The sequence below is a fragment of the Petromyzon marinus genome, chromosome 37 (genome assembly GCF_048934315.1).
Source record: "Petromyzon marinus isolate PM22_M1 ecotype Great Lakes invasive population chromosome 37, UKy_Petmar_22M1.pri1.0, whole genome shotgun sequence".
Classification (NCBI taxonomy): Eukaryota; Metazoa; Chordata; class Hyperoartia; order Petromyzontiformes; family Petromyzontidae; genus Petromyzon; species Petromyzon marinus.
This window is the reverse complement of record NC_133703.1, coordinates 1991004-2063092: the sequence shown is the minus strand read 5'-3', so window position 1 is coordinate 2063092 and position 72089 is coordinate 1991004. Positions and strand designations below refer to the sequence as shown.

The following is a 72089-nucleotide window of genomic DNA, read 5'->3' as shown; positions in this document are numbered from 1 at the left end:
AAAGTGTGGTAGTGACACTGATACCCTTCAAACGTTACATTTCGTCAATCATTTGGCCAGGATTTCAACTCTCAACCTCCCAGGTTTGAGGAGGGTAGTTGTCAAACAGTAACCAGTAAACCGCTAACAATTTTCATAATCGATTGCTGGTATTGAAAGTCTGGAGCCAGTAGACAATCCCATTGGAATTTTCGTCGCGGATGGCTGATTTACGTGTGATTTACATGTGATTTACGATTGCAAATGTACAGATCTCATGGCAGCCCTAGGTACCTTTGTCCTCATTCCTCACTTAACCTTTTCCCGTTCCGAGACGTCTGCACGTTACAGGGTGGTGGTAGGCGTCCCCGGTTCATCACTGAATCTTGAAACGCGCAAAGCGGCTCGGCGTTAATTTTATTCAGAGAGGCGTCGCAGCGCCGTTGCTTTTAAAGAAGTTGTTACTCACCGCAGAGAACTCTCGCGACACGACAGCTGCACTCTATGATAGCTGGCACCAGTGTAATGAAAATAATTTACATTTCTAAGTGCTACCCAGCTGATACACGCATTTACGTGGGCGATCTTTGTCATTGTGCGTATTTTGAGTGCCATACGTGACTGCGTGTGCATACCCTCATCTATTCTGCACTTCACAAGTACAGATGAATAATGTGCAAGTGCCACCTTGTTTGGTCACCTGTCTGTCCGTGTGCTGCTAGGAGCTTGGTGTCTTGGCTCGATATGATACATGGCCCCCGAAATGTACTTTGGGCTCCCGGTCACATGCAGCGCGGACATGTGGTCACTCGGATGTGTGGTGGCCGAGATGCTCCTCGGGAACCTGCTCTTCAAGACAAGCTCGGAAGACCACATCGGCTATCTCATCCAGGTATCTGACGCGTAGGAAAACACCATTGCATATATATCCAGTTGGTTATAAGGTCCTGCTGTTGAGCTACAAGGCTGTCAGTGGGTTAGCCCCACAATACTTACAGGAGCTGATCCACTCATGTACACCAATGAGGTCCTTGAGATCTTCTGATCTCCTACTCAGTTTTCTGAGGTCAAGTCTCAATTCCTGGGGGCGATCGGGCTTTTTGCCAGTGCAGCTCCAAGACTATGGAACGCGTTGGCCTCTGAAAACAAGACAGAATTTTTAAAGCTATTTAAATCTCGCCATGAAAACTCACCTCGGTAAAATGGCCTATTCCCCATAGTTTTGGTCGTCTCATTTCCTCGTTTTGGTCGTCTCACTTCCCTGCTTTCCATACACGGGGCGCATTGGGATCATCGGATTAAATGCGCCTTACAAATATTAATTATTATAATATATACATACTGATGAATTCTATAATTTTTATTGTAACAAACCTCGAGCCCGATACGGCACCACCAAACTGGGCGTCATATTTCCCATGGGACCGTTCCAACTGCGCCATATAAAGGAGGAGGGAGGGTTTAATTCGAATTTGAACCAACGATGGAGTCCACGATAAACAACAACAGCAGCAGCAGCAGCAGGGGGTTGGTTATGACTGATGGCGCACGACGATCCACCAGCGTACAGACCCGCTGTGCAATGGCTCATGCGACAAAGCTGGTTACGTGCAGGGCTGTCGTCATCCTCTGGGCCTTTCACTGGTCAAAAAATGTCGCTCAGCTGCTGGTACACGGGAGAGGAGTGGACGTGTTCACTGCGTGATCACGCACCATTTGCATGAGTAAAGAAGTAAAGAGAGATTTCGGGATCATCGGTAATACCAGATAATCAGAGCGTCAGGCTGATGTCCTTCGGAATGATTACTATTGTTATGATTATTGTGGTTTGTTGTTAATCCCCGAGGCTTTCAGAGCCTGTGTTGGAGAGCAACGAAGCCGCACGTAGTAACCACGTCATCAATTAAAGACCAAATATGTATGCTTCGCCTGATGATAGAGATAAATATCTGCAAACAGTATGTACAAGAGCAGGCAAAGTTCATTGTACATCGACGTTTCAATGAGACAAAGAGCAGCGTATGTACGCTCTGTTCACTCGAGCGACGGACCTCATCCAACTCATCCCTCTTGTGATCTTGGTTTCAGATGTTGGGGCTCCCACCCAAAGCCATGATTGACGCCTCGACCCACAACATTATCTCCTTTGGTGAGTGGACAGGGGGGGTGGTGAGGTGGTGGTGTTGGAGTTCGTAGCTGTTGCTGCTGCTGCTGTCACTGCCCGGAGAGTCGTGGCCGTGCAGCCACGTGTCTCGTGCTCTGTGCTTGAATAGAAAGGCATGGAAACTGCTTCGCATAATTTAAAAATGAACTGTGCTTTATTTGGGTTTAAAAGTCACAACGGTCTTGGCAACGTACTCGTCAGTACGTGTTGAATTAGTGTGACAGTAAGGAGTCTTATGAAAAAAATACTTTAAAAGGAACGGTTATGTTTAGGTAGCAGAGTATATTTGGAAAACCTTATAGGGATTTGCAATCCAACAGAGGACGTGTGTATTAATTACATGGAATTCTGGCCATCACATTTTTAATAAAGATGAGTGGCCGTTTTTTTTATTTCAGCATGACTTAGCACAATTTTTAAAAATTGTGTGGCAGATGCGACGGTATCCTAAATCAGCATAGAACAGTTCTACCATAGTACAAAACAACCACAGAGAACAACCCTCCACACAAACTGTGGGTCCTTGATTGAGAAATAGATTATGCTTAAAAGCACGCTTGTACAACAAATTACCATCCTCTCCAAGTGATGCAAATAATAATATAATACTAAAATAAACATCAAAGTGTCTCCTTGCTCAAACAAGTATCAGGAGGATCTCGTCTCCTCCGGTGGCCCAGAGTTGAGAGTGGGAATTTCACTTTCACACTTAGGAGCCATCCTTTCCACACGACTACTGCAAACGTCTCACAAACGGTTACAAATTTTATCGACCCTGGAGGGATGACAGGCTGTAGTCGACCGCCAACATGGAATCATATTTGCAAACATCGCAATTGGAGGGTTAAGGACCGCCCCCGCATTGTACTGATCGCCACAACTAATTCAGTGTTTCTCTCTTTTTCTCTCTCCAATAAACAGACAAAAAGAATCGCCCCGTCGTCAACGGGAAACGGATCGTCCCGTGCTCCGTGTCTTTGAAGGCGGTTCTGGGAACCCGCAATCAAAATTTCATCAATTTTCTCCGCGAGTGCCTTCAGTAAGAGACTTGTTACTATTGTCTACATTTCACCTCGTACAAATAATTCAATATAAATCACTTTGCGTCTACCATCAACATTACTGGAAACGATCTTAGACCTCACGTGTCGTTTGGGCTAGGACTGCAAAGTTTTGTGTCACACCGGGGCATCGTTTCTTCATCTCGTCGCTTTTTAAAATAAATATCGTTTCTGACAAAAGTGTTGAGGATAGAATTGCGCATTTCACCCCAGACCACGATTCAATTAAGCGATTTTAGAATGCAACAGGCACCTGACTCCCTCCGTTTGCCTCCTTGGCAGGTGGGATCCCCAACGTCGCCTCACACCCACGAAGGCCCTCAACCACCCATTATTGTGGGGCGGCAGGGCCGTGCCACCGCAAGCCAACTTCCCGCCTTGCCCAGCCATGGACACGGAGCCGGTGGCGGCTTGCAGCCTCTCGGCAGTCTCCCGTCTCAGCCAGGGAGATTGCCAAGTCCCTACTGCAAGGAGGCAGACTTCGGAGTCCACTTGGTCAAATCAGAATACTGCAGGCTCAGTTTCTGGGAGCGAGTGGGCTTCAAACTCGGATTTGGGAATGGAGTCGGAGTGGGGAGTGGAGTCGGCAGGTGACTGTGCGGTAACACGCCTGTCTGAAAAACTCTTCGATCAACGTGACAGCACCAATGACGTCATCGTTGAAGAGGAAATGGAGCCGATGGTGGCCTGCAGCCACTCGGCAATCCCCTGTCTCTGTGAGGGAGATTGCCAAGTCACTGCTGCAAGCGAGCAGACTCCGGAGTCCACTTAGTCAAATCAGAATACTGCAGGCTCAGTTTCTGTGAGCGAGTGGGCTTCAAACTCTGATTGGGGAATGGAGTCGGAGCGGAGAGTGGAGTCGGCAGGTGACTGTGTGGTAACACGCCTGTCTGAAAAATTCCCCAATCAAAGTGGTGGCACCAATGACGTCATCGCAGAGGAGGAGGAGATGGAGTCGGCCACGAGACAAGAGTGAGTTCCCACGCAGAAGTGCACCTTGAGAAAAATGTGTATTGGGGAGGTCATTCAGACAATGTGTCTCCTGATATAAATTAGCATATAGCAAACACCATCGATCATCATAAATTAGTTACTTTAGTAAATTACACATTCCTATAGCAAGGGCAAGTCTATTTATATTACAACCACTGTTGATTCCCACAATGTGGTATTCACGATTGAGAGGAAGTAAAAAATATTGAGGACACATGAGATTTGGGTTCTGTATCAGATGAGACAAGTTCTGTATTGTAAGAATGGGGAATCTGTTTCATGAGGAGTTGTGAAATGAGGATTCTGTAATGGCATTCACCTCTTTAGTTCATCTCACTTGAAGATGTAAATATCCCAGGGCTCCAAAGGATGTAATATCTTATCCCTAACCTCATCTCCACCAATCTGCAGCTAAATGCATTCCTAGTAAAAATATATATCTTAATTATAAATATATGAATTGCACTGCATCCCACTTGGAGGTGCTGCGGTTAGAGCACTCCATGATCACTGTACGCTTGTGAGTTCAAAATCCAGGTCAAGAAGGTTAACAGCTTATTTATCAACCTGAGCTATAGTCAAATAATGAATCCCATTTTGTGGGAAGTCAACAGCGGTGATCCTATTATACACCACCATTGGCTCCTGTTATAGGAATGTAGCATTCCGCTACTGGCCATAGTGAGAGATGTGTGGCATCCTCCTACCTCGCATTTGAGCGGCCGGACATATATGAGGTGCACTGCAGCAACCAGTGTAAGCACAGCCGAGAATGCACGATGGGGCAGACGGTGGCATAATGAATACGCGCATGTCTGTACGTTGAAATAATTTTGAACGCGTACGTAGCCGATCGTGCTAACCGTAGCCGACCGTGCTAACGATGGCGCGTGCGTCCATTTGCCAGGCGGGGCCCTGCTCTCCAACCAGGCAACAACAACAACGAGGAGGAGGATGATGATGCCGTCGACAAGATTGGGCCAAAGGCGTCACGCGGGCCTGGATGTGTACATATTTTTCAATGTTACTGTCGTTGCTATCTTACTTCTTTCTGGTCCAATGACTCCAAGACTCACGGTAACTGAAGATCCCAGTGGTCCTCAAAAATATTTACAGGGACTCCTTCGCTTACAAACATTCAAATTAGAAAGTCTCAGAGATACGAAGAAAACTGTCCATATGTCCAGTTGCCTGTTTGTACCGAGATTCATAAGTTCAACCGCCACGCAATAGATGGTGGTGGTGGCATCTACATCTACACAACGTGAAGAACCAGTGGCGTCTACGTCTACAGGAGATTATACAACTCTTAAAGCCATTCCCTGTGTTTAGTGTACACGCCGTACAACATGTTTGGAATCGACAGGAGTAAAGTTGAACCATGTGTATGGCATTACAAGGGGTGCTTGGTCGTGTGTGGATGCAGGTTGTTGGCAGTGCCACTGATTAATTAGAATCGTTTTTTTTTATCCTGGAGGAATCCAATGAGCTATGAAGCTCTTTTCACATATGTCCAGTAGAGGCGGGTCAGCGAGGTATGTTCAAAAACGATATGAGAGGCAAGATGGAGAAAATGTAAGCATGTTGCTAAAAATACAAAGTACATAGATTCCTGCCGATTTGTCAACAAATGCAAGTTTGGGCAATTCAGCAACACAACAACAGCACCAGACCACGACAAAACAACGCACAGTCCCTCAATTACATTGCAAATTAAAATCGAAGTTCAATGCGCGATATTTGAAACAAAGTTACGAAATGGCAATATTCCCCTCGAATACCGAATGAACGAGGCTAAGACGCTTGCAGTAATGTTCAAATATGCATCGCAAGCCATTCAGAAGTGGAAGGCCTCACGTGACCACAGGGCACCACGGTGGCTGGGAGATGTTAACTACCTCGCCTGGTACGCAGGAGGTCGTGGGTTCCATCCCAACCCTGACCCTGATTTGTCTGCTATAAATGTCCACGTGACGATAAGCCACTTCGTTGAGCTATCATTTGCGATGGCCAGGTCGCTTCTGAAAAACTGCTATATATGCTCAGTGGGCCTTACCTGGTAAAATATAAATAGTTTGTCAATTAGTAAATAAATGAAGTATATAAGTTCCAATTTAATTCATACATACATTTCCAAGCTTGAGAAAGGCAGTAAAACAATAGCAAAAACAGCCACAGTCCACACCAGGAAAACATACAGTGCCTCGGTAAAATTATACTTTAAAACTGAACTGTTGATACATTAAGAATACAAAAAATAGTTTAGTTAAAAATCATTTGGTTGATAAGGACCTGGGTAGTGATCTGCGATTATTGAGTGGGGGTTTGGGAGTCGCTGACTGGGAGGAGTGGGAACGGGTGAAGCCGGATCTGCCACGCGTTGCGCTCACCAACTCGAGCTTCGCCGGGACAGCAACAAACGAAGAGACGGAGAGAGGAGCTACCCCGGGTTTACATCGCCACGACTCACGACGCACACAACACACACGGCACATGCCCAGGGAGAGGAGGGCGATGACCACCCCACAGTGCGATAGCTACGACTCCCCTTTCAATTAGTGAGCCATCCTCACACAACCACTGCACGGAGTGTGCTGCGTTATCAATGAACACGGCACTACCACTGCACGGAGTGTGCAGTGTTATCAATGAACACGGCACTACCACTGCACGGAGTGTGCAGTGTTATCAATGAACACGGCACTACCACTGCATGGAGTGTGCAGCGTTATCAATGAACACGGCACTACCACTGCACGGAGTGTGCAGTGTTATCAATGAACACGGCACTACCACTGCACGGAGTGTGCAGTGTTATCAATGAACACGGCACTACCACTGCACGCGAGCAATCGGCTGCTTAGTGAGTTACACGGCACGGTACGGAGCTATTAACGCGACACGAACCACAGCGTGTTCCCGGGGTACTCAACTACCTTAGTTTCTCAACTACCGGGATTACTCAACTCAATATTTCAAGAGGCGCAATGCACTGTGGTGAATACGAGACAGTGGTCCTTCATAAACAACATCACCAAACAGTCTTTAAAGAGCAGCATGCGGCACCGGGAGACGCAGATTGCCAACCCTGAGCTAAGTTACATTACCAATGGCATATTGGTGTGGCTCACTGACCCTTTGATGTGAAAGATTAAAGAACCCCAAGTGTCTGTCGCCGACTCAACAATTTTGAGGAGCGACCCGTGGCGGTCAGGCAGATCACGAGGTGAGCAGAGGGGTGAGGAGGAGGGCACTTTGGAGGGGGCTGCCAAACCTCGAGTCGCGAGCACACAGCGCCGTCTCGTACAAGACGGCGCACCGATGGGCACCGCCGCTGCTGCCACCGGGCTTGGCCTTCTGCGCCAGTTTTACCAGGTTGGCCATGGGGCCGTGCCCAAGGTTGCGGCAGGAATGCACGCCGTAGTGCTGCCCCACAGCGCAGTCCACGGCCGGCAGCTGCAGAGCACACAGCCAACAACAGAGACCAAGAACCCTCTCTCTTTCGTTTGGAGGCGGCCGAGTTGCTAGCAGCCCTTTTCCACTGGCGCATCCGATCCGTGCCAGCGCGTAGCACCCCCACGGAACGGGTGGTTTTCCATTGGCTATTTGCTGTGCCGATATAAAATCAAACTGTAATACGCCGCCCTTACAAGACCTCTCAAGATGGATCAGGGGCCAAACAGGACCAGAGGTGGTGCTAATAATAAAGTGTCCATTGCGTACGACGTGAACAGCGTTAATGTGACTGCACAAATTTATGGAAACATGGTCGAGTGGTGGTTCTCGGTTCAAGCCCAGCATCCGCCCTGGTTAATGTTGGCAGTTTATTCACCACAAACAAAGAGATCTGTTTCACAATGTATGATAATAATCCTGTGACGCTGTATTAAAAAAATAGAATTGGCCACGTGTAACCGCATCATGTTCCAAATTTGCTAAATCAGATAAAATACTTGCAAATTACTTTATCGGTGAAAAACCACGTAGGAAAATCAAACATCGCTCCCGAATGGCAGACATGTCCATTCACAGGCCGGTAGTGCGTGCACCACGTGCCAAATAGGAACAGCTGCCAATGGGGGGGGGGGGTCCCCTCGGGTAGACTGCCGCAGAGCAATGGAATGGTTGAGATGAGACGCTGCTGTAAGGCGCTTTGAGTTAAAGAGTCTATTTCCACGAGCGCCCTAAATCTCCAAATCCTTATCCCCATCTCTGAGCCGCCCCTGTGGCCCCTACTGGGGCCCGTTTCTCACCGCTGCGGTGTCGAGGCTGCCGCACTGGTGGATGAACAGAAGCTTCCCGCTGTGGCTCCAGATCCACCCAGGGCAGAGATCACAACCCCAGTCTCCTCCAACAGCTACCACAGACACAACAAATCCGTCAACATCAGTTGGTTGACACCGAGGCGACCGCAAGGCAAACACCGGCTTAAAGCTAAACGATACGCATGGAGCTGCATCTCACAATGCAGTGCACGAAAACTGATCAAATATTACAGATTTAAGTTTGCAAATTAACACAAAATTTGTTCTCAATTTTAGTTTTCCAAATGCGCTATTGGCGTAATGTCAAGAGACAAATAAATCATCCATTCGTAAATCTCGCATAGCCGTGCAGGCCCTGTGTCATAAAATGCAGTGGGTGGCCTTTGATCTTGTACATAATAGGAGCCAATACTTTCACATGAGCTGTGTTATGAGATTGTGCGGCGCACGAGAGTCAAGCTGAAATTGTTATTCTCAGAGATGGAATTAGGAAAATGAAGTGCAAAACCCAAGTTTAATGAGACTGTAACTTTGTGCAGTCGCTGGTGACTGGGCTTGGATGATCGACTTCATAAGACTTGAGACCTCGGTTTCCATCCAAGCGGTCAAAATCCAGATTCAAGCCCAGCATCTCATTATTGCCAACGCACCGCTTTGATATCTGAGCCACCTGGCCGCTTTGCATATATAGTGTTATCATATATGTTATCTGAATGTCACCGCTGCACACTCAATTTTAACGGTGATTTTCAATATCTACCTTTGGGATTTTTATACCTATACCTTTGGGATGTTTGCCAAATTCACAGATATTTTTTAAGAGTGACAAGAGAAAACCCATGCATCTTACGTGACACTTTGTTGCGCTCTGCATTGGCAGTGATTACATGATGCTTAAACGTATTCGAGTTATCGATAAATTAGTTTTAAGTTCGTAATAATAAACTAATATTACCCCGCACAATTTTGGAAACAAACTTAACATTGAGCGCCACTCGGAGGCGATAAGTACACTCAAACTTTGCACGGGCAGTGTCGTACACCTACTTGCTGTACTGCCTCTTACCAGCTGGAGGCGGGTGGGCTCACGCACGCCACGTACGCACCTGGGCGTTGCGATGGAGGATGTCCAAGAAGGAGCCGAGGCCCAGGCTGGGGAGGTTGCGCGAGTCAAAGTGCTCGGCAAGCTGCTTCTCCACGCGTGACAGCGCGGGTAGGCCCAGGGGCTCTGCCATCTTACTTGCGTGGCTCAGCAGACGGACCAGATGCTCGGCTACCGCCTCTGCGAAGGAGAGAAGCAATGCCATTGTAGGAGAGGACAACGATGCTGTAACTCGCTCCAATAGGCTCAACAACTGCAACTCTCTCTCTCTGCCCCCCCACCCCCACGTCTCATCTACGGCCTCCCGATAAGTTTCATCATCACTCTCCAGATGACTCAAAAAACAAGTTTAACACGAAGGCCTTCGCGACCAATATTATCCATAATAGAGATTTTTGGGTTAGGTCACATAAAAAGCGCATATTAACGCGTATTATTATTGAGTGCATGTTTACATGATCTAACCCAAAAATTTAGATTATGGACTCAAAAAACCACTGGCAGACTTCTCACTCACACCCGTATGCAAGACAATATCGCCCCAATATTCGAATTGTTCAACTATCCCCCGAACCAGTCCAGGATTAATTTCAAGATCACACTCAGCATTCTGAAGGTCCTCCGTGGTCTGACCCCTTATGTACAATACAAGAAACTACATTTTATTCAGATTGTGCTTTCGATATCGTGTCATGAGACGGAGTATCCACTCGGATCTCTCACGGAGCAGTGGAACCCGTCCTATTGGAGAATGGCCCGCAGAAGAGAACATCACAAAGCTACCTCTAACATTGCTTCTAGTGACCTCTGGTCCACAGAGTAAAGGGAAGCACATTCCAACCCACTCTGAACGTGAGAGTAACGTCCGTCACATGAAAGTTGAGCCGATATTGGACTTGGTCAAATTAGCAGGAAAGTGTTATCACTGACCACGTGCATCGATCGGTTGATCGTTAGTTTGTGGCATAGAGAGCCGCAAAAAATAGATATCTTTGGATCATCCGTCATTTTAATTATCCGCAGCCATCCTCCACGTCATTAGCGCGGACAATCGAGAGTCTACTGTATATGCAAATTTGTCTCCTTACTCCCCGGAGGAGGCGGCGGTCTGGTATCGGGAGTGCTGATGTTGCCGAGAAACGCGGCCGGTTTCTCCTTGACCACGAGGTCGCGAGGAGTCTCGAGGGAGCCACAGCACAGGGCCATCTGAAACAGCTTCCGGGCCAGCGTGTCCCCTTTCACCTGCCCCAGGAAGTCCTGCACACACTGTTGGTGGAGACAACAAAGGACCCAAACCACGTGCAGCCATATCACTCTGTTGGGACAAATAGAGGGTGACACATGCATAGATGTCCTACCGATTTCAATGCCCCCCTTACTTTTGTCTCAATGTGTGACTGAATTTTGTGAAAGCGATGGCCCTAAATATTATAGAGGAGAGTTAATTCAGTGGTAGAGCAAGTCATTGATACTGGTGGAAGTATCGACAGACTTGAAACGTATGGCGATTATCACTCATTAAATAATTCCGAGAACAAATGTATTTTGGAAAATCTTTGACAAATCTAAGCAGATGCATGATTTTTCTCGCACGGTAATTTTGTTGCATTAAGTCCAGACGCCATGGCCCCACCTTCTTCAGCTTATTCACAAAGATGTCCTCGGCGTTCTGGAAGACCTGCAGCACCATCTCGGCCGCCGGCTGTGTCGTGAACTGTCGGCGAAGATCGGCGCTCGTCCCTGGCAAGGGGAACGACTCCAACAGGTATTTCCTGATCTTGTGTGGCCGGCCCTCCACCTCCTGCTTAATGTCACACTCGATGCGAGCCAGCCCACGGTCCATCGCCTCCCGCTCGCCTTTCCGGGCCTTGCCGATCACCTAAACAAACAACACAATGTTAGCAACCGTGGCGGCCACAGGTGCAGGGCAGTGCTGTAGTTGCGATGATGGAACACGTGATGGACGAGTGGTTCAACAGCGAATGCAAGGTGTGCTGCTAATGTACGATTGCAATCGAGAGATGGGATTGGTGGATCATCCTAGCAGCAGTGGCTTTTGGCAAGCCATCGAACAAAGACAGTCACCGCATCACTCGCTTTCAGATGGGCTTCTGCGGCCAACTGGAATGCTCTTCCTTCCGATATTAGGAAACCATTGGAGCTATGCACTGTTGTATCTAGGCCCCTTTTCCATCTTAATGTTAACAGGTAATTTTCCGATACATATAGATACATGTTTCTATTTTTTTTTTTTATAATAATGAATAAAAACACCAAACCAGGCCTCCGCATGGCATGTGGAGGTTATCTTTACCATGACCCACTAACACAATTTTGACATTAAGAGCCCTCCCAGGGTCAGCGGGAGCAGATAGAGAGCAGAGCACAGCGGATTGCCAGGGGCTGACGTAAACACACCAAGCCAGGGTCACTGGGAGTTTGCGTTAGCCTAGATATAGTTCAGTCAAAAAGCTGATTGGTTCTACATTACTATTAAAGTAACTTAAAATCGGAATTCAACGACAGGGTAGGCTAAAGTTATTGATCTTCACACCAACTTCAATTGAACCCTGCCAATAGCTACATCAATGTAACCATCAACCGTCTATTAATTTAATATGAAATGTATTTCCATATTTTAATAATTTCTATACGACTTGACCCGAAGCCTATAACAATCAGGTTTTCCTAAGTCAACATAAATGCTCTAGCCTCCACCCATACACAAATAATAAGCAGGGTTAAAGTAAGAGTAGAGAGGAAAAGGAATGCAAGCGCACAGCAAAACTGCAACGTAAGCAAAGGGCGATGTTAAACCCAGGGTCGGAGAGAAAGGGAAATCCCGGCCGTCTTTGTATCCCTGCAGCGCGGGGTAGGAGTGTGTATACGCTTGGGGAAACACGAGTCAAACACCACAACGAGAAGCTGACTCAGACCTTGGATTAATACAGAATCATAACTATTGAACTCTGATGAAATGAAATGTTAACTTAAAACTTTTTAACCATTTCTTTGTGCGTCGGTGAAAGTCGGAGGGAATATCGCCCCTCCCTCCAGGTTGTGCACCCAGACAGAGAGGCGCCTTCGAGACAATTTATAACATTTGATTGTTTTACTTGTGGGTTTTATGGTAGGAGTATGACAACGGAATATACCGTGGGTGATGCACAAGGACACACACTGACACACGTACGGACACACACGGACACAGATACATACGGACAAATCCTGACACAGCAAAAATCGAAAGAAACCCCGCCTTGTGGGCAGGATCCGAGTGAAGGGATTTTTGGGCATAAAAAGAGGATCCTGAGCATTGAAACATCAGTTCGACAGGAGTGGGTCGGCTCACCAGAGTTCGACCCGGGGGGGGTCGGCTCACCAGAGTTCGACCAGTGGGTCGACTCTCGGGAGACAGTTCGACTCGGAGGAGCAACTCGGAAGAGTTCGACCAGGGGGGTCGGAACTCGGGGAGTTCGACTCGGAGGAGGTCGGAACGCGGGGAGTTCGACCAGTGGGTCGGCTCAGGAGCCGTTCCAATCGGGAACGAGAGCAACAGGTCGCCAGCCAGCGAGCTGCAGAGCAGGGGGCGGCGAGCAGAAGCCAAAGTGGCCCCGTCGCTACCCACTGACGTTGGCAAGACTCGCAGGGTAGTGAGGCGTCACCTAGTGTGATTTCCAAGAGCTGAAAGACAGAGTATTGCTGAAAGATTATTCTACATTGAGTCCAGCTGCAGAGCGACCGACGCACCAAGCAAGAGCTTCTGCAAACCAGAGCAAGAGCACGTGCGACTTGAGTCATCCAGCAGTGGAGAAAAACCTGCTTTCAGCAAACCAGCAACGAGCACGTTCGAGTTCTCCACCCAGAGAGAGGGAGCGTGCCGATGCAGCTCATCCAACAGCGGAGAGAAACTGCTGTCAGCGAACCAGCACGAGCGTTATCGCGCAGCTCATCCAGCAGTGGAGAGAGGTGTCCACTGAGCAGAACTGAGAGCGATCAAGCAACTCTCCCCCGTGGACAGAGGCTGGCTGCTGTGTGGAGGAGGGAACGCCGATACGTATGATGCACAACTCTCACACACCTCACCGCTCTAAAGGGAGCGAGGCTACTTCTACAAGCGATGCCAACTTCAACGTATGGCAACGCAAAGAATTCCAAACACTGACTATTCAAAACAATTAATATCACTCAAACATACATGGGTCCTTAACCAGAGGCGAACACTCAAGTCCGTGAACCATCTGGCTGTGGAAGCATCGATCGTGTGATAACAGTCTGACATTTATAAGTATATTCATAATTTCCCTCTTTAATATTTTGTTTTGGACTGTACTTCTAATCGCATAAGTTACCAACCGATCCATCAATACGAATTAACCCTTGGAGCCTTCGCCACGGAGCTACGCTCCCGCGGAGGAATCGTGCTAAACCGATTTTCTGATCATACAATCTTATTCACGAATTAATTAATTAATATCCCGTGAGATAACACGTTCCACCGCATACCCTCACACTAAGCCATTTCGGTAATCTTATAGTCTGTCCGGTGGATCTGTTGTTACATTTATGCCTTTGGAAATAATAACTGTTTGATTGTCTTTTTATATGAATACCGTGGCATGTTAATCAATCGCCTGTGATAATGTGCTGACCATTTCAAGCATAATGATCGTTCATATTATAATGTATAAGCTTTTGTGTAGCATAGCATTTGCATGTCCTGACTCTCTCTCTCACTAACAGCAATCGCTTTATGCGGGGTCCATGTGTTATCAAAGTGAAATCGTACAGTCGTTGATGATACTGTCTTGATACCGTGTGGATACCGTGTTGAAGTTCCGAGATTGAGAGTTCACATACATATTATAGTTAAGGTTTAATTAGAAAATAAATTGATTAATACAGAAGTGGTCGTGTGATTCTTTCCTGAAATTTTTGCATAAGATCTGTATCCTGCGACGAGATATGAACTCGGGAACCTAAACTATAAACACACCAATCCACACTCATTAAACTTTAAAGCGAATGATATGAACTTGGGACCTAAAATATGAACACTCGGGGAGTGTTAAAGCGAGAATCATTGTATTATGCTGATCAATAATACGAAGTTAGACGAGGCCGAATTGACACTAGCGTAACTGCACACGATTGATTGCGTTATCCTGATTGATAACCCCACCTCGTCAACGAGGCGGGGCCTGATTATCATAAAGGCTATCATTAACACAACCACACCCACTCGTATAAATGAATACGATTACCTCTCTAATTAGCATAGTTACACGCATAATTACACGAATTAGCATAATTTCGGATTAATTATGCAAATTTCGAATTTCATTTAATTTTAATTATTTTTCATCAATTTTCATACACCCACATATACAACAGCACTTTTAAATCTAGATTGAAAACAATGTCTTTAGAACTGCTTTTTGTGTTCAGTTTGTTGTCCTCCACACCTCCGATTAGCACAGTTGGCTACGTACAGTGCGAAAGAAGTTCAACATATATACATGTGGTTTTACCCAATCCAGTCATTTCTGAGTACTTGTTTAGATTTGCAAATTTTGATTCTGACGCCGGCACACATGTCCTCCTCATTCATTGATAACAACACGGGATTTTTTTTTACATTATTTGTGAAGCATATAGAAATGCAGTTTTGGATAATACACCCGCAATATTAACTAGGGCGACTCCTGGGATCGAATCGCGAACCTCTGAAACAAGCGACAAATGCACAACCACTCGGGAAAGAAGATTTCTGTAAGGAGTGGTACAGTAAAATAGGCCTCAGCCTTCTATACGATATATATTAACATGATGTACTTACACGAGCAGTTACTTCAGTGCTCTTGTCACAGCACTGCACCCACAAAACTGAAGTCGTGTTGGAAGTCTGTCTCAGACTGCATGACAAAAGGATACACCACATTCACTTGACAGGGAGACAGGTGTGAAACTTGTGTGCCTGAGCAACTGAGGATAGCTCAGCATTGTGGCCGTGTAAGGCAAACGCAGGGGCGGGGGAATATTGGTAAAAGGCTGATGCAGTGTCACTCTCAGGTGTGAACACAGCGACACGTACGTTGTGGTTGTGTGTCAGCAATTCCAGAACGCATTTAATTCAGAAAGTAAACCCCCTCAAGGGCAACAACAATACATACTTGAGGCAATCTTGATTTGAAGCTTTTGCGACTGCAGGAATCCATACTCTTTGGTTCCTTCGGTAAAGTCACGTAAAATCGAGGAGGAGGCCGCTTTCCTACCTTACAGTTACACGCTAATTTCTCACGTTAACATCACTAGCCCTGGCCACTTCTTTATGACCCATGGGCTACACACATTTCAAACCATTTAAAACAGTCTGCCTCAGCAGCACACCAAGGCTTTCCCACCTGATGACGGACGCTTGTGTTGCGCCCGAAACGTCGTGATTTATTTTATTTTATACCTACGTGACTCTACCGAAAGAACCAAAGAGTCTACTTGAGGCATCCAATAATAATAATACAATTCGCAGTCAACAAGCGACGCAATGCATACACACGTACACACACACACGCTCATACACGCAGGCACGGCACGTACGGAAATGCCCAGAGGTATGCTGGTGATACGGATGCCCAGATCGTGAATATCCGGAGCCCCGTATCGTTCCATGAGATGCTTCAGCAAGTCCGGCACCTTGAAGCGTGCCATCACTCCTTTGCCTCGGGAGCTGCGGCTCTTGGCCACGAAGGTCCTAAACTCTGCCGCAAACAACAACACGAGCGGGTTACGCAGAGCGCATGCTAGGGGAGCAACGACGACGCATTGATTCGGACGTGATCATTCATCCTGAAGATCGCGATATGCACACCGGATCGCGTGCGTAAGAATTTATGTTTTAGATTTGTATACGTTGCGTGTCATTGTTTCACATTGTCCAACACGCACCCACTCCAGTCACTAGAGCCGGCTGTGTTCACGTTTTAAAACAAGGCGTTGAATCTAGAATTTATTCACGAGCCCTCAATCGCGATAATCGATTGATTCGCGACATGGGTGGCTGGGGTGGCGCGTATCGCTTCTGTTTATGTCTGCACGGAATCACTTGCTGAGCCTTCGTATCATTTCAAATACCAAACAAATTCATGCATCAGTAGCACTGGGGCCTTGAAAAAGGGAAAACATCTGATAAGCGACGTTTCGGGCAATGACCCTTCTTCATATTGCATAGAAAGGCCAGAGAGATTGAGTGAACAATAAGAATTGGAAACTGCACTTCACAGCGATTACCGTGTTTCAAAAGTTATTAGGTAACCATTCATATGAACCTTATGGTGGGACCCCGGGGTCCCATAAGTCCCCGGCTCTTGCATAAACATTATATTATATATAATGTAAACATTGTATTATAATGTAAACATTATATTATATATAAACATTATATTATATATAATGTAAACATTATATTATAATATAAACATTATATTATATATTATATATAATGTAAACATATTATAATGTAAACATAAACTGTGGTCTTTTTCACCAATGGGTTTGAAGGATGGTGGCAAGTGTTGTCTTGTTAAACTATGCCTTTAAAACTGAAAACTACTTACCTACAGTAGCTCTATTTAAATACACTATCGAAAACATAATCTACTCCCCTGTGTCAATCATCGTGTTTCACAGTGTGGATTTGTAAACACACTTGTTAAACAATACATAAAATAGTACGCGTTTTCAATGCGCTGTTCATATTGTAAAATGCGTTTATACCAATGTGACTCTACAGCAGTTGCAGAGCCGCACTTTTATATAATTCAGGTCAAAGCCAGATAAACAGTGGAGGATAAACATCCCATGAAGGCGGGGCAATTGTTGTGCAATCATTTCAGGTCAAATTTACAGGTGCGTTTAATTCATGCCACACAGGTTGAAAGTGAAACCTGGCCCACTGGCATCGTGAATCAGGGATCATGAGTCACCCGGATTTGTTGCGTTTGTTTATGGTTGCTATACAAGCCATCAAATCTACACCACGAAGAGAGTTGATGAACAAGTAGGAGAGTGTGTAACTGGATTACATTCATGTGCACAGGCGTTTCACATGTGAATATAAAATGAGGTCGACTCAAACGCCACTCTTTAGGATTTGGCACACTCAATAACATTTTAATTGATAAATAAAGACCAACAAACCATAATCAAATGGGTCATGCATCGATGTACCAATTGTGGTTACGGACTGCTTAAGAAGAAAATGATGAATGCAGATTCGAATCGAGTTTAAACATGAATCTACACCATTTGAATATATTTTAAACAACCCGTTGCAAACATGACAGTAATTTAAAATGTAGCACTGTACATCAGAACAATTTGAAAGACGTTAGAGATTTGAAACTGTCCAAAAAGAAAGGGGGAAAATAAATGTATTTTTACATAATACAGGTTTTTTGGGTAAGATCGCGTAAATATAAAAATATGTCGGTAAACCCACCACCACCCGACACAGCCAATTAGTAAGGTTTGTCACTTAAACAGAACATGCCAATTCGTTACTAGTACAGCACACCGGTTGTGTGTTAGAGAGCAAAGCCGCAACATTAACAATCTGAGTATGACGTTTCGCCAGTAATTACAACCAGCATCATCAGGAGGCAGCCAGATTTGTGGATTTTAAAATGTAGATTTATTTAAATCTAAATTTAAAAACATATAGAGAAACTGGAAGATTATTATTACAGAATTTGGTGGGACATATGTCGAAAAGAGACTGACTCCAGCTTAGCTTGCAAGAACTAAGAGACACTGTGTGGCCATGTGGCCTTAATGAGAGAGACTGACTCCAGCTTGGCTTGCAAGCACTAAGAGACACAGTGTGGCCATGTGGCCTTAATGAGACTCACTCCAGCTTAGCTTGCAAGAACTAAGAGACACAGTGTGGCCATGTGGCTTAATGAGAGAGACTGACTCCAGCTTAGCTTGTAAGAACTAAGAGACACTGTGGTCATGTGGCCTTAATGAGAGAGACTCACTCCAGCTTAGCTTGCAAGAACTAAGAGACACAGTGTGGTCATGTGGCCTTAATGAGAGAGACTGACTCCAGCTTAGCTTGCAAGAACTAAGAGACACACTGTGGCCATGTGGCCTTAATGAGAGAGACTCACTCCAGCTAGCTTGCAAGAACTAAGAGACACAGTGTAGCCATGTGGCCTTAATGAGAGAGACTGACTCCAGCTTAGCTTGCAAGAACTAAGAGACACTGTGTGGCAATGTGGCCTTAATGAGAGAGACTGACTCCAGCTTAGCTTGCAAGAACTAAGAGACAGTGTGGCCATGTGGCCTTAATGAGAGAGACTGACTCCAGCTTAGTTTGCAAGAACTAAGAGACAGTGTGGCCATGTGGCCTTAATGAGAGAGACCGGCAGAACAAAGTTGACGTTGGAATGAAGACAAATGGACTAGGAAGGACACGGACTGCGTTTCACGCATCGCCGAGTGCGTCTCGAAACCTTACCACGCCTACATATATTAACGGACATCGATTAAAGTGGTCCCATTAGATTTACAATTAGTCTGAATCTTTAGTACACATTTAATGCCTAGGAATATAAAACATGTTGTAAGAGAATACAGGTCGTTTAAACAAATTCAAATATTGCTTACTACAACCAAAGCTCTTTGAAGAGTCGTAATTTAAAATCAAATGGCAGAGCAAAAGATTTTAATTAATTTCACTGCTCAAGAAAGTAGTCCGCTCAGAAAGCGCGTTGTGACGGAGCGCGTTCCGCGTTGTGCGAGAAGCGTTCCCTAAAGTAAAGAAAACGCGTTGTAGTGAAAACGCGTTATCGTGTGAACACGCGGGACAGACCCAGGTGTTGTGGGTTAACTCCCCGAGATAAACTTTCTTCCAACTTTGTGTTTTATACGCGCGGTGCTCCGCCAATTGTTGTTGTGAGCGTCGCTCCTCTGCCCTCTGTTGTTCATGGAGGGAGACTGCACCCTAGTGCCCAGTATCATCCTCCGCGAGCCTCTTCAAAATACTGATCTTGACACCGCTGGAAGCAGTCATCGGCCTTGACCTCACCCCACAACAGTGCAATTTTAACAGCTCAACATCAAAACACAATGATGGGTCGCTTGCACCAATCGCACAACACCACAGCATTGACTCTCAGCTGTTAAATTTTGATTTAAAGCTTTAGTGACTGCAGAGATTCATATTCTTGGTTCTTTCAAATTTTCTTGTTGTGGTTTTCACACCTGATGATGATTGCTTGTGTTGCAGTCAAAAGGTCGCGAGAATTTAATTGTTTTATATTTGTATTATTTTATTGTTTCCCTTCGACGTGATTTTCCCGAAAGAACCAAGAATATGAATCTTAGCTGTTTCTTGTGTAGAGGGGGTCACGTGTGTCACCATAATTGCCCTAATCCTACAACTCGTGCTGCGTAATATTTTCCTTTCCATATTACCTGTGACACACATAATGAGGACAACCGGTAATCCAAATGAAACCAGAGGTGGGAAATCTGTTATTTATATTATTAATTTCAGGCAATGTGAACACAACTTTTAGAAACACCGATGCAGCTATACACGTGCCATATTGGCCAGAAATTCAGTTGATACTAATAGGGTTTATTTGCCAGTATTGTACATTATTTAAATTACTTTTGTTTGGGCGGCAGGGTGGTGCAGTGGTCACGCCCGTGCATGACATCTTCTGAAGGACTGCCTGGCTTTGCTTTCCTCATTCTGGTCCCTTTCTCTGCATGGGTTTACTCCCATAGCAAAACAACAACAACATACAATGTAACTGGTACTAGCCAAACATCCAAATTACTCCTGCGAAAAGTTGGCAGGCCCCTCCTGAAAAAGAGTCTTGAGACTCAGTGAGGCTTTCCCAGGGAAACAAGCCTACTAACAACATTGTTTCACTGCATGTGAAAAATAAAGATTTTCAGGATTAAATCTGTGGCTGTTTTCATTGAAACATCAAGTTACGTTCAAGTGATAATTGTAACTGGCACACAGAATTCCTTCACTTTGGCGCGAGGAACTACAGACGAGGGAAGGCGGCAGTCAAATGGTGAGCAGCTGGCAACATCCCCCCCCACCACTCCTGCCCATGCTCTGTTGTCCTCTTTATATAAAGATGTTATCGGCAAATTAATGAGAGTTTGTACTCTTTGGTTGTTTATGTAAAGTCGCGTAGGTAGAACAAATAATAATGGATCACGACGTTTCGATCGCCACACAAGCAATTGACGATTTTTTTTATTTGTTTTTTATACCTACGTGACTTTACCGAAAGAACCAAAGAGTATAGATTCCTGCAGTCACGACAGCTTCAAATCAAGATTAATGAGTGTTTACATGTGGGAGGAAATCGGAGCACCTGGAGAAATCCAAGCAAATGAGGGGCCAACGCTCTACCACAAATCTAAAGATGGAACAGGCGGAGTCCACATTATTCCACACCGCCTTCTCTACCTCCTTGACGACCAAGGGGTGGGAGTTGTCGCAACATTTTTGTGATCCACCAACCCTCACCTCCACGTAGTCGTTGATTACAGGCATACATAGCCACCACAACCATCCGGCTAAAGTAGCTGTAATGCACATCTAAAATTCTACAAAAGTTGATGGGGCAAAGGTCGTAGGTCAATTGGTTTGATTTAAACAATATTTTTAAAAATATTTTTAATTATTTTATTGTTTCCCTTCTACGTGACTTTACTGAAAGAACCAATAATATGAATCCCTGCAGTCACGAAAGCTTTAAATCAAAATTTAATAATAACAGTTCATGATTTTTCATTTAATTATTTTATTTTTATTTTCAAATCTACGTGACTTTACCGAAAGAACCAAGAATATGGCGTGTAGATTATGCCAATTTAAAAATTACAAATAAAAGTAATAAATTGAAAATAATAAAAGCTTTTATTATTTCGATTTATTTTGTTTTAAATTTATTTGATTATTTTTAAATCTACATGACTTTACCGAAAGAACCAAGAATATGAATCTGGATTTTTGCTTATTATTTTCAATTTATTATTTTCATTTTTCAATTGGCAGAATCTACACGCCACGTTGGTGGCCGGCAGATGGCAGCATCTACACGCCATAATCTTGGTTCTTTCGGTAAAGTCACGTAGAATGAGAATAAAATAATAAATTGATAAAATAAAATGACACAATAAAATTATCACGACGTTTCGGCCACAACACAAGCGGCCTTCATCAGGTGAAGGGACGAGACTGTCTGGAGGACAGCGCTGGAGCGAACAAAGCCAAGCTCAGATCGCGACCTTTAAACTGTGTGAGAAGAAACAGAGCACCTTGACAAAGGAATTATCATAGAATTTAGCATTGAAATAGCTGAGTGATTAGCTTGTGACTGGTCACAGAAATGGCTATGTTAAGGTCAAAGCCTACACATCTGAGCTATTCACAGTAACTGGGTATATACTACACTACATAATGAATACTACATAGTAAACCAATAAAAAACTAAAATATAAATTACCTCAATGTTATCAATAAACTATATATATTCTCCAATCAGCTAAGCTACCACACAATAAGTCGTTATATATCACAATGCTATATGGCGAAAAAATTGGTGGATTCTTACCCTTAACTTTAGCACCACGGACAGCTACGAGCCCCGTTCAGACGGACGAGTTCATCCATGGTCGGAACAGAGGAGGGGTAGAGAGACAGCTGCGAGGCGCTGTTATACTCCATGTTGTATATAGTATTCATTATTTAGTGTAGTGTATACCCAGTTACTGTTAATAGCTCAGATGTGTAGGCTTTGACTTTAACATAGCCATTTCTGTGACCAGTCACAAGCTAATCACTCAGCTATTTCAATGCTAAATTCTATGATAATTCCTTTGTCAAGGCGCTCTGTTTCTTCTCACACAGCTTAAAGGTCGCGATCTGAGCTTGGCTTTGTTCGCTCCAGCGCTGTTCTCTAGACAGTCTCGTCCCTTCACCTGATGAAGGCGCTTGTGTTGTGGCCGAAACGTCGTGAGAATTTTATTGTTATTTTATTTTATCAATTTATTATTTTATTCTCATTCTACGTGACTTTACCGAAAGAACCAAAGAAGATGAATCCTTGCAGTCACGAAAGCTTTAAATCGAAAAATATTCTCGGTTCTTTCGGTAAAGTCACGTAGATTTGAAAATAAAATAATCGAATTTAATAAAAAAATTTTTTTTATTATTTTACATTTAAAAATACAAATGATAAATTGAAAATAATAAAAGCTTTTATTATTTTGAAAATAATAATAAAAGCTTTTATTATTTTCAACTTTATTTAATTATTTGTATTTTCTATCGACGTGACATTACCGACATAACCAAGAATACGGCGTGTAGATGCTGCCATCTGCCGGCCACCAACGTGGCGTGAAGATGCTGCCAGGTGTGATTTGAAAGGTGATTGGGTTGGTGATGTTGGTGAGTTGCATAGTGAGTGTGTCGGTGAGCACCTGGAGGATTCGCCTCCACGGTCGCCTTTGTCTCCCCCAGTAGCGATGTTCACTCCACACCGCACCAGGAACTCATCTGAGGCTGAGTCGACCTCACACTCTCTCACTGTCTCACAACAACAACCGCCATTCGCCACTAAGTGTCGGTGACGTCACCACAACGCTTGTGCCAGGCTATGTGCACCTTGAGGCCACGTCAAGTGTCGAACGCCCGCTGGCATGAGGTCACGGGGCAGACCCAAGGGTGCCACTGGTCGACTGACTGAGATGACTGAGATGACTGGCTGATGCACCACCTGTGCCCCCTCCTCACACTCACGCATGCGGACTCACTCACAAGCGCGAGTTCGCGTTTTCAGGCGATATAAAATAATTTATATTTCATGCCAGTTGGTTCTGAAGTGCGGCTGTTTGTAATTTGGGCGTTCGTAAGTCGAGGACTGCCTGTAAATAAAGATTCCGATTGTGGATGTGGGGCTTTCACCGTGGGGTGAGCTTGGCCCGATCCGCGGGGGCGTGGCTTGCACGACAGTGGGCGGGGCACAGCCGCGACAGGCGTGGCTTATCCAGGAAGTGGGAGGAGGAGTCTCGAGCCTACGTGGGGGCGTGCAATAACAAAGGGGACGTGGAGTGTCACCCTGGGTGACGCCTGCGCTGACCAATCGCAAAGGAGACCGCGATCGCCGGACTGCAAGCCAGAGAGAAGCGCGCTCCTTTTAAAGTTAACAACAACATTGTTAAATGTAAGTAGTGCCTCTCTACTTTATTATTGTTTTATTTGTTTAATACATTACTTGTGGTGCCGTGAGTCGAGTGAAATGAGTCAATAACCTTGCTAGACATGGCTAAGCTTTTAATAAGGGGCACCGCGGTGTCGAGATGTTAACTACCTCGCCAGGCCTACAGCAGCGTGGAGGTTCCATCCAGACACTGACGCCTGCTCTGTATTTGTTTATTTTTTTCCCCTGTGGTCACGTAGATTCTTCTCCTGGTCCTTCGGTTTTCCCCTCCACATTTAGAAACGTGAGTTCAGAGTACTTGGCTGCTATAAATGTCCACATGATAAGCCACTTTTGTTGAGCTATCATTTGTGTCCAGGTCGCTTCTGATAAGAGTTATATAGCTCAGTGGGCCTTACCTGGTAAAATAGATATAGTTTATAGTTTAGTTTATAGTTCATAAGAACTCGTGACAAGGGTCAGTGTCTACTTCAAATATTGTTCAGGCTCTGGAGACCTCCAAAGTTATTCGTGATGTTATAAATTTGGTTCGTTTTGAGCATAATCGCGACCTTATATAATTATTACGTGATACACACGCTGAATATACGCACACAAACATCGTGTACACGTGTGTCGTGCCCTCTATTGTCCACATAGACGGCTTGTGCTGACGAGAGAACGATCTTAACGTACAATGTCGTGACATGTATCAGCCCTTTGTCGATCCAGCGTTTTGATAGAGGCCTCCCCCACACCATGTCGTTCGTGGGAGTTGTTTAACCATACTTCACCATGCCGGTCAATGCGGGTTTGGTGAAGTGAGGAGGCCCAGAAACTTGTATATGCAGATACGAGTTAGCCTGTGCTTGCATCTGCAGAATTACATTCTCACACATCTTCAAGTATAGTTTAATACTTATAAAAATGCATTCATTCTTGAGGATTCCATAAAGTACTGTGGTAAAAATAAAACAACTTGATTTGAATAAATTTCGATTTAAAGCTTTCGTGACTGCAGGGATTCATCTTCTTGGTTCTTTCGGTAAAGTCACGTAGAAGGGAAATAACAACATAATAAAATCAAAACATAACAAAATTCTCACGACGTTTTGGCCACAACACAAGTAGCCTTCCTCAGGTGAAGAAACAGAACTGTCGGAAAGACAGCGCTCCAATGAACACTGCTAAGCTTGGCAGCATATTTTAAGCTGGGTGGGAGGAGCAGAGCTCCTTGACAAAGGAGTTTACATATCAACAGAAGAATTTAGCATTGAAGTAGCTGTGTTAATGTGATAGATTAGCAGGATGTTAAAGTCAGAAATTAGCATGTAACTGTGAGATTAGCATGATGTTAATGTGAGGAATTAGCATGTAACTGGTGACAGAAGTAGCTATGTTAAAGTCAGAGTTTACATATCAACAGAGGCATTTAGTATATTGACGCTAAAGAACTGCAACTACCCAACTATCATACAATAAACCGATGTGAAAGAACTAAATATAAACTACATCAATATAATCAATGTACTCAATATATTCTCCACTAAGCTGAGCTACTAACAATAAGTTATTATACATTACACTTCTATGTCGCAAAAAATATTATGATATGCCTCCAAATAATATTTTTTATTATAAACTGCCATAGACAGACCCCAACATTGAATTATACACTGCGTTACTATACACTACCCTATACGTTAGATTATAATAATATTAGACTTGTAATATTACACTATGTATTATTTTACCAACCCTACTGTATACCTCACTGCTGTAGATTCACTATACAATTACGATACTGTATATTACCAAATAAATTATATTAAACATTACACTGAGTACTTTGTTGAACAGGGAATGCTTTGAGCTTGTGGGTTGAATCCATCTGTGTGGAGTTGTGTTATTTCCCAATATGCAAGGTGGGGTCTCTCTGGGTTCCACTCACGCAAACATCTCAATGCAATGGGACCTTTCTGAAAATGCAGTACTTAGACGCAATTAAGCTTTCCTGGGTAACTAGTTAACATTGTAATAATTAGCATGAGAGATAATGACGTTCCCTTATAAGTGCCATTAGTAGTACTATCCTGTACTTTTAATGAAGACTATTTTACGTAGTTGTTTGTAAAAAAAGTGTCCATTCCCAAAACTTCTTAACGGGCCCTCATACAGAAATGATATTACAATCTTACATGGAGATTGCGAGTCAGAGTGTTGTGAATAGCGGAGTGAACGTGTGGGGCAATCATTATATTGTTGGTGTGTATATACAGAAAGACCTATTTGGTGGGTAACATTAGAAAAATGGAGGTAGTTATTCATTGTTGTTTAGAAACAAAATATTACTTGGGTGGATAAGAGGGTAAAATCGTACATGATAGGAACTGCAATATTGTGGAGTTCTGGTATAATGAGTTGTAGTATATATGAATCTTATGTCACCTTAAGTATGCCTTTGTGAGTACACTCGTGACACGGGTGTCATGCGCGTGACCTTTGTCTTTTGTTTCAGATGTGCGAGAGCAACTCCGCTGCGAGTCATGGTGGTGCTGGGAGAATTGCCTTCACCATCGATGGCACTTCACCAGCACCCGTCTCAACCCCACCTCAATCCGGTAGAGTTACAAGAGCGAAAAAACTTTTCTCTTGTGACGTCTGTGGGAAAAAATTCCAACTGGCATGGTGCCTAGAAGCCCACGTAAGAACGCATAAGGAGACCCGTGAGCAATGGAGCGGCATATGTGGACAAAGGTTTGATCAGCCAGGAAAATTAAAAAGGCACATGAAGACCCATGAAAAGGATTATATGATAAAGGGTGCACCAGGTTTGGTAAATAACGGCAGTTTTGCCAATGCGGTGTTGAATCCACCATCGCCCTATGAGATGTGCTCAGTCTGCGGATTTTTAAGTCCTATTGAAATCCTGAAAACTCATGAAAGTCTTCACGCACAGTTTTTGTACAGACCGAAGCCTGAACATGATTACACTTCGACAAAAGATAGCGGCGTTAAGATAAATGACATGAAATCCAAATTTCTTGAATGCTTTGGCCTAGTTCCACGTCAACAAACTGCTTCACCAGTCAGTGAGAATAAACCATACGCTGCTCTCGATCCTATTACGAGCATGAAAGTGTTGATGACCTTGCAGCAGAAGAAGAAGGAAAAGCGAAGTAGACCTAAGTCCATTAAAAGAAAGAAGACCACCACCAGTGTCACCAATTGCAGCAGTAACAACAGCCAGAATTCGGACATCAAGAGGATGGACTGCACGGAAGCAGGAGGCTGCGTGGAGCAGAGCATCCCCAAGGTGGATGAACCCAACCTGGCACCTTTAGGTACGTCCTAGTAATGCACACACTACATCTAATTTGGATGTAATTCATAATTTCACAAATTAGTTAATGTACGCATATGTTGACCATATCTGTATGCCTGAGCTGAGGAGTCTAGAGATCTGATGTGGTGCTGCTCGGATGTTGGGTTAAACCGTGAAACTCTGGGTTTCAGTCACCGAGCCATGATTAAACTGGCTTCTCCTTGATGGTCTTATCCAGTTACCAAACACTTCTTCCAGCAAACACTTGGAACTACAGCCCCAGAGCCCACTTGGACTCTTTGATGAATACCTCGAGATGGGTACAATGAGCTCAGAGGATCACACTACGGAGTCAACGCGTTTTACTTTATTATAACAAAAAACACACAATTGGGTATCATTTGACTATATAGGCACGTGTGTACGGCCCCTGTGTATCTGTCGGACATTGTTGTGGGAGGGAAATTACCCACACTTCGGGTTGTTGAAGGCAGGGAGCACAGATGTAAGAGCTTAGATGTACAATACAACAATGTAATTTGCTGCACTGTCCTCTGCTGCTCACAACCCCACAATAACTATTGCATGGTCACCCATCCAACCAATTTTCAGGCTCAGCTCTCCTTAACTTCTGGGATCTGATTAAATCTGACGCATACTGGGTGATTTGGCCATAGGCACCAATCTATGGATATACTGTAACACAATTGTCTTTGAGCATGCGCGTATGTGCATATGTACGGAGTTAAGTTTTAGAAACAATAGGAGCACATATTTGCTCCTCTTGTCTGCTAACCAATGCAGCTACATTGGTCAGCTTGGATTGACGTTTTTCCCCCTTACTATTTATTTAAAACTCTTGTGCATCATGTCCACTGTGGTTAACTGCTGTGATTTGTTGGCATTTCAGCCACAGTGCATATGCCTAAAAATGTGTGGTACGGTTAATGGAGTCCTCAATACAGGATGTGATCTAGTTATTATAGCCACCTAGTGGTGGAAAATGGTGCAAAAGAAACCCAGGTGAACCAGAGCTTAGCATTAAAGATGGTAGTGGCTGGTCGCATCTCAGTGGCCAATGTAATGGACACGATAATTTTGTGAACAAATGACACGAAAATGTGACCATTTTTTGGGGTCTCCTTTGACTAAAACACATTCAATGCATTGAAAACATGTTTTGTTTGCTTAAAGTAATCACAACATAACAGCATTAAGAGTGTATGTCTATATCCTGTTTCACTCATTATCCTATCCTTGCCCCCCTACCCATTCTCAAAATATACCCCAGTTATCCAATTCGGGTTTGTCACTCTCTTCGTGGCATCATTTCCACTTGCGCCATTGCTCGCACTGCTGAACAACATCATCGAAGTGCGGGTCGACGCGTGGAAGCTCGTAACAAAGATGAGGAGGCCTGTGGTTTCACGAGCAAGAGGAATTGGAGCCTGGGCCGACATTCCGAGTATCGTTGCCACCCTCTCTGTAATCACCAATGTAAGTCGCCAGATTGTCCGCTCGCTTTCTCGCTCAATATCCCATCTTATGAGTGACATAACATGTCATGTTAGCCATGTGGGTTCTTTTTACCATACTTCACCATTCTGGTCCTGGCAGGTTTGAGAAGAGGTGTAGTGGGGGACCAGGAGCGGTTCGGGTATCACTCGTCACTGATGTTAGTCGTAGCTGGAAGTCAATTGCATGTGTGCTGAATTCAAAGTGCAGTGCACGAATCACTGCACCACCGCTCCTATCCACTCTCTCCCAAAATCGCAAAAGGTAAAGCCTTGCCATTGCTTGCTCATGTCACTGCTGGCAGAAGGGCCTCAACTAAAGGTAGCTCTAGAGAACCCCTCTACACGGTATTTGGCCTACTCTTCCATGATGACCAGACATGTTGTAAGATGTGGAATTACCTGCGCTAAAACAGTGATGAACCCATTTATATTGCTAATTGGACAGAGGTGGGGGAGATTTAAGAAAATGATCCATTGCTTCAACTGTTGTGTCAGGAGAATGAACTGACGACTGCCAGATTGCAAGTCCTTATATGGTAACCATTTCACTCTGGCAGCAACCCCCCAAATTGTATTTGTGAAAATTAATGTAATTGCCAAGGTAAGATGTTCAGAAGCCTTGGTCAAATCATTGCATGCTAAGTGACCGCTATCGCTGTGCCTCCGTATGCTAATTCCACAGTCATGCATCTTGACATTCACAACGGACATCATCCCACGCCTGGTGTATTATTATGGATACTCAGCAGAGTATGGCACAGGTTCGCCTACAATGCATGGGTACACGGAGGACAGCTTTTCAATTTTCAAGATCAGCAACTTCAAGGAGCAAAATTATCCCAACATCCTGCCAGCCTGGTTTGATCCGGCAATCCACACAACCTGCAGGTTTGTGCCATTCAGTGTCATGCCCAGCTATCGGGGGTGCCGTCCCTGCGAATGTGATGCACTGATCTCTGGGTGTGTTGTCCAGGTAGATGCGACATCCTTCTGGGTGTGGCGTCCTCCTGGCTCCGCCCCTTCCTGATTATGCTCGTTTTCTTCCTCTTTTCACTCCGTGACTTTCCTTTTAAGACCCACACTTCCCCTAGGCCCCACCTCTGTTTATGCCCTGCCCCTTACCGTGGACACAGGGTTTGGCTTAGTTGGGTAGTAAGGGGTTGTGGTAGAGTTGGGGGAAGAGTGTGCATGGTGAGTGGGGACAGTAAAGGGGGTGGGGGGGGAATTGGAGGGGGGGAGCAGTGGGTACGGGTGGGATGGCTTCACAACCAAAGTCCCACTTAGAGAAATATAATAATAGATTGATATAAATTACAGCTCATTGTTACCTTGCTAAAGAGTAATGTTATTTATTTATCTATCTATCGATCCACGACTGCTTAATTGAGTCTCAAGATCCCTTTTCAGGAAGACCGTGCATTGGGATTCCAGTTTAAGGTGGTCTTATGCATGTGGGATGCAATAAGAGGTCCTGGAGAACCCATGATAATGAAATGAAGCTTAAAGGTCCACACAGACATGAAACCACTTGCTCTACAGCCATCTTCTGGTCACCTCACAGCACAGTTAGTTAGGAAATTGATGCGATCTACCAACCCTTTTCTGTAACGTTTTTGAATTGCTGGCATACACAACTATAATCAATATAACCATATTGATCGATATTTAATATAACCTTACTTGACTATGACCAAATCACCACGAATACAGCTAATCTTAGATTCCGGAAGTCAAGCAGGCTTGAGCCTTGTTCGTGCTTAGATTGATGAACACCATGCACAATGCAGGTGCAGTAGGCGACTTTGGAGCTAGGTTGTCAGCAGTGGGTAGATCAGAAAAATTAATAGTTGTGCTATATTGTTCTCCCATTATCTGTACTCCCTACCTTCACCAACCTGGTACGGACCAGCGTGAACCATGGTCAATAGAGCCCCCACAAGCTGCACGTTGTGGGAAGGCCCTCTTTCAGAAGCGGATTTTTTTAAGGGCTGTGAACGCATATACCGTTTGTGCACAACCATACTTGTTCAATTTAGCGCCAACTCTACTTTCGAGGCACTTTGCTCAATATAGTCCATGCGTGCTTGTGGTTGTACGTGTGTAGGTATCCAGGTCATCGCTACCCGCCGGATCATCCCCAAGCCTACTCCGTCACCAAGCAGTACTGGAAAGTACTGACGGCAAAGCTGGCCTTCGTCATTGCCATGCAGGTACACATCAACATGCACACACACACACATTCATAAACCCATTGAAAGATAAAGGTACAGCCCTCCAATTACTTGCTCATGTCACTGATGGCAAAAGGGCTCCTGCTATAGGGAGCTCAAGAGAGACCCTTAAGATGTATTTGAACTGCTCTTCCACACTGGACAGACGTCTTGGGAAGAGCTGGGAGTTCCCGCACTGAACAGCACCAAACTCAGCCGACCAATTGACTGGATGTATTCCACTTACACTGCTTGGTGGATAGAGGCAGTGGAATGTAAAAAAAAACCTTTCACCGTTGTTTACACTCCCACGATCAAAGATCAATTCACACCCGTGACCTCTGGATTGCAAGTCTAGTGTGCAAAGCCTTACACTACTGCACCATCGTATAGACTCATCTGTGAGCAGTTGTTAAGGTCAGCAGAGCAAACCGTGATCATTGTCAATGGGTCATTACAGATAATGCCAGTAATGCTATTACACCTCACAATTGCACAGTATTTCTGAGATCACAAATAATAGTGGTAATACAATACTCACTTTCATCATGCAGCAGACGATTCATGTTGTTGATGCAATTTGTCACACGTAAGCATGTGTGCGTGTGGGAAGGGGAGCGGCTGCGTTGTTGTTTGTGAACTGCGCTACCAATCCTGTGTGACCGGAGTACTATTTCTGGCCACAGCCAACAACAGTGGAAAATATTAGAACCAGTGTTGAGCTTCCCTTAAGTTGATTCTGTCTTAAAATGAGTACTTGATGAAGTGTGTGAAAATCATCACTGGCGAGATAAAGGTGCACACCACCCCCACAGGCACTGTGCAAACCTTCATAGATGCACTTGTCTCAGTCTGTGAAAGGCTACACAGGGAATCTTTGTAGTGGTGACATGGCCGAGTGTAAGTGTTTGCTGATTGTTGCGGTAATTTGCGGCTGCCCAGGTGAATACTGTGGGTGCATTAACTGCACATCATAAATGTTGCCTGCTGCATAGTGAACGTAAAAAACCCATTAAGTAATTCAAAAAAAGTGTCTCGGTATAATTTGCCAAATGTTCAAAAATTACTCAAATGACTTAATTTAATTGAGAAAAACGACGTAACAATATAATATCCCTGGGCTTCAGGTCCCCGGAATAGTTGACCTGAGATGTAAAGCACTTTAAGATGCTGCCATATTATATTTAGTAAGCACCCTTTACATGCAAATCCTGAAACTGAAAATCCTTTACCTGTGTGTGGACGTGTGCAGCACGTGGTGTTACTCACGAAGGCCTGCATTGCATACATCATCCCGGACACGCCATCCCATGTGCGCGCCTGCAGGCGCCGCGAGCGCTTCGTCGTACAGACGATTCTGCAGCAGGCAGAGCTGGGCCGTCTCCGTAACACCCTCCTCACCGATGCCCCCAGCTCACCGCCATCTCCTCAATTCCACGTTGAGGATGAGCAGGCAGAGATGGGCCTGCTTCGCTGCTCGCTGCATAAGGAGTCTCCTGGCGTATTGCACCCACCCCAGCCGTGCCACATGGAGAATGAGCAGGCAGAGAAGACTGGTGACGACTCACTGCTGAAGGGATCCGAGGAGGAATCAAGCAACGAGGATTCGTCAACTGTCTTCTACAGCGTATAAATCTACTCTGGCTTTTAAAGGAGGCTGCTATCCTAACTCTGTTTGCACGTGGACAAGGACATTGCAGTCGAGGACTATCTGTATATATATTAATAAATACGTTTATGATTTAACATGTCTCAATCATCTCATGTCTGTTCATACGAATCACGATGTGAATGAGGGAAACTAGAAATTATTGTTATTTTGTATATATTTTAAATTTTGGTTTAACATGTAGGCTTTCGCGCCCAATATCATCCATAGAGGTGTTTTTTGGATTAGATCGCATACATATATAAACGTGTCGTTAAAACCCGCCACCACTCGACACAGCCAACTAGTAAGGGTTGTCACGGAAACAGAACAAGCCAATTCGTCACTGGTACTTTGGAGAGCCAAGCCACAACATTTACAATTGGAGTACGACGTTTTGCCAGTAATTACAACTAGCTTCATCAGGCGACAGCCAGATTTGTGGCACTCTCGCGCAAAGTGGGGGGGGGGGGAGATTACCGAGTCAACGTACATTCTGCATGTGCATTATGAGAGCCCTTTGATCTTGTCCTTCCTGTCTATTGTGTATTAAAATAGCCGTACCAATGGTAATCCCTATTGAAGTATGCTGCCCTTTATAGGCATGCATTTAAATAATGAATTATTTGTTGGCACCCGTGTTCAGCAGTAGCAGAACACACGTGCCAACAAGGACACTCAGTTGATTCTAATGTTGAAGTTCTGTGCAAAACTAGCTACTACTGCCTAAGAAAAATTCGAGAATCTATCGAAATTGGAAGAAAAATTTACAGTTCGGATAGCTACCGCCTTTGTGCTGTGTGGAAGCGACTCATCAAATAGTACATTAGATGAAACTCCGAGTACCCACTCAGGAGGTATAGTGGTAAAACAGTGGAGGAAAAAAAAGCATTTTTTTTTTATTTGCCCTTGTTGAATGATAGAGTCGATACACACAGCAAGCGAGATTAAGAAAGCGCATCGGAAGAAATACCGGAGGAGAGAGAGAAGACAATTGCTTGCTGCAGAAGGAAAGGCATTCCTACCGAGGGAGACAAGTTGACAAAGATTTTGATCATGGGAACCGGTGGCGTGGCTCGATCTTCCCTATATGCGCAACACGCTACCGAAGGAAAACAGAAAATCCTATTCAAAGGCTAAAATAAGCTCCATTTTTTGTATAAGAGCCCGATAAACAATAACCCCATCCATAGACTGAGGAAGAAAGGGAAGAGCCTGAACAAAGGGGAGGAGATTACGACGGAGATGGGTTGGAGGTGGAGAGAAGGGGAGAGGGAGGCCGTAAAGGCAGCTGCACATTCAAGGAAAGCGGTGTAGAAAGAGTTGAACGGGGACATGGAGACAGCAGAGACAAGGGTGGAGAAAGAGGAAGAGAGGATCTTTCAGTGCTCGCTACAGGAAACCCACAAAACTGAATTTCCTAAACTCGTGTCGCCTCCGTGACAGCAGCACCACGAACGCCACAGACTCACGCTCCCCAAATCGACAATACCATCTCCATTGCCGACCAGCCACGAGATGGTTGCTCTCAACACCTCGGTCGTGGTGTAAGCAGCAAAAGACTTCCGGCTGGTGAGCATCCGGCCATTACGAGGGTTGGAAAGAAACTGAAGCACGGGGCGACTCCCACAACCTTCGGGTATTTCCAAACTGGATGACGTCTTGGGATGAAGCTAGAAGTAAGCCAAATCTGCACTCAATAAATGGGACAAAGATTCCAGAGAAGCCTCCAGAAATGTCACAGGAGGCTCGGGTGTGAGAAACCAGACTCCATGTGGGGTCCTCCAGACCTTTGCCCTCCAGTTCATCAACATTTGTAAAAGCAGGACGTCTCAAAGGTACGTAGCATGGGTGAGGTACGAGGTTGAGAACCACGTTCCGAGATTAGGCGCTTTGACAGGTTGGGGTCCGAGTAAACTTTTAATGGAGCTCACCCTACGACATTACAGATAGAAGGATAGTGTGCCGGCACAATCCGGACACCCTGCTACACCGAAACAATCTGCTGCATCAAACTCCCTGGTACAGCTAAACACTGGCACGATTGCGCTCAAATACACACAAACTCTCGCTCGGCCAGTTGGTACACAGGTTGTCAGTTGTGGGGGATGCGGGCCCCCGGCTCCCCCCCTGGGGGAGGGCTGATCTCGAGAGGGCTGCGGGCTCCAGACTCCTCGCTCGAGTGAGAGCAGCCGCTACTCGACTCCTCGCTCGCGGGGAGAGGGCTGCCGCTCTCCGGCTACTCTCCTCACGGCGCAGCCCCTCGGGTCCGCGGGTCCTGTTTGTGGGGCATAGCTCGGGGCTGGCACGTGGCTGCCTGGAATCAATCCGTCGCTTCTCAGCCACTCAAACGCGACGTCTCCGCTCACACAACCCCGCGCACCACTCACACGAACTAAACGGGGGGTCAGGGGTCAGAGGGCAATGACGTCCTTCGCACACGCGTTGCCGCCGATGCCGGGCAATGGAGATTGTTTAAAGGGCTGCGGGGCGGGGATTTGGAGTCGGTTTTAGAGCGACACACCAATCGCACGCGCAGGACGGGGGGGTCGGGGGTCAGAGGGCAGGGACGTCACTCGTACACGCGTAGCCGATTGGGGGGCTGTATGGGAGGTTATTTAAAGGGCTGTGGGGGCGGATATTCGGGATTGGTGTTAGCCCGCAGTCACGAAAGCTTTAAATCGAAATTTATGTTAAGTGTAATGTGTTGGTGTTAATAAATAGTGTTGCCTCCCAAGAAGTTGTGTGCGCCTATCTCAGCCCATTACATATAAGTGTAGATGTGATTATGTAATTCTTGTGTTCATACAAGTGTAGTGACACAGCGCTGACTGCTGTCCAGCAGCGGCAACTGCAGTGGAAAGTTTGCGCACACGCCGTTGAGCATATATACGGGTGTGCCGGCCGGGCAGAGGAATTGGGGCAAGGGTCATGGAAGACCTCATAGGGAAGCCTCTGGAACCCTCTGGTCGGTTCGAGAAGGGAGGCGTGGATAGGGCAGAGCCAAGCCGCACCGAGTAGAATATAGAATATAATATAAGCAGCGGAGAGCGACAGCTCCGGGCTGCCGGTTCTGGGAGTGGACTCGTCTCGACGTCGCTGTCGTTGCCACCGCATTCGCCCAATCATTGCGTGGCCAGACAGTCGTTGGCCTTCTCGGTCGACGCCGTCGGTGCAACACGGACAGGGTCGTGTCTAGGCCGGGCTCTATGGCAACGTGGTCGAGAGAGTGAGGCCGGAGTTGGTGTGAACAAGATAATAAAGAGACGATGTCTCCTGCAACTACCTCGTCTCCGACAGTGTGTGCGACACACACCACACGTCGGAAGGAGAACACTTCACAAGTATAAATGCTGCCTGTGTCAGTCGAGTCACATTTGCTCTAATTTATTTTGATGGGTGACCTAAGACAGAAGCAAAATGCACTTCTTCAGGAAGTGATATTTTTTTCATAATGCAGAGGCTGTGCCTGATACACATCTTTCACGTGTTGTTTGGCAACCCTGGTGCCCAGTAAACGCCATATGGCCAGATCTTTGCATTTAATTCCAAGTATTAATTCCTCCATACTTGTGCACAGTTGAGTTTTTATTCCATTCCCTTCATGAACCATGTTTTTGAACTTTACATCATAGTAAGATAGTACATGCCGATGAATAATTAATAGATGCTTGAAAACATCTATCCCCCACCATCTGCCTGTGTTTGGCCTAAAACCCAATCACCCAGAATGCCCAAATTCACCTTACATACTCTAGGAATGTAAGCAGGTTAATGCCTGTATATCCATCACAATCATCACTCCCAAATGTGAAGACATGTCACGAGACTCGCTGACTTTTCTTAAAATACTTGAGAAATACAAATCATAGCTGAATATTTTCAATTCCATGTGTATAAGCCTTTGTCTCAGATTTATTGTAAAATAAATATACATGTACAATATAAACATTCAAATATCAGAAAATATTTAATGTATGTTGAATTTCTTTCACACTGTACATAACCAACCATGCTAAACAAGACATGATAAAAACAATCCAAGTCATGGGTTGCATACAATATGCAACTTTGGTTTATTGATTACAAATTACATAAAAGTTTCTGAAATTTTACAATACAGGTATAGTGCAATCTAAATAAGCAAATGTACTTTTACAGTGATTTCCCAAATGTTTATAACTACACAAATACTAGCATGTATGTTCCCAATAAAGTAGTCTCCTTCCAAAATGGCTAAAACCAAAATTAGTTTAGTTGTGCTCACAATATTGTTCACATATCCGTTCTATTTCAAGTGACATTTGAGTCTGTATGGATTTGCTGTGCAAAATACTGCTGCAACCATTCAATAACTCCAACCCTGAACGAACTTTATCACATTTTTCCAATACTTTGTTGTGGCACTTCCATTAACAGGGCAATTACTGTGCCCCATGGGCCCCACAAGTTCACAAGTAATTGCGATTCACACCACAGCACCTGAAGTACCATTGATGTTTAACAACCATGAATTAGCAGGACCAAGCGAACGTATCCTTCTGAGTAGAAACCTCGACCACCGCCATAAAATGCTTTCGGGCTTTCTACATCACGGGTAGTCAGCCATCCTTGTTCTCCTTGATGGTGTCAACCAGCTCTTTCAGACGCGACAGGTGGTACACGGCCCTGAGAAGAGACACGATTGAGAGAAAATTACTTGGTTGACTTATTATCAAGGTGGAAGCCAGAAAAATCTCACCAAGTCTCAGGAGGGTTTGGCAGTGATATTTTGCAAATTTCATCAGCGAGTGGTATGTGAGAGGAAAACGGAGAACCCGGTGAAAACAGAGGGAGTAAAATGCAAAACTCCGGATATAGATTCAAGATTCCATTGCCGTATTACTAACTCCTGGTTACCTAGCAGCCAAAATCTATAATATATGCTATTTCAAAACAGTCTCCCATCCAAGTAATAACCAGGCTTACCTGCTTAGCTTATAACATTCAAAATCTGACATCATACTTAGAGGCGGTGCAGCCTCTATGCTGTGCGTGAGTGTGGATATAAAGATACATTCACAATGGCGTGGAGGGGTTTTCCCAGGGACGATCAGCCCCTAGAAAGACGTCCGTGTTGAAGCTGCCCGGGGAGGGGGCCTCCAAGCCGGGGGAGTCCAACTCCATGTGCGCCCTGCTCAGCAGCTCCTCCAATGAGGCTGTGCATCAAGAATCACGCATCGCACGTCACAACCACATGGGTGGCCGCTCAGCCGTCTCTGTGAGAAAAGACTGAATATGTACCTGAAAACATATGAAATGTCATCTGCTATATAGAGACTATATATATATACACACACCTAGGGATCTATTGTCCTCTGACACGGGCTCCTCGTTGGCTACATTCGTAAGGCCGGAGATATCCAAAACTTTGAGCCACTCTGGGTACTTTGGTCTGCTTTGCGGGCTCTGAGCGGCACCTGCTCTCTTTGTGCTGGTATCCGTCTCGTGGCTGCTGGTCTGGGAGTCCACATCGCAGTCACGCAGCCAGGCCGGGTACCTGAGCTCAGGAATGCTCGTGATCCCCAACACATCCAGCTTATCCTTTTGGCTTGTCAACCACCTGAGATAGGTACTTGTCGCACAGCCGCCGTTCGGCAAGTGCTCACGCCTAGTTGCTTCACTGCTCCGTAAGTACAACAAAACATTCGTCTGGTTAGAAAAGAAATAATTTTCGGGCTTTGCCGACAAATTTAATGGCATCACGGCCTTGTTGCTTCTCGCTGTTGAGCTCAACCGTTTAGTTGGCTTATTGCCCCTCGCCAATGATGCGCCGAGGCTGTGCGCGGTGACCCCGAGAGATGACCGCTTGCCTCTGTGCGACACTGCGAGGTCTCGGTGGGCGCCAGGCGAGCGGAGCAAGGACTTGGAGGAACCGTCAACTGGCGCCGCTAGGAGCTGGTCCGTGGTTAGACTGACCGTCGGGCTATGAGCCACGACCGCTGCAGCGCAGCAGTGAGGCTGCACGTGCCCGAGATGAGGTCCTCCACAAGCAGCATGCCACCTGCAATGTAAGACCCACAGACATTTTACTGGTACACAATGAATTTGCTCTCCCCTAGATTCCTTGACCCCTGAACGGCAATCCTGCAATGTTGCCTTACTTTGCACCATCAGTAACTAATGATGTTATCCGTTTGTGGAGTTTGTGAGAATATGGGATAAATCAGTGCATGAGCTGTTATTGTTTAAACTTCAGATGTGTCCAGTATAGGATCTGCAAATTTTGACACAAAGGTTGGAGGATCACTTAGATTTCACAAACTTTACAAACTCGATAATCAGTGAAGTTGCTGGAAGATGACAGGAGAAAGAAATGCATGCACCGACCTATCTGTTCAGACCTATGCTATCCTCTCATATGCGTGTGCTTACTGTGGATAGTTTTCTCTGACATAAAATGAACTCATTAATGGAATTTGCCAAGCATCCCAGTGTGGGACTCTCACGAAAATGTATCTTTAGACCTTATTAAGGGTTTTTTTTCTAGGGGAATTACATTACATTCATGATAGCATAGCATAATTGACAAGCACCCAGTACAAGCAAAAAAAATGGGGTTCTCCTCTCCAATTATCCCCCATCCAGTCAACTAGCTTCGATACCTTATGAGACCTCCTTTGCCAGTAACAAGATATAGTAATAGGTTTTTACCCTTTTATCTGGCACAAAAACTGACACTTTTATACAAGGGATCATGTTTGCGATAACCACAACGCAAGTAGTCAAAATGCAAACAAGAAGACGCTAAGAATAAGAAGACGCCTTTTGGCGTCTTCTGGTCCAACACCAGTGGAGACTGGGATCTCAGAAAAGCCGTCTCGGGTGTGGACCAATCAAATTCAAGGACAGTGCATATTATCAGTTGTCTTTTTTGTTTGCATTTTGACTACTTGTGTTGTGGTTATTGCAAACATGATCCCTTGTATAAAGGTGTCAGTTTTTGTGCCAGATAAAAGGGTAAAAACCTATTACTATAGCTTCAATACCATTGCACCGCCTGCACACTCGATAGCCACTCGAGCGCAAGCACCACGGAGCGATTCCTCGCGTGGCGAGAGGCGCAACCCACCTTCATCCACACTGCGCATCCTCCTCTCCTCCACGCGTCTCCGCTCCGCTATGCTGCGCGGCGCTGTGCTCTGCACGTATCCTGGGTGGCGGTGACGCACAGATTCCGCTCTGCTCAAAGTCCTCGATGTAGGCGTCCAGCGCACCGCTCGCCTACGAGCAGCACTGCTCTCCGCACACCACAGGGCTGTGCTAGCCCCCGCTTCCGGTCCGGAGCAGCGAGCTGCCCTGGCTGCCGCGAGGGCTTGTGTCCGTCACCGTGCTGTCGCCCGAAGGGCTGTTTGTCTCACCACCGTTGCAGTTCATTTTGTACGATTTGGGATGCCCGAACCGGATGGGGCCAGGGAGAGGAATCGCTGTGGCTACCAGGTCACCACTGGTCCTGGTATGGGGGGCACCATGAGGAGCTGCTGTGTGCGGAAAGTGGGTCCGACGTCACAACGCATGGGCCAGTGTCGACCACTTCGCGTTAGCAGCTTCAGCGTTAGGTCTCTTAAGCTACTGTGGCTGTTGTCCTTTTTTCAACAAAAATTCCAGCCTTTCCCATGCTTTCCTTCATCACACCTGCAAGCTCTATGTACAATTGAAGTGTCATAAATGCTCTACCTGCCTACTACTACATTATGAATGATATACATTTAAGAATTAGCTGGAGACAACTCCATGTTTAAAACACACTGTATTCAAAATTGAAGGCTTAACATTTAACATTGGTTAACGTTTGGCATGTACACCTGCATATCAACAAATTACAGTACTACTAATAAAATGAATGCTACATATTAATAGTGGTATTACAGTAGTATGACTACTTATATTTATATATTATCGCACCTCCGAAGAGCACGGTGGGCTTGGTACGGTGCGAAAGAGATTCAACACACATACAGAATACAATACTTTCCGAGCACATTATGCATACCGAACCTCCAAGTTCCTTACCCTACCCTGAATAACAACGTGTGCAGAGTACAGCTCCTTTTTCAATCCATTGCTGGCTGACAGCTGTCCCATGCTATGCAGCTCCCAGGGGGAGGGGTTATTTACCGTACTTCACCACGCTGGTCAGTGTGAATTTGGTGATGGCAGGGGGCTATAGAAGTGCATTACAACAATGTACTGAACATTGCTGCACAATGTCAGGGGGCTATAGAAGTGCATTACAACCACGTACTGAATACTGCTGAACTGGTGGCAGGGGGCTATAGAAGTGCATTACAACCACGTACTGAATATTGCTGCACTGGTGGCAGGGGGCTATAGAAGTACATTACAACCACGTACTGAATATTGCTGAACTGGTGGCAGGGAGCTATAAAAGTGCATTACAACCACGTACTGAATATTGCTGCACTGGTGGCAGGGGGCTATAGAAGTACATTACAACCATGTACTGAATGTTGCTGCACTGATGGCAGGGGGCTATAGAAGTGCATTACAACCACGTATTGAATATTGCTGCACTGGTGGCAGGGGGCTATAGAAGTACATTACAACCATGTACTGAATATTGCTGTACTGATGGCAGGGGGCTATAGAAGTGCATTACAACCATGCACTGAATATTGCTGCACTGATGGCAGGGGGCTATAGAAGTGCATTACAACCACATACTGAATATTGCTGCACTGGTGGCAGGGGGCTATAGAAGTACATTACAACCATGTACTGAATATTGCTGCACTGGTGGCAGGGGGCTATAGAAGTACATTACAACCACGTACTGAATATGGCTGCACTGGTGGCAGGGGGCTATAGAAGTGCATTACAACCACATACTGAATATTTCTGCACTGATGGCAGGGGGCTATAGAAGTACATTACAACCACGTACTGAATATTGCTGCACTGGTGGCAGGGGGCTATAGAAGTACATTACAACCACGTACTGAATATTGCTGCACTTCTGGCAGGGGGCTATAGAAGTGCATTACAACCATGTACTGAATATTGTTGCACTGGTGGCAGGGGGCTATAGAAGTACATTACAACCATGTACTGAATATTGCTGCACCGGTGGCAGGGGGCTATAGAAGTGCATTACAACCATGTACTGAATATTGCTGCACTTGTGGCAGGGGGCTATAGAAGTACATTACAACCACGTACTGAATATTGCTGCACTGATGGCAGGGGGCTATAGAAGTGCATTACAACCACGTACTGAATATTGCTGCACCGGTGGCAGGGGGCTATAGAAGTGCATTACAAACATGTACTGAATATTGCTGCACTTGTGGCAGGGGGCTATAGAAGTACATTACAACCACGTAATGAATATTGCTGCACTGATGGCAGGGGGCTATAGAAGTGCATTACAACCACGTACTGAATACTGCTGCACTGGTGGCAGGGGGCTATAGAAGTACATTACAACCACGTACTGAATATTGCTGCACTGGTGGCAGGGGGCTATAGAAGTACATTACAACCACGTGCTGAATATTGCTGTACTGATGGCAGGGGGCTATAGAAGTACATTACAACCACGTACTGAATATTGCTGCACTGGTGGCAGGGGGCTATAGAAGTGCATTACAACCACGTACTGGATATTGCTGCACTGATGCCCGCCACGTGAGAGCCACACAGCAGGACAATGCTATACTGTACAATATTGAAATGATTCACCTACAAATACTAAACATTATTGTCTTAACAATCAATACTACTTTTAACATAAACAATAACTAATAAATGCACACGTAGTAATCGCCGTGCTAACCCTTAGCGTGCAATGTGAGCAGAACTTGTGTTGTAAGTCGTACCCAGTCCATTACCGTGCCACACACTCCCATTAACAAACCAACGACATTTACTGAATGTCCTCCTCCTTTACACGGCACAACCAGACAACACTTTGCACACCGAAGTGTCCAAGTCGCGTGCTGAGTGAAGCAAACCCCATTCAATTCTAGATTTAAAGCTTTCGTGGCTGCTAGGATCCATACTCTTTGGTTCTATTGGGTAAAGTCACGTAGGTGAAAATTGTTATTTTATTTTCACCTACGTGACTTTACCCAATAGAACCAAAGAGTATAAACCCCATTCACTCTGCGCTCAGCGTTCAACAAAGTTGAACCTGGCTCGCCCTCACGCCTGCCCATCTCTCTCCGTCTCTCACCGGAGATTATTCCATTGATCGTCTTCGCCTTGCCGTCCAGAGATCCGTGTGGATTATCCGTGAGGGTAGTTAAAGGTCGCGGTTATTCGGAGAAGTTTTTTTAAATTAATTTTCCCGCCACAACCACCGCGTCGCCAACGGCCGCTGAAGGCGATGTCCGAGACATGCCGCCCGCGCATGCGCACTGAGGGTTGAGAGAAACCTGCGGGGAGGGGCAGCGGGGGGCGGGGAAGCCGCCGCTGTTGGCCACACCCACATTCAGGCCACGCCCATATTTAACTGACGTCACGGTGACATCATTCTGGGTCGGACTTTATCGTGGGCTGCCTGTGCACGCGAGGAGCTCCTGACTTCTGACTCTGAATTCGAAAAAAATCAAAGATTCACGATGTCTACCTTCGTCGAGATAGGTAAAGTTTAACGTTAGTGTTAGGGAGGTGTGTTTGTGTTATATGTTGAGCCTGTAGACAAAACTGCTGGGGATGTGCCAGATGTCTCCATCTAACGTTAAGGAGGTTGGAGTCTGGATAGCGCATACCAGGTGTTACATGCTACATGATGGGAAGCAGAAGGCATTCTAGTAAAATAGGTTTTTGTTTGTACGTTAATGCTCCTCCTTTTCCTTTACCAACCCATACTCACCGGCATGGTGAAGTATGTGCAAATAACCAACACGATTCGTGCAATCGTCAAGAGGCTCTCCAGCAGGGGATTGGCAAAAGGTCGTACAGGAGCAGTTTTGTGAAAAATAATTGATTCTTTCATAATGTACATCTATGATTTATTATTATTGTTCATGTGGGTAACCTCGGCAAGGGGGGAAGCAAGGTCGGGAAGAGCGGGGGATGGGGCCGCTTTTGACCACGCCCATATTTAGGTGACGTCACGTCCTTTTCCTGTGACGTCACTATAGCGGGGAGTTATCCTTGGCTGGCTGTGCATGAGGAGCCCCCGAGTTCTAACTCACAAGATCTGAGATTAGACCAAAGATTCATGATGTCCACATTTGTTGAGATAGGTAAAGTGTAATGTTCGTGCTATGACGGGGCTTTGGGCCACTTTTAAATATTGAGATCTCGTCAGTGTTTTAATCGGACGCTCAGCAGGGTTTGAGCCAGGATAGTGCATAACAGGTCTAAAAGTGTAGTGTCGGGCTACATGGTGGGCAGCAAAGGGCAGTCCATCAAAATTGGTTGTACTATACATACTATACGTCTTCACCAACCCACATTAACCAGAGTGGTGAAATATGGATTTGAAGCTTTCGTGACTGCAAGGATCCATACTCTTTGGTTCTATTGGGTAAAGTCACGTAGGTAAAAAATAAAACAACAAAAATCACGACGTTTTGGCCACAACACAAGTGGCCTTCTTCAGATGAAGGAACAGAACTGTCGGGACGACAGCACTTCAATTGAAATGTGGTCAAGTAACCACCATGATCTGTGTGGTCACGGGGAAGCTCTCGCAGAAGATGACAAGCTTCCATCTTGGCAGTAATTATGTTGCCTCTTTTTTTACTCTCAGCGTCTCTGCAGCGCTTGCAGCGCTCGCACTCCTCGCCCCATTCACCCCCCACTCTCCCCCTCTCTGACTTATTTAACTGCCCTAACCCTGGTTTCTCTCCCACTTCAGTAAAACAGTTTCCTTGCTGTGGTTGTCACACCTGATGATGAGTGCTTATGTTGCATTCGAAACGTCGTGATTTATTTCTATTTCTATTTTTTTTTCCACCTACGTGACTTTACCGAAAGAACCAAAGAGTATAGCTGACAAGCTGTCAGGGCAAAAATGACTTTGCATATTCCAACTAATATTTTTTGCCCTGGTTTGTGTCTGACCATGCTGGGCACGGCTTTGTTAAAGTGTACGATATTCAATGGGGTAAAAGTCCCCTAATGGTAATACAACTTTATACCACAGGTGTACTCACACTGGAGCAGCGTCGACATTTATGAGAAAGCTTTACACATGAGTACCATGTGCGGTTCTTTACCGACATTCCCATCCCTGCACCTGCCTCCCCTGTCCCTAATGCAATGAACCCTCTACCCCCACATTACCTATGCAGAGCTCGTGGAGAGAATGAATGAGGAGGAGGGAGCGGAGGGGCATGAGGCTCAGCCTTCAACGGTGCCACAAGACTTTTCGACGTCATCATTTCAATCTACCCTGGCCCAGGTACGATGCGGCACAACGTGGATTTGCACAGCCTATAAATTAACTTGGCTAATGTCAAAGATGGGAGATTCCTGGTATTTACAGATTTAGTTGTTTGCATTCGCCAACTAATGGGCCCCAAAGTGTAGACATGGCTGCTCCTCATTTATAGATTTGCAGCCTTTGCAGCAGTGCATTTTGGTGACTATACTGTGCTGATGAATCCGAATGAGGATTACACCGGTCCACAGTTGCATATCACTGCATAACTGCTGCTGTTAGTCTGTCACATTTGCTCACCTTTATTTTGATGGTGGTTTAAGATACCATTACCACAATGCACTTTAGAAAATACTGATGTTTTTTGTATAATGCACAGGGGCTAGATGCTTTGTGTACATATTTCTCCAGGTCTCTGGTTTCCTCCCATAGCTAAATGACACAGTGTAACTGGTATTGGCCAAACGTACCAATGCTGAAAAAATACATGCAAATTATTCAATTGGAATTAAACTAAGCAACTTCGTTCTCGACTGCAAAAAAACAGAACTTGGTAGGACCCTCCTTGAAAATAAAAATGTAAACTCATTGAGGTTTTCCTGGGTAAACTAGTACATCATCATAGCAATAAACAACTTGCATACAAATAGCAGATTAACTTATGTCCTGATACATGTATCATGAGCTTATGAATAAATATACATTTCATGCATAAGCTATTACATCTCTCATATTCGTGTGTGTGCTTGCCTTTGCGTGTAGGACACTGTCTACTTTTGCGATGGAGTCCGTCGGATCGATTTCATCCTCGCGTTCGATGATGAGGTCCATTCTCAGGACGCCATCAACAATCAGGTGAGAACGAGGAACCTACAAATAATGCTGCACCTTCCTGCACCCAGCATTATCACCCCTCCCCACGTGCAACACCACACGCCTCTAAACCTAGGTTTGACGCAGTGGTGCCAGCTCAGCTCTCTGACTGCTGAGTCACCCTGCCACCTCCATACGAGTCTTTAAATCCACAGTATACATCCTTTATCAAACTGTATCGTCAACTGCAGACCACGCTAGTCAATGAACGCTAGACTCCCATCACTCAACTCGCACATCCATACCCTGAACCATACGCCTCACTGCTTTGGCGAACAACAATCAATTATCGTTACGTATCACACTCCATCCACAACTCCTAAATAAATACACCACTTTCATATTGCAAACACCGACACCCAGACATAACTTACAGGATACATGTAATATCCACATTCTAACTGCCAAATGGAAAACTATTACAACAGTGCTGAAGTACCCAGTATGCATTCTCTGCAATATTGATGTTTTTGTTTATTTTGTTGCTATTGTACCCACGCACAATGGATCTATCTCCCTTGTAAAATAGCAAAGCAACTAGCTAAGTGAGACCATCCCTGTAACAAATAAGGTGAACTCAAACAGTTGATTGACAAAGAGCTGTGCAAATTTTTATTTTATTAAGGTCTGCTGAAGTGACACCGACTGAAGCAGTTCAGTGATGCTACTTTGCAGAGCCGTTCTCTGATTGATTCCCATGTGAGGCTCTACTCACTGTAAGAGTTCAAGAAGTTTCCTCACCTCTTGACTTGACTCCCACAGTGACACAACTGAGAACAATGTATAACACAGATGGTCAATTTTGTTTGACAGAAGAAGAGGACCGAATATCAGGCAAGCCTGATGAAGATGGGGCTAGATCTCGAGATTGAACCCAAGGAGGTAAGTTTCCTGCGTGTCTCTCTGCTATAGATGACAGACACTGTATACAAATAAAAAGGTGTTAGACTGTGATTGCTTCATAATATCACTGCTGGCATACATTCCTTGAGTAGGAGCGATAAAGATCCCCGCTGGAGGGTATATGGCCTACTCTTCTATGCTTGCCAGACGTCTTGAAAGAGATAGCGAATACCCATACTTTACCCCACCATGCACAATCTTAAGATGGATTAATTGTGGCTTACCCATTTATACTGGAGGGTATAACAGTCTCCACCTTAATGTGGCATGCCAGCTATTTATACTGTAGTAATAAGTGTTCGATAACTGCACGTACATTATGCAATTTGCTTTTGGGTTGTGCCACACGTTGATCGGCACGAGGTGCTAACAACACGTGACACAAGCACGAAAATCCACGCGGCCGTGGACACTCTTCCAAATGAGACCATCCGGTTCCCTTGAACTCTCACCTGGTCAAACAAAGTCTAATAAATACAACTAAATGCACTCATCTAGAGTCTGACGATGAACTTCGTGCCATCCACTAGGAGTCGGTGAGCGGACGCACCACCTTTGTGAAAGTACACGCGCCATGGAACCCACTCACCACCTATGCCGAGATTCTACACATCCAGGCAAGATTCTGATGGTCATTGTAATGATGATCATGATGATGCCGATGATTGTGATGATGATTGTGGTGATGATTGTGATTATGATGGTGATAATGAATGTGATGACAATAATGTTTGTGAAGATTCGTCATGGTTGTGATGATAATTGCGATGATCATGCATGTGATACAGAGTATGATGGTGAGGGTGATGATTGTGATGATTATAATTTATGACGTTCAACGATAATAATCGTAGCACTGACATTACGAGATATCGAGAGACGTAAATATACAAACGGATTAGAAAAACGTACATTTGGAAAAATATGCATATTAGCAACATATTGACTCTTTTTAGAAAAGTGAATGGGCTCGGGAAGGGCACGTTGCTTGAAGGGATGATGTCTGCTGGCCGAAAATGACATTGGAGTGGCAGCAGAAGGAGAGAACGTGCCCAAGATGATGTATATCATAGAGATGGCGAGATAAGATTGGCTCATGTGCGTGTGCTCATGACTGGGGATATTGGTGGGACAACTTGAAGAGTGGGTGGGATATGCAGTGGAGGCTTTTGGCATATTAATTGTTGCATTATAGGACTTGTTGTATTATAGGACTTGTTGTATTATAGGACTTGTATTATAGGACTTGTATAGAATGTTGTATTATAGGACTTGTTGTATTATAGGACTTGTTGTATTATAGGACTTGTTGTATTATAGGACTTGTTGTATTATAGGACTTGTTGTATTATAGGACTTGTATTATTATAGGACTTGTTGTATTATAGGACTTGTTGTATTATAGGACTTGTTGTATTATAGGACTTGTATTATTATAGGACTTGTTGTATTATTGGACTTGTATAGAATGTTGTATTATAGGACTTGTTGTATTATAGGACTTGTTGTATTATAGGACTTGTTGTATTATAGGACTTGTATTATAGGACTTGTTGTATTATAGGACTTGTTGTATTATTGGACTTGTATTATAGGACTTGTTGTATTATAGGACTTGTTGTATTATAGGAATTGTTGTATTATAGGACTTGTATTAAAGGACTTGTTGTATTATAGGACTTGTTGTATTATAGGACTTGTATAGAACGTTGTATTATAGGACTTGTTGTATTATAGGATTTGTTGTATTATAGGACTTGTTGTATTAAAGGACTTGTTGTATTATAGGACTTGTATAGATTGCAACAACTTGGGAAGACCTTCATCCATTCGTGGACTGATTTTGGCTGATGATGATTCCATGTGCTCGAGGCAAAGGGTTTAATACATTTAAAATCAAACAGGTGCCACTCAAGGAGAGCGACCTCCCCCAGGTGTCAGGCTCAGACAGTGGGCCTCTTCACTACCTGGGAAATATTCACCACCTGAAGCCGGGAGCCGTGCCCAAACAACCGGACTATTTCACGGCACCCTACCGGCGTTCGCAGCAGGACATCTATCCTATAAAGGATCATGACGTCCTCATCCCACCGGCCGTACGCAGCCAAATCGTACGTTTGTATCAATAATGCTGTATAAATAATGCCAGAATGAGGTGGTTTTTTTGCAAAAACAAGTTAATTTAATAGGGTTTTGTCGTGTTTTTATCATTTTAATTAAAGTTTTCAGCTCTGTATCGCAACTTGCGATCTCTGAGTGACATGTGGTTAGAAGTGTAAATCATTATGGTTTATTAAGAATGCCTGGATTTATGATTTAGGGGTTGTGGTAATATGTGTCCCTGTAGAGAAAGCTACCAAATTTTTGGGATGCTTAACCAGGAGACATGGTGAGCTAGCAGCCCCACCCTTTGTAAGTCCTGCCCACATTATATAACCACGTCCCCTCAATCACTCTCCCCTGCACAACAAAAGAATGAAAGACTACTGTTGATATGGTTCTTGGTGAGCAGGTATCCTGTCGAGCCAATATTATGGGCATTTGGGGTTTTGATAGTATTGTATTCTGAATAAATTGCCTTTGTGCATGGGAAGCATGCATAAAATGTCTCCTTGAAATCTGGATATTGTACTTGCTGAAATCGGTACATATCTGCTTCAGTTTTTGGAGTGTTCTATGGACCTTTCCGAGTCGGGACTCAATAAGAGTTGTGGGCCCATTATAACTGTGTAGGCTGGTGGTGGTTGGAGAGGGGGAAACATTTCAGAGTGGAGTGAGTCAATAATAGCTTACCCACCCAGCCCTATGTTTCATGCATGTAATGTTTGTCATGTGTGTCATGTGTGCTCACACAGGTCCACTACATGCTGCAAAACCCCATGCCACAAGACAGCACGAACATATTAAATATCAACCAAATGATTGAAAATGGCTGCTATACTGCAGCCTATCCACTGCATGACGTAAGTTGTTGGGGGGGTAGGGGGTGGAGGGCACACTGACACCTTACGGGAGGCCTATGTACAACACCTGAATTGCACACCTGTTTAGGACGCTATTGCATAGTCTAAAGCTTACCACATACTTAACATTAGTGTCCCACAGAGATGCGCCGCATAGGTGTCCAGGTTCCCCAGCTCACTAAACACACCTCTGATTTGCATGGTTGGCTACATACGGTGCAAAAGAAGTTCAATATCCATGCATTGGAAAGGACTCCACGAGCACTCTAGAGAGCCATTCTCAAGGGTATTTGGCCGACTATTTCACGTGGGACTGAAGTCTTTGGAAGAATTAGAAGTACCCACACTTCATCCCACAACACGTGAACAACCAATAGATTAACTGTGGGTGCACCCATTTACACTGCTTGCTGGGAAGAAGCAGCGTGATTAAGAAACGTGGTCATTGTTTTAACTGTCGTTCCCATGTCCAGTGCAGTGTGCAAGTGTGCAACACCATTACACCACAGCAGCGCCACGGCAGAGTTTTGGGGGGGTGGAGCTGGTAATTTGTGAATGTCCATGCAGTGTTTGTGACTAACAATTGCTTTCCCCATGTCAGAGTGAGTCTGTTCATCCCACCAAAAACCCGAACACGCTGGGCGACCGCAACACGCTGCGACGGGAGTGGGCGAGAGCCGGGCGCTCTTTCAAGGAGCAGCCTCTTGACCTTGTGCGGTAAGTTCATGCCCTATCCACTGCTGGATGAAGACTTCCCCAAGCCTTCGCCATCTCTCCCAGTCTCCTGATGCAACGATCCATGTGGCTCCTGCACACATGCTGATTTCATTACTTAAATCTCTGTGGTGCACATCCTCTCAGACGCATTCCTTCTCTTGACTGCCACATCATTCTTAGTCTCGACCACATGCCATCGTACCTCTTAGGGACATGCTCTGTCCAGAAAGGTCCTAAGGCTGGACTTGAATGCTAGCTGGGAGTTGATAGCACAGATGTCTGGGGAAATGGAGTTCCAGAATAGCATTTGCCCATGCCTTCCCTGCTCTTCACATTTCCCTCCAGCCCATGGTCCTTGCTTACATATTCGATAGCTACACCACTGGTGCCATGTGCGGTTGGTGATGTTTGCGCTGTGTGTGCGAGTGATGTTGTCGGCACAGGTCATACTTCGGGGAGCAAGTGGGGCTCTATTTTTCATGGCTCGGCTTCTACACAAAGATGCTGATCTTCGCTGCAATCGTCGGCCTGATCTCCTTTTTCTTTGGAGTATTCAGCAAGGACCGTGACATCACTAGGTACTGGCCCGACACATGCATACAGACAAATGCATACAAACACACACACACATACACTCATGTGTCAGATGTAGAACTCACACAGATCTCCTGTATAGCAATACAGACTGAACAATGAGTATCAGCAAGCACCTACTAAGGCTATACACAAGTACATATACACGTAAAGTACATATAGACATACATATACACTTATATACAATCCCATGGGATGCTGCCATGGTGTAATAGTTACATTTCTAGAATTGCAGTTTATAGATTTCCAGTGCGATCGCCTGGCATGGCAGCTGAAATAATGGCTAGGTTTCTTCAATTATCCCACATATGCTCAGCAGTATAAACGGAGACACCGCAGTTAGATGATTGGCAGTTCAGATGTGATGGGGTAAAATGTGGGTACTCCCACCGTGTCCAAGACGTCTGGCCATCATGGACGAGTAGGCCAAATATCATCTCGATGGGCAATCTAGAGCATTCTTTAGTGGAGGACCTTCCACCAGCAGTGGCATGAGCAAGCAATTTCAGGGCCACATCTTTAACATTTCACTATTAAAGTACATATGCACATATATACAATCTCATACAGTTTATATACATATACAGTACAAATATAGTACATTCAATATATTGTATATGTATATATGTTCCAAATGTCTCTGTTTCTAAAAGTAAATCCAAAAAATCAAGCCTAGCTACAATATTTCGGACAATCCAGGGAAAATTAAACATTGTTTTGGATTGCTCAGAAAACATGACATCGCCCATTGTGACGTCACTCACGACGACACGTATCACGTGGCATCGGGTTTCGTCACTCTTGTTCACATGAATATATTGTACATTCTTACGAATTGTAAATAATCCGAAAATCAAAAGCAAAACATATTCAAATCCAAAATGTTTAAATGTGAAACGTATCCTTATAATACGACTTACACACATAGACTCTGTGGAGCTGCATGACGGACAGCGGGGAGCAAGTGCAGGAAATACATTGCTGTACTCTGTGTCTGGAGTCTTCGCTTCCCATATTCAACCCGTACTGACCAGTGTGGGATGACTAGAATTAAATAGCCCTCATGACCCACGAGGTGTGGGGAGGCCCTCAGCCAGAAGTGGATTGATAAAAGGGCTGTAAACACCCCTGGAAATCAATACATAGAGATGTTACACCACTGATATCAACGAAAATTATAATTAAACATCAGGAAATACATATTCTTAGTTTTTTCGGTAAAGTCACGTTGAAGAGAAACAACAAATTAACAAAATATATATAAAACAATAAAAAATTCTCACGACGTTTCGACCATAACTCAAACGGTCATCATCTGATCATCTGATGATGACCGTTTGAGTTATGGTCGAAACGTCGTGAGAATTTTTTATTGTTTTATATATATTTTGTTAATTTGTTGTTTCTCTTCAACGTGACTTTACCAAAAAAACTAAGAATATGAATTACTGCAGTCACGAAAGCTTTAAATCAAAATAAAATCAGGAAATACATTTTACTTTGGAAAATGCTCGACGTTGGAACCCATAATTTAGTCTGACTTTGTTTAAAGGGAGGGTATGACACATTCAAAGGTGGCATGACCTTTAGGCAAATTCTATTTCTCATCCAAGTGTATTATGCCCATTAGTGTGTTTATGTTCGTGCGTGTCTATGTGTGCAGTGGAGAAATATGCAACAACACCATCGGAGGATCCTTGGTCATGTGTCCCCAGTGTGACCAAAAATGCACCTTTTGGAGGCTAAATGATACCTGCGAGACTGCGAAGGTATCACACAAATACACCATCGATGTTCCCTCTAAATAAGGATACTTATTGGTTATTGGTGATGTGCATCATTATCACAAAGCCAACTCACGTTGCTGAGATTGTATCATTAACATTAACCATGATCACTAGATTGCAGCACATCATGCTAAACACTATGCTGCCATTCGTGTGGGTGTTAAAAAAATATTATACTAATAATACACGTGTGATCATTTTGAAGGTAGTTAGTTATAGTTTTAGCAAATAGGGTATTTTAATGGACTAAGTCGATGGTTAGACAAATACATGAAAATGAATGCATCGTCACATCCCAGCGGGAGTGCAAAAGTTACTTTGAGTAAATCCGACACGATGTATTTCATGAGTATTTCTCCACGATCAATACAAGTGGACAAAGTATTTTGAAATCTGAATTTCAGTGCTAATTAGTTGACATGTCATGCCGAAATAATGATTATTCACTTTAAAGTGTCTGAAATGTATGTCCACAATCATGGAACTGCCCATTGCTTATTTTGCTCTTTCTGTCACATTTATACAGATTTGTTTGATACATGAATAGCACTATAATATCAGACATTGTAGAGCATTGTCATCTCCACAATTTAATGGATGTTTCATGAGTGATTAATCTATTTTAACTTAAAAATCAATCGATGCATCGTTACTTTCCTGCTGTTGATATTGAAAAGACGTGGATGCTAAGATTTAAGGTTTAATTGTGACTAACACCTCTGATTGTGCCGTTGCAGACTTCACACATGTATGAAAATCCGGTCACCATATTCTTCGCAGTTTTCATGGGACTTTGGGGTAAGTGATTCTAAGCATTGGCACACATTGTCCAGACACAGTGACAAGTATCAACATGTTTGCAATGATGATGAGCACATTTGGCCACGTACAGTGTTAAAGAAGTTCAACATACATACGTACAACCATATACAGTACCATCATGTCTTGCAATGTTCGTATGCAGTGATCCTGACAGTCCTATTATGAACCCACTGCTCAATGAGGGCACATTTGGACCATGACTTGTACACATTGTCCTACTCTTACGAATGATAACCGATAATCTTTAATGTCCACTGTGAAGCAGATGGTGTGTATTTTTGTGTAATTAATACACCGGCAATATTAATCAGGGCAGCCACATAATTTGAACCACGAACCTCTGCAACAAGCAACGAATGCGCTACCCCAAGGCGATTCCATGAAAAATACAAAGTGGCCAGGTGGCTCAGAGTTCAGAGTGCTGCGTTGCCGCCGCTGAGATTCTGTGTTGAAATGAAAGTGGCCACCTGCGATTAAACAAGTTTTTCAATTATAGCGAGATGATGGTCTCAACTCAATCACCGATATCTGCACAACAAATAGAAAAAATCCATAATGTTGAAGTTGCTTCTGTACTTAATTTGGCTACATTCCAGCTCTGAGAATAAAAATGTTAGCTTGACTATCACGTAACAAACGCTCCTCTCCGTGGCAAAGCAGTTGGGAAAGAGCTACCCCTACTATGTGGATCAGAGATCACAGAGGTAGCTCTGTGACATTCGCTTTTGTGTAACGTTTTGTAACACGAAGAGCAGCACTGCTCTGTTATAGATCCAAAAGAAATCTCAATCTCATGCCATGCCACTCATGGTGCAAGTGGGATAAAATTGTGGCAATGTACCAAAAAAAGCCAATAAAGGTATTTATGAAAGACAAAAAAAATACTAATGAAGTTACTTTGAACATTACTTTTAACAGACTACATTAGGTAACTTTTGAACCCTTGAGTAATCGATAGTGAAATTACTTTTCAAAGTAAATCCTCCCCGTGTGGTGTGTCGCAACAGCCACGGTGTTCCTGGAATTTTGGAAGCGTCGCCAGGCATCGCTCGCATACCGCTGGGACCTGACGGCAGCGGCGGAGGAAGGAGACCCCATCCGGCCCGAGTACCTGGCTCGCTGCACGACCACGAAATGTAACATCATCACCATGGTAATGCTTTTTGCTGTCACCACGGCGACTACCTCATGGCACACACACACCTCTGTTTTGTAATGTTGCATGTGTAACTGTTCACTGTTTTCCTAGTTTTTCTTCTAACATATTTGTTGGCCTTTGGTCAATTGTGTTTTCCTCCCAATATTATCCCGATTGTCCTATCGGCATCGTTATGAAACAATGTCCATTTGGAACTCTATGTTATGGAAAGGTTTGCTGAAGCAGATGTTACATAATTACTTATAAGATCCCTTCAAGTGAACACACACTAGAGGGTGGCCCTTTCGCATCAGCCCTGCTACAAAGAAATGTTCATGATGGTCAAACTCATCTTTTTTAATTCTGAAAGGTGAAATTTGTCCAAATTAAGAAAAGAAACAAATGTAATATTGGTGACCAGGCTGATCGGCTTACTACTTGGTTTTATTGGAGGCAGCTGCCTGGATTAAAACCAAGAAATCTCAGCGCTGCCAGCTCAACTCTCAGACATCAGGACCATCAAATCCATTCCTTTATATCATCGCATGCTTAACTAGTAGTGGGGAAAACAAATAATAGTTAATCAGTCAACCTTAACGGCTCACACTAACATTGGTCACTCCGACAGACTAATCTATATACAAATGCTTTTCCGTCTGTGTCCGTGCATTGTGAGTGCAGAAGGAGGAGCCTCATATGCCTAAGAGGATACTGAGGTTCCGATACTGCCTCTCCGGGATCATGGTGTTGTTCTGGGTGAGTCCGCCAACTCAACAGCAACATTGAACCCCTTCTCCTGATCCAGTGAGCTATGGCCAAGTCACCTGCTATGTGCCTCATCTTGGAGGCGAAGCAGGTTTTGAGCCTGGATACTGCACGAATGGGTAACCATCATGCACAAAATGGACTGTAGGCTGCTGCAGAGCTACCTTGTGGCCAACAGAGAACTGCATTCTCATGCTTCCATCCTTTACCAACCTGTACTGGTGTGCATGGTGAAGTATGGGAAAATAACCCTGACAATCTGCGCAGGGTTGGGAAGGCCATCATCCAGCAGTGGATTCATATACGGGTTATACACATATATATATTTTACTTGACCCAATCCTAACCTCCACACTCTGCTCCACCACTCAGAATCGCTCTCAAACTATGTTGTTCCTCCTGTGTGATCCATTGAGTGATTACAAGTGGGGGTATAGATACATGCATAATTATATAACTTACAGCCCTTTGTCAATCCAATCACCTGAAATATCTACAGGTGGCCCAAGGCAATGAATACATCATGAGCCGTATCATGTTATCCACCTGCTCCTGTCAACCTCGATTTGGGTTTCTCGAGACTAGTCCTCGGCCTTAAGGCCAGATGGAAAAGATTTCCTCAGCTCCTTGGCCTTGAGTGTGTGGCCTCAGTCCGAGGAGTTTTACTAGAGGTACCGACCTTGACACTGGCCTCATACTAGCGCACCCAACCTTGAGTGACCTTGACACTGATTGTGGCCTAAAAAGCTGCCGCCTTGGCCTCACCTTGGCCCTGTTGCTTTTGGTCTCAACTTCACATCTGAACGTGGCTCGAGGTCAAGCAGGGCCAGGGATAGTAATTCCTTTCATAACCTTGCATCATTTTCTACAATTGACCAAGTGACGTTACCATTACACGTTCATTGTGTGTGATGTTAGCGAAACAGCTCAGGTTTTGTTTAACATGTAGGCTTTTCGCGACCAATATCATCCATAATATTTTTTTTGGATTAGATCACGTAAATATGTGTCATTAAACCCACCACCACCCGACAAAGCCAATTAGTAAAGTTGTTCACGTAAACAGAACATGCCAATTCGTTACTAGTATAGCAAATTCACAATATCTACAATCTGAGTACGACGTTTTGCCAGTCATTTGGTTCTGCTGTAGACAAACGAACTGGCACCTCCTGAGCCACACCAGGCTAGCTCGGCACAGCTAACTCACGGCTTGGTTATATAGTGGAAAAGAGCTACAAGACTGTAAATCTCACCCACCTCTGTGTTTCTTGTGTTACTGGCAGATCCTCCTGATTCTTGCTGCAATTTTGGGTGTGGTTGTTTACCGCCTGTCCATCTTTGGCATACTCTCCTCGAGTATCCCCAATCATGTGACCAAGATCAAGGTGATCGGTGCCCTACTCACACCTGATATGGTTACCACCATCACGGCCTCCATCCTCAACATCGTAATCATATTACTACTCAACAAAGGTTACGACAAGCTGGCCCTCGTCCTCACTGATCTAGGTAGGTGTCATCACCATCACGGTTTGCATATGTTTATTTTATTATACGCCACAAGAGAACACATGTAAATTTGAAGCTTGGATAAATGTTGTGCATGGTAAATAATGTCGCTGTAAAAATGTCATCATGATTTTAACCTTGCACCATGGGGCCATGAATAGCAGCATCAGTGCATCATCCAGTCACTTGTTCAACTACTGCCTGTTTTTGTCAGAACTCTCTTAAATTTTTCCTCCAGTTTCATTCCGATTGGGCTATCAGAATCGTGTCTTGAGATGAAGTATCCAATGGGATCTCTTGTAGACCAGTGCAACCCTTAATGTCATGAAATGGCCCTAGAAGTGAGCTACCTCTGAGACCCTTCATTCAAGTGAACTCTGGTTCACACATTAGGGGGAAGCACTTTTCAATCCACACTACTACGGAATATAATGTTAATCTCGTAACAGTCAAATTGCTCATTCTCACAACTAGAATTTCACCAAATTAAGTGATGAACCAAATGGTGTATGTTACAAATGTATATGCCATCATTAGTAACCGTCCTGAAGCCATCAATTCACTGCACTTGAGAACACATGTTACCAGAGGCCGCTGCCTGGATTTAAACCCAGGATCTCAATGGTGCCAACTTAGCACTCTGATTTCACCTCTCGATCCATTGAATCACTGAATGTAATTGTGGGCTGACCCTCACTGCTGCATTGCTACCTTCTAGTCAGCTGTCAGCTATCTGCTTGTGTTGCTCATGTTGCCAGCTACTGAGCCCTTTATTAGTAATTTATCTTGCTGAAGCCTGCACCCCCTCTGAAAGGTGACCCATGATAATTACTAAGATACACCTTATAGATATTTGAGAATCAAGTGCACTGGCTTTCAGACATCATACGGACAGTGTAAATGGCTTAATTGCAAATGGAGACTGAAGGACACTCCACAGGGCGAATGTGGTGAACAACACCTGGTAAACAACTTGTGCACTGTCACTCATTCCCCAGCAACATCTTTGAAATTAACTTTTGATCTTCAAATTCATTTTAATGGATATCAAAGCACGTTACATTGTGAAATGTTGCTATTCCTCAATGCGGCATCATTATCAGTGGCTTCTCATAGCCTGTGTGCCAGAAACTATGAACGTAACATCAAAACTGATTGCCCTGTTTGATGTTTGTGTCCATGTGTGCCTTTGTATCACACCCACAGAGATGCCCAAGACGCAAGGAGAATATGAGTATCGGCTGACGTTCAAGAAATTCTTATTTCAGTTCGTCAACTTCTACTCGGCGTCTTTCTACATTGCATTTTTCAAGGGGAAATTCATCGGCTTCCCCGGAAGCTACACTTACTTTGGAAAATGGAGAATCGAGGAGGTGTGTAGATCTGAGGGGTTGGCCCTGTGTTTTCTATGCTGTTTGTACAACATTTTTATGTTTTACTTTTGTAGTTGATATTTTTCCCAACAATTGTCTTCACACCGTGCTGTTGGTGAAATGTCGAAATAAGGACTCTTTCTTTTGGAACTCTAAAAGGCCTCATTGTCTTCACACCTGGTCACCAGCTCTAGCATTAACACAGTCTCCGGAGTAAAACAGTTTTCGAAACCAGACTTGAGAGAGCACGAGGTCACCACGAGCAGAACACGTGTTAGACTGATGCAATTGGTAACCCAGTTACCTTGAGGGTCTTAGTTTATCACATACTTTGCAAGTAGTACTCTTGTGGTCTCTCATTGGACATTTTCAATCATATACCGTATTTATCAAACGCCATTTATTTAAAATTATATATTTGATCATCCTTAAAAATGTACAGTATTTCAGCCCCCCTCAAGGATATGTTTAGCCACTACCTATGACTCACTGTGGCGCAGTGGAGCACGTTGTGTTAGAGAACGGCCCCGTAATATGATATCAAGAACGAATTCTGGAGTAAGGAATTAAGCAGCATTGCGTTGTGCACACGTTAAATCAATGTCATTAAGACAGTGTTAATGACACGTAGTTTAACATTTACATAATTGCCATTCAGAGTCACCCTGAGTATTTGCAGTCACTCTATGCTCGGAAGAAAGTCCATTGCCCAAAATGTGCACCTGTTGCTCATGTTTCTGTTTGAAGGCAGACTTGTTGACACATGAGATGATTATAATGAGTACATTTGGTGTTATATTAAGGTGCTTACTTCTCCTGCTGCAGATTTGTAGGAAATCGTCACGAGGGTGATTCATTGATTGATATCCTCTCAAAAACAATACACATAAAGGATAAAGAATACAGCTTATTATTTAAGTGCCTTTGTGTTTTCTACCAACTTAATTTCATGTTTTACGATTATTATATTTACTAGACGATACTCTGCAATTAAACTCACCTGATACTAAACACCAACTGCAGTATGCATGTTGTGTGTTGAACTTATTTTGCACCGTACACAGCCTGCATCGGATGTGTGGGGGAAGGACAACAAACAAAACATTATCAGATGCGCCACCATTTTCTTTATTTAAAATACATGAGGGGGAGGGGGAAAGTGTTTCTTATAATCTGGAGAATATTGATATTCTTAATCACTGTCCCCTCTAACATATGGAGCCGTCAGTTTTGCAGTGTGCAATTGACTGAAGAGAAGAATGTGAGAGGATCATTAGAAATGATGTGTGGTATCCATATATGTATTACCCAATATTTCATATCTTCAGTGTTTAACCTGAATCTATTCTCCACCTCATCCCCCCTCCAGTGTCCCCCAAACGGCTGTCTCTTTGAACTGACTTCTCAACTCACTGTCATCATGGTAGTGAAGCAGATGGTTGGCAATTTTCAGGAGGTCATCATCCCGTAAGTATCGCATGAACACATGATAGCTGTGAAGTCTGATTACGGCGTTTCCTCGTGTAACGCGGTAGATGCGTTCCTGAAAATTTCCGCGTGAAGTAAAAACGCGCAAAGGAATTACTAAGTTAATCACATTTGCACAGTAAAATCAACCTGCAGTCATCCCATGGTGGGATAAATAACTCAGGCTAGGCTGCCGTGTTACTGTATCATTCGGCATGCTTTATCAAACTGCTCAGCCGCGCAACTCAAGACAGTCGTTCATCGTCGACTGCTCAGGAAAGCATTATAATGGCCGCGTTCGGCGTTTTAACAGTGTGCATTCCACATTATAATGGACACGTTCCACGTTGTGTGAAAAGTTTTCCCAAATATAGGAACCATGTTACAATGAAAATGTGTTGTGTGAAAACGCATTCAGCGAAAACTCGGGTCGACAGCTTGTTAGCAGTGTGCACTGGTTAAGCAGTGAACACCAGTCAAGTGGACAAAGTTCACCTCGTTAGTATCATGCGATATTCCGATCAGACGCTTCGTACATAGTTTCATAATATTAGACAAGCAACTCCCATGACTGAAAGAGTGTAGTGGATTGACAACGGGCTAAATGAAAAACAGCTACTACTTAGGTTTTAGCAGTTGTTTTGTACAGCTCTCTGACATGTTTTGTGTCATACCGCATATTGTTTGGCATGTCTTGACGTTTCGCTCCACGTGCTTGGGATATTCAAATGATACAACCTGAAAACGCAGTGGAAAGCTATGAAATAGCAAACCTAGTGTTGATGAACAAATGGATATGCACGTGTGTAAGGGTGTCTCTGTGTCTGCACATGCGTACCTCCCTCCACAATTCCCCAGATGGTTCAGCAATTGGTGGGCCCAGCGTCGGGCCAAGCTAAGGCCTGAGGCTGTCTACACGCGCTGGGAGCAAGACATGGACCTACAGCCCCAGAGCCCACTTGGACTCTTTGATGAATACCTCGAGATGGGTACAATGAGCTCAGAGGATCACACTACGGAGTCAACGCGTTTTACTTTATTATAAAAAAACACGCACAATTGGGTATCATTTGACTATATAGGCACGTGTGTACGGCCCCTGTGTATCTGTCGGACATTGTTGTGGGAGGGAAATTACCCACACTTCGGGTTGTTGAAGGCAGGGAGCACAGATGTAAGAGCTTAGATGTACAATACAACAATGTAATTTGCTGCACTGTCCTCTGCTGCTCACAACCCCACAACAACTGTTGCATGGTCACCCATCCAACCAATTTCCAGGCTCAGCTCTCCTTAACTTCTGGGATCTGATTAAATCTGACGCATACTGGGTGATTTGGCCATAGGCACCAATCTATGGATATACTGTAACACAATTGTCTTTGAGCATGCGCGTATGTGCATATGTACGGAGTTAAGTTTTAGAAACAATAGGAGCACATATTTACTCCTCTTGTCTGCTAACCAATGCAGCTACATTGGTCAGCTTGGGTTGACGTTTCTCCCCATAATATATATTTAAAACTCTGGTGCATCATGTCCACTGTGGTTAACTGCTGTGATTTGTTGGCATTTCAATCACAGTGCATATGCCTAAAAATGTGTGGTACAGTTAATGGAGTCCTCAATACAGGGTGTGATCTTGTCATTATAGCCACCTAGTGGTGGAAAATGCTGCTAAAGAAACCCAGGTGAACCAGAGCTGAGCATTAAAGATGGTAGTGGCTGGTCGCATCTCAGTGGCCAATGTAATGGACACGATAATTTTGTGAACAAATTATACGAAAATGTGATCATATTTTGGGGTCTCCTTTGACTAAAACACATTCAATGCATTGAAAACATGTTTGATTTGCTTAAAGTAATCACAGCATAACAGCATTAAGAGTCTATGTCTATATCCTGTTTCACTCATTATTCTATCCTTGCCCCCCTACCCATTCTCAAAATATACCCCAGTTATCCAATTCGGGTTTGTCACTCTCTTTGTGGCATCATTCCCACTTGCGCCATTGCTCGCACTGCTCAACAACATCATTGAAGTGCGGGTCGACGCGTGGAAGCTCGTAACAAAGATGAGGAGGCCTGTGGTTTCGCGAGCAAGAGGAATTGGAGCCTGGGCCGACATTCTGAGTATCGTTGCCACCCTCTCCGTAATCACCAATGTAAGTCGCCAGATTGTCTGCTCGCTTTCTCGCTCAATATCCCATCTTATTAGTGACATAACATGTCATGTTAGCCGTGTGGGTTCTTTTTACCATACTTCACCATTCTGGTCATGGCAGGTTTGAGAAGAGGTGTAGTGGGGGACTAGGAGCGGTTCGGGTATCACTCGTCACTGATGTTAGTCGTAGCTGGAAGTCAATTGCATGTGTGCTGAATTCAAAGTGCAGTGCACGAATCACTGCACCACCGCTCCTATCCACTCTCTCCCAAAATCGCAAAAGGTAAAGCCTTGCAATTGCTTGCTCATGTCACTGCTGGCAGAAGGGCCTCAACTAAAGGTAGCTCTCGAGAACCCCTCTACACGGTATTTGGCCTACTCTTCCATGATGACCAGACATGTTGTAAGATGTGGAATTACCTGTGCTAAAACAGTGATGAACCCATTTATATTGCTAATTAGACAGAGGTGGGGGAGATTTAAGAAAATGATCCATTGCTTCAACTGTTGTGTCAGGAGACTGAACTGACGACTGCCAGATTGCAAGTCCTTATATGCTAACCATTACACTCTGGCAGCAACCCCCCAAATTGTATTTGTGAAAATGAATGTAATTGTCAAGGTGAGATGTTCAGAAGCCTTGGTAAAATCATTGCATGCTAAGTGACTGCTATCGCTGTGCCTCCGTATGCTTATTCCACAGTCATGCATCTTGGCGTTCACAACGGACATCATCCCACGCCTGGTGTATTATTATGGATACTCAGCAGAGTATGGAACAGGTTCGCCTACAATGCATGGGTACACGGAGGACAGCCTTTCAATTTTCAAGATCAGCGACTTCAAGGAGCAAAATCATCCCAACATCCTGCCAGCCTGGTTTGATCCGGCAATCCACACAACCTGCAGGTTTGTGCTATTCAGTGTCATGCCCAGCTATCGGGGGTGCCGTCCCTGCGAATGTGATGCACTGATCTCTGGGTGTGTTGTCCAGGTAGATGCGACATCCTTCTGGGTGTGGCATCCTCCTGGCTCTGCCCCTTCCTGATTAGGCTCGTTCTCTTCCTCTTTTCACTCTGTGACTTTCCTTTTAAGACCCACACTTCCCCTAGGCCCCACCTCTGTTTAGGCCCTGCCCCTTACCCTGGACACAGGGTTTGGCTTAGTTGGGTAGTAAGGGGTTGTGGTAGGGTTGGGGGAGGAGTGTGCGTGGTGGGCGGGGACAGTAAAGGGGGTGGGGGAGGGGGAATTGGAGGGGGGGAGCAGTGGGTACGGGTGGGATGGCTTCACAACCAAAGTCCCACTCAGAGAAGTATAATAATAGATTGATATAAATTCTAGCTCATTCTTACCTTGCTAAAGAGTAATGTTATTTATTTATCTATCAATCCACGACTGCATAATTGAGTCTCAAGATCCCTTTGCAGGAAGACTGCGCATTGGGATTCCAGTTTAAGTTGGTTTTATGCATGTGGGATGCAATAAGAGGTGCTGGAGAACCCATGATAATGAAATGAAGCTTAAAGGTCCACACAGACATGAAACCACTTGCTCTACAGCCATCTTCTGGTCACCTCACAGCACAGTTAGTTAAGAAATTGATGCGATCTACCAACCCTTTTCTCTAACGTTTTTTAATTGCTGACATACACAACTATAATCAATATAACCATATTGATCGATATTTAATATAACCTTCCTTGACTATGACCAAATCACCACGAATGCAGCTGATCTTAGATTCCGGAAGTCAAGCCGGCTTGAGCCTTGTTCGTGCTTAGATTTATGATCACCATGCACAATGCAGGTGCAGTAGGCGACTGCGGAGCTAGGTTGTCAGCCGTGGGTAGTTCAGCAAAATTAACAGTTGTGGTATATTGCTCTCCCATTATCTTTAATCCCTGCCTTCACCAACCTGGCACGGACCAGCGTGAACCATGGTCAAAAGAGCTCCCACAAGCTGCACGTTGTGGGAAGGCCCTCTTTCAGAAGCGGATTTTTTAAAGGGCTGTGAACGCATATACCGTTTGTGCACAACCATACTTGTTCAATTTAGCGCCAACTCTACTTTCGAGGCACTTTGCTCAATATAGTCCATGCGTGCTTGTGGTTGTACGTGTGTAGGTATCCTGGTTATCGCTACCCACCGGATCATCCCCAAGCCTACTCCGTCACCAAGCAGTACTGGCAAGTACTGACGGCAAAGCTGGCCTTTGTCATTGCCATGCAGGTACACATCAACATGCACACACACACACATTCATAAACCCATTGAAAGATAAAGGTACAGCCCTCCAATTACTTGCTCATGTCACTGATGGCAAAAGCGCTCCTGCTATAGGGAGCTCAAGAGAGACCCTTAAGATGTATTTTTACTGCTCTTCCACACTGGTCAGACGTCTTGGGAAGATGTGGGAGTTCCCACACTGGACAGAACCAAACTCAGCCGACCAATTGACTGGATGTATTCCATTTACACTGCTAGGTGGATAGAGGCAGTGGAATGTAGAAAAAAAAAACTTTCACCATTGTTTACACTCCCACGACCAAAGATCAATTCACACCCGTGACCTCTGGATTGCAAGTCTAGTGTGCAAAGCCTTACACTACTGCACCATCGTATAGACTCATCTGTGAGCAGTTGTTAAGGTCAGCAGAGCAAACCGTGATCATTGTCAATGGGTCATTACAGATAATGCCAGTAATGCTATTACACCTCACAATTGCACAGTATTTCTGAGATCACAAATAATAGTGGTAATACAATACTTTCATCATGCAGCAGACGATTCATGTTGTTGATGCAATTTGTCACACGTAAGCATGTGTGCTTGTGGGAAGGGGAGCGGCTGCGTTGTTGTTTGTGAACTGCGCTACCAATCCTGTGTGACCGGAGTACTATTTCTGGCCACAGCCAACAACAGTGGAAAATATTAGAACCAGTGTTGAGCTTCCCTTAAGTTGATTCTGTCTTAAAATGAGTACTTGATGAAGTGTGTGAAAATCATCACTGGCGAGATAAAGGTGCACACCACCCCCACAGGCACTGTGCAAACCTTCATAGATGCACTTGTCTCAGTCTGTGAAAGGCTACACAGGGAATCTTTGTAGTGGTGACATGGCCGAGTGTAAGTGTTTGCTGATTGTTGCGGTAATTTGCGGCTGCCCAGGTGAATACGGTGGGTGCATTAACTGCACATCATAAATGTTGCCTGCTGCATAGTGAACGTAAAAAATCCATTAAGTAATTCAAAAAAATTGCCTCGGTATAATTTGCCAAATGTTCAAAAATTACTCAAATGACTTAATTTAATTTGGGAAAAACGACGTAACAATATAATATCCCTAGGCTGCAGGTCCCCGGAATAGTTGACCTGAGATGTAAAGCACTTTGAGATGCTGCCATATTATATTTAGTAAGCACCCTTTACATGCAAATCCTGAAACTGAAAATCCTTTACCTGTGTGTGGACGTGTGCAGCACGTGGTGTTACTCACGAAGGCCTGCATTGCATACATCATCCCGGACACGCCATCCCATGTGCGCGCCTGCATGCGCCGCGAGCGCTTCGTCGTACAGACGATTCTGCAGCAGGCAGAGCTGGGCCGTCTCCATAACACCCTCCTCACCGATGCCCCCAGCTCACCGCCATCGCCTCAATTTCACGTTGAGGATGAGCAGGCAGAGATGGGCCTGCTTCGCTGCTCACTGCATAAGGAGTCTCCTGGCGTATTGCACCCACCCCAGCGGTGCCACATGGAGAATGAGCAGGCAGAGAAGACTGGTGACGACTCACTGCTGAAGGGATCCGAGGAGGAATCAAGCAGCGAGGATTCGTCAACTGTCTTCTACAGCATATAAATCTACTCAGACTTTTAAAGGAGGCTGCTATCCTAACGCTGTTTGCACGTGGACAAGGACATTGCAGTCGAGGACTATCTGTATATATATTAATAAATAGTTTATGATTTAACATGTCTCAATCATCTCATGTCTTTTCATACGAATCACGATGTGAATGAGGAAAACTAGAAATTATTGTTATTTTGTAAATATTTTTTTATTTTGGTTTAACACGTAGGCTTTCGGGCCCAATATCATCCATAGAGGTGTTTTTTTGGTTAGATCGCGTGCATATATAAACGTGTCGTTAAAACCCGCCACCACTCGATACAGCCAACTAGTAAGGGTTGTCAGGGAAACAGAACAAGCCAATTCGTCACTGGTACTTTGGAGAGCCAAGCCACAACACTTATAATCGGAGTACGACGTTTTGCCAGTAATTACAACTAGCTTCATCAGGCGACAGCCAGATTTGTGACACTCTCGCGCAAAGTGGGGGGGGGGGGGGGAGATTACCGAGTCAACGTACATTATGCATGTGCATAATGAGAGCATTTTGATCTTGTCCTTCCTGTCTATTGTGTATTAAAATAGCCGTACCAATGGTAATCCCTATTGAAGTATGGTGCCCTTTATAGGCATGCATTTAAATAATGTATTATTTGTTGGCACCCGTGTTCAGCAGTAGCAGAGCACACGTGCCAACAAGGACACTCAGTTGATTTTAATGTTGAAGTTCTGTGCAAAACTAGCTACTGCTGGCCAAGAATAATTCGAGAATCTATCGAAATTGAAAGAAAAATTTACCGTTCGGATAGCTACCGCCTTTGTGCTGTGTGGAAGCGACCCATCAAATAGTACATTAGATGAAACTCCGAGTACCCACTCAGGAGGTATAGTGGTAAAGCAGTGGAGGAAAAAAAAGCAATTTTTTTAAATTTGCTCTTGTTGAATGATAGAGTCGAGACACACAGCAAGCGAGATTAAGAAAGCGCATCGGAAGAAATAACGGAGGTGAGAGAGAGAAACAATTGCCTCCTGGAGAAGGAAAGGCATTCCTACCGAGGGAGACAAGTTGACAAAGATTTTGATAATGGGAACCGGTGGCGTGGCTCGATCTTCCCTAGGTGCGCAACACACTACCGAAAGAAAACAAAATCCTATTCAAAGGCTAAAATAAGCTCCATTTTTTGTATAAGAGCCGGATAAACAATAACCCCATCCATAGACTGAGGAAGAAAGGGAAGAGCCTGAACAAAGGGGAGGAGATTACGACGGAGATGGGTTGGAGGTGGAGAGAAGGGGAGAGGGGAGGCCGTAAAGGCGGCTGCACATTCAAGGAAAGCGGCGTAGAAAGAGTTGAACGGGGACATGGAGACAACAGACAAAGGGTGGAGAAAGAGGAAGAGAGGATCTTTCAGTGCTCCCTACAGGAAACCCACAAAACTGAATTTCCTAAACTCGTGTCGCCTCCGTGACAGCAGCACCACCAACGCCACAGACTCACGCTCCCCTAATCGATAATACCATCTCCATTGCCGACCAGCCACGAGATGGCTGCTCTCAACACCTCGGTCGTGGTGTATGCAGCAAAAGACTTCCGGCTGGTGAGCATCCGGCCATTGCGAGGGTTGGAAATAAACTGAAGCACGGGGCGACTCCCACAACCTTCGGGTATTTCCCAACTGGATGACGTCTTGGGACGAAGCCAGAAGTAAGCCAAATACGCACTCAATAAATGGGACAAAGATCCCAGAGAAGCCTCCAGAAATGTCACAGGAGGCTCGGGTGTGAGAAACCAGACTCCATGTGGGGTCCTCCAGACCTTTGCCCTCCAGTCCATCAACATTTGTAAAAGCAGGACGTCTCAAAGGTACGTAGCATGGGTGAGGAACGATGTTGAGAACCACGTTCCATGATTAGGCGCTTTGACAGGTTGGGGTCCGAGTAAACTTTTAATGGACCTCACCCTACGACATTACGGATAGAAGGATAGTGTGCCGGCACAATCCAGACACCCTGCTACACCGAAACACTCTGCTGCATCAAACTCCCTGGTACAGCTAAACACTGGCACGATTACATTTAAATACACACAAACTCTCGCTCAGCCAGTTGGTACACAGGTTGTCAGTTGTGAGGGACGCGGGCCCCCGGCTCCCCCCGCGGGGGAGGGCTGATCTCAAGAGGGCTGCGGGCTCCGGGACTCCTCGCTCGAGTGAGAGCAGCCGCTACTCGACTCCTCGCTCGCGGGGAGAGGGCTGCCGCTCTCCGGCTCCTCTCTCTGGCTCCAGATCCACCCAGGACTGAGATCACAACCCCAGTCTCCTCCAACAGCTACCACAGACACAACAAATCCGTCAACATCAGTTGGTTGACACCGAGGCGACCGCAAGGCAAACACCGGCTTAAAGCTAAACGATACGCATGGAGCTGCATCTCACAATGCAGTGCACGAAAACTGATTAAATAATACAGATTTAAGTTTGCAAATTAACACAAAATTCGTTCTCAATTTTAGTTTTCCAAATGCGCTATCGGCGTAATGTCAAGAGACAAATAAATCATCCATTCGTAAATCTCGCATAGCCGTGCAGGTCCTGTGTCATAAAATGCGGTGGGTGGCCTTTTATCTTGTACACAATAGGAGCCAACACTTTCACATTAGCTGTGTTATGAGATTGTGCGGCGCACGAGAGTCAAGCTGAAATTGTTATTCTCAGAGATGGAATTAGGAAAATGAAGTGCAAAACCCAAGTTTAATGAGACTGTAATTTTGTGCAGTCGCTGGTGACGGGGCTCGTACGATCGACTTGATAAGACTTGAGACCTCGGTTTCAACCCAAGCAGTCAAAATCCATATTCAAGCCCAGAATCTCATTATTGCCAACGCACCGCTTTGATCTCTGAGCCACCCGTCCACTTTGCATATATAGTGTTATCATATATTTTATCTGAATGTCACCGCTGTACACTCAATTTTAACGGTGATTTTCAATATCTACCTTTGGGATGTTTGCCAAATTCACAGATAATTTTTTAAGAGTGACAAGAGAAAACCCATGCATCTTACGTGACACTTTGTTGTGCTCTGCATTGGCAGTGATTAAATAACGCTTAAACGTATTTGAGTTATCGACAAATGAGTTTTAAGTTGGTAATAATAAACTAATATTACCGCGCACAATTTTGGAAACAAACTTAACATTGAGCGCCACTCGGAGGCGATAAGTACACTCAAACTTTGCACGGGCAGTGTCGTACACCTACTTGCTGTACTGCCTCTTACCAGCTGGAGGCGGGTGGGCTCACGCACGCCACGTACGCACCTGGGCGTTGCGATGGAGGATGTCCAAGAAGGAGCCGAGGCCCAGGCTGGGGAGGTCGCGCGAGTCAAAGTGCTCGGCAAGCTGCTTCTCCACGCGTGACAGCGCGGGTAGGCCCAGGGGCTCTGCCATCTTACTTGCGTGGCTCAGCAGACGGACCAGATGCTTGGCTACCGCCTCTGCGAAGGAGACAAGCAGTGCAATTGCAGGAGAGGACAACGATGCTGTAACTCGCTCCAATAGGCTCAACAACTGCAACTCTCTCTCTGCCCTCCCACCCCCCACGTCTCATCTACGGCCTCCCGATACGTTTCATCATCACTCTCCAGATGACTCAAAAAACAAGTTTAACACGAAGGCCTTCGCGACCAATATTACCCATAATAGAGATTTTTGGGTTAGGTCACATAAATAGTGCATATTAAAGCGTATTATTGAGTGCATGTTTACATGATCTAACCCAAAAATCTAGATGGACTAAAAAAACCACTGGCAGACTTCTCGCACCCGTATGCAAGACGATATCGCCCCAATATTCGAATTGTTCAACTATCCCCCGAACCAGTCCAGGATTAATTTCAAGATCACACTCAGCATTCTGAAGGTCCTCCGTGGTCTGACCCCCTATGTACAATACAAGAAACTACATTTTATTCAGATTGTGCTTTCGATATCGTGTAATGAGACGGAGTATCCACTCGGATCTCTCACGGAGCAGCGGAACCCGTCCTATTGGAGAATGGCCCGCAGAAGAGAACATCACAAAGCTACCTCTGACATTGCTTCTAGTGACCTCTGGTCCACAGAGTAAAGGGAAGCACATTCCCACCCACTCTGTTGAGCCGATATTGGACTTGGTCAAATTAAGTGCATAGCCATTTATTTAGTATGTCTTGGGTTTTTTTGACAGTCATTAATGACCGAGCTGAGACCATCAACTGGCTGCACTTGACAAAGCAAGTTTAATCACAGGTGGTTACCCAGATTCGAACCCAGGATCTCAGCGTTTCCAGCTCAATGCTAATAATCTCTCTCAGCCACCCGGGTCATCTCGATGTAAATTTGACAAACTGATGCGTCGTGATATGCCAAACTCTTACTAATGCATTAGTAATTATCGAGACGAGATGTGAAATAAGGTGTTTAGAGAAGCTACGACAATTCAGCGCGCGTGCAATCCAGTAGACTCTTGATTATCCGTGTGCGGTTTATCTGATTTGCGGATTAACCACGCACATGAGATTTTTTACTTATTAATAACTCATGGATTTTCCCTTAGGCCCAAATTAATAATCTAAAAATAGTTATACATTGTAATTCTTGGAAATGTTTGTTACAAGTCACGTGCTTATATCGAGCAAATATGTGCGCCCATGAATCCGAAATCTACGTGATCACCTCGACAGTACAGTAGTTGCATATCTTTACAACAGTGGGTGGAGTTTGATTGATGGTGATTGGCGTGGCTCTGCTATCCACTTAGAGGGCCGAGTCTTCTGCTCGGGAGCAGGAAAGTTTTATCACCGACCACGTGCATCGATCGGTTGATTGTTAGTTTGTGGCATAGAGATCCACAGAAAATAGATATCTTTGGATCATCCGAGATTTTTTATCATCCACAGCCATCTTCCCCGTAATTAGCGCGGATAATCGAGAGTCTACTGTATGTGAAAATTTGTCTCCTTACTCCCCGGAAGAAGCGGCGGTCTGGTGTCGGGAGTGCTGATGTTGCCGAGAAACGCGGCCGGTTTCTCCTTGACCACGAGGTCGCGAGGAGTCTCGAGGGAGCCACAGCACAGAGCCAACTGAAACAGCTTCCCGGCCAGCGTGTCCCCTTTCACCTGCCCCAGGAAGTCCTGCACACACTGTTGGTGGAAACAATAAAGGACCCAAACCACTTGCAGCCATATCACTCTGTTGGGACAAATAGAGGGTGATACATGCATAGATGTCCGACCGATTTCAATGCCCCCCCTTACTTTTGTCTCAACGTGTGACTGAATTTTGTGAAAGCGATGGCCCTAAATATTATAGAGGAGAGTTAATTCAGTGGTAGAGAAAGTTTTTTGATACTGGTGGAAGTATCCACAGACTTGAAACGTATGGCGATTATCACTCATTAAATAATTCCGAGGACAAATGTATTATGGAAAATCTTTGACAAATGTAAGCAAATGCATGAACTTTCTCGCACGGTAATTTTGTTGCATTAAGTCCAGACGCCATGGCCCCCACCTTCTTCAGCTTATTCACAAAGATGTCCTCGGCGTTCTGGAAGACCTGCAGCACCATCTCGGTCGCCGGCTGTGTCGTGAACTGTCGGCGAAGATCGGCGCTCGTCCCTGGCAAGGGGAACGACTCCAACAGGTATTTCTTGATCTTGTGTGGCCGGCCCTCCACCTCCTGCTTGATGTCACACTCGATGCGAGCCAGCCCACGGTCCATCACCTCCCGCTCGCCTTTCTGGGCCTTGCCGATCACCTAAACAAACAACACAATGTTAGCAACTGTGGCGGCCACAGGTGCAGGGCAGTGCTGTAGTTGCGATGATGGAACACATGATGGACGAGTGGTTCAACAGCGAATGCAAGGTGTGCTGCTAATGCACGATTGCAATCGAGAGATGGGATTGGTGGATCATCCTTGCAGCAGTGGCTTTTGGCAAGCCATCGAACAAAGACAGTCACCGCATCACTCGCTTTCAGATGGGCTTCTGCGGCCAACTGGAATGCTCTTCCTTCCGATATTAGGAAGCCATTGGAGCTATGCACTTTTAAATCTAGATTGAAAACAATTTCTTTAGAACTGCTTTTTGTGTTCAGTTTGTTGCCCTCCACACCTCCGATTAGCATAGTTGGCTACGTACAGTGCGAAAGAAGTTCAACATATATACATGTGGTTTGACCCAATCCAGTCATTTCTGAGTACTTGTTTAGATTTGCAAAT

The 72089-nt window shown here is 44.8% G+C and overlaps 1 long non-coding RNA gene across 1 annotated transcript; it reads right to left on the bottom strand.

Annotated features, from left to right (window-relative positions):
• Positions 1-37175: 37175 nt before the first annotated feature.
• On the bottom strand, positions 37176-43069 carry LOC142930144 (uncharacterized). Its single transcript, XR_012946124.1, has 3 exons — positions 42736-43069; positions 39613-39776; positions 37176-38544 (listed from the first exon to the last, which is right to left on the bottom strand). It is a non-coding gene; the product is annotated as an uncharacterized LOC142930144 (long non-coding RNA).
• Positions 43070-72089: the final 29020 nt, after the last annotated feature.